Source organism: Mastomys coucha, unplaced genomic scaffold, assembly GCF_008632895.1.
Source record: "Mastomys coucha isolate ucsf_1 unplaced genomic scaffold, UCSF_Mcou_1 pScaffold6, whole genome shotgun sequence".
NCBI lineage: Eukaryota > Metazoa > Chordata > Mammalia > Rodentia > Muridae > Mastomys > Mastomys coucha.
Genome location: NW_022196912.1, coordinates 86,341,021 through 86,413,109, shown reverse-complemented (window position 1 = coordinate 86,413,109; position 72,089 = coordinate 86,341,021).

Below are 72,089 nucleotides of genomic sequence, written 5' to 3'. Positions count from 1 at the left end.
ACTTGAAGTAAAGGCATTCATCCTCATTACTTTTATAACACAGCTTCAGTTGGTAAATATCGAAACTCTCTCTGAAAAACTCCAGGCCAGAAGTTAGGTCAATCTGATTCCCTGAAAGAGGGCATTTTCTGAAAGCAGCCCCGCACTTCCACTCAGGTATGGAAATGCACAGAGCCAGGCTCCTTCCCTAGACCAGTTCCCCTCAAGGGATAGATGATCCTAGAGATGTTCAAATAATTTAAAACACCCTAGAGTACCTCACAAAGTTACCAGTTCCAATGACAGACCTCTACCCTACAACTGGAATGTTCACAAATATGTGAGGATATTTTTTCTTTCATTATTTTTTTAAATTTTATTTAATCTTTTTTTTTTACAATCCAGATTTTATCCCCCTCCTGGTCCACCCTCTCACTGTTCCACATCCCATACCTTCTCCCTGCCCTGACCTTCCCTGCCCCGCAAGGATGTCCCTACTCACCCCAAACCTCCTACCCCACCAGACTTTCTCACTCCCTGGGGCCTCCAGTCTCTTGAGGGTTAGGTGCATCTTCTCTGACTGAGTCCAGACCCAGCAGTCCTCTGCTGTATGTGTGTTGGGGGCTCATATCAACTGGTGTATGCCACCTGGTTGGTGATCCAGTGTCTGAGAGATCTCCGGGGTCCAGGTTACTTGAGAGTGCTGGTCCTCCTACAGGGTTGCCCTCCTCCTCAGCTTCTTCCAGCTTTTCCCTAATTCAACCACAGGGGTCAGCAGCTTCTGTCCATTGGTTCGGTGTAAATATCTGCATCTGACTCTTCAAAGCAGCTTGTTGGGTCTTTCCAAGGGCAGTCATGATAGGTCCCTTTTTGTGAGCATTCCATAGCTTCAGTAATAGTGTTAGACCTTGGGGCCTCCCCTTGAGCAGTATCCCAATTTAGGCCTGTCACTGGACCTCCTTTTAGGAGAACAGTTTTTTGGTTTTTTTGTTTTTGTTTGTTTGTTTGTTTGTTTTTCTCGAGACAGGGTTTCTCTGTGTATCTCTGGCTGTCCTGGACCTCACTCTGTAGACCAGGCTGGCCTCAAACTCAGAAGTCCACCTGCCTCTGCCTCCCAAGGGCTGGGATTAAAGGTGTGCACCACCACTGCCCGGCGGGAAGAACAGTTTTAATGACCTCTTGCTTAGCAAAACCTTTGAAAACCTTCTTCTTTAACAAAAAATACAAGCAAGAAATACCCACCAAAATTTTGACATCAAATTGCTGAGCTACCATCATTTATGAAAGGTACAATGAGGATCATTTTAAAGGCAGATGTTCATAGATCTTATGATATAGGTGTATGGAAATTAATATATTAAACTTAAGTTAAACAGTCTACCTATTTTTTTAATGAGCAGTGTAAATAAAAGAGAATGTGTGAATCCCAGCACTTGGGAGGCAGAGGCAGGAGGATTTCTGAGTTCGAGGTCAGCTGCTCAGAAATCTACCTGCCTCTGCCTCCCAAGTGCTGGGATTAAAGGCGTGCTCCACCACCGCCTGGCTAGACTAGAATTTTTTAAATTCACTTCACATCCCAGTTGCTGTCTCAGTTGCCCTTCACAAACTCCCTCCCCCATCCCCTTCTCCTCTGAGAGTGTGGGCGCCTCCCCCCGTATCCCCTCACCCTGACACATCAAATCTCTGCAGGGCTAGGCACATCTTTTCTCACTGAGGCCAGGCCAGGCAGTCCAGTTAGGGGAACGTATTCCACAGACAGGCAACAGCATTAAGGATAGCTCTAGCTCCAGTTGTTGGAGGACCCGCATGAAGACTGAGTTGCACATCTGCTATGTATGAGCAGAGAGGCCTAGGCCCAGCTTCTGTATGCTCTTTGGTTGGTGGTTCAGTCTCTGAGAGCACCAATGGTCCAGGCTAGTTGACTCTGTTGGTATTCCTTTGTAGTTTCTATCCCCTTCAGAGCCCTCTATTCTTTCTGCAACTCTTCCATAAGAATCCCCGAGCTCCATCTAATGTTTGGCTGTGGTTCTCTACATCTGTTTCAGTAAGCTGCTGGGTGGAGCCACTCAGAGGACAGTTATGTAGACTCTTGTCTGCAAACATAACAAAGCATCATTAATAGTGTCAGGGATTGGTGCTTGTTCATAGGATGGGCCTTGTCTTAGTCAGGGTTTCTATTCCTACACAAACATCATAACCAAGAAGCAAGTTGGAGAGGAAAGGGTTTATTCAGCTTACACTTCCACATTGCTGTTCATTACCAAAGGAAGTCAGGACTGGAACTCAAGCAGGTCAGGACGCAGGAGCTGATGCAGAGGCCATGGAAGGATGTTCCTTACTGGCTTGCTTCCCCTGGCTTGCTCAGCTTGTTCTCTTATAGAACTCAAAACTACCAGCCCAGGGATGGCACTACCCACAATGGGCCCTCCCATTTTTGGTCACTAATTGAGAAAATGCCTTACAGCTGGATCTCATGGAGGCATTTCCTCAAGAGAGGCTTCTTTCTCTGTGATAACTCCAGCTTGTGTCAAGTTGACACACAAAAACCAGCTAATACAGTCCTCAAGTTGGGTTGGTTATTGGTTGGCCATTCCATCAGTCTCTGCTCCATCCCCCATCCCTGCATTTCTTATAGACAGGATAAATTTTGGGTCCAAAGTTTTATGAATGAGTTGATGTCCCTATTGCTCCCAGCCAGAAACTGGACACAACCTAGACGTCCCTCAACTGAAGAATGGATAGAGAAAATGTGGTGCATTTTCTTTACAACTCACAATGGAATACCACTCAGCCATTAAAAACAAAGACATCATGAATTTTTCAGGCAAATGGATGGAACTTGAGAACATCATTCTGAGTGAGGTAACCCAAACCCAAAAGGATATGCCGGGTATGTACTCACGTATAAGTAGATATTAGCTACAAAATACAGGTACCATGCTATACTCCACAGACACAAGCTAAACAAGAAGGAAGGCACAGCAAAGATGCTTGAATCCCACCTAGAAGAGGAAATAAAATAGTCATAGGAAGCAGATAGAGGGAGGGAACTGGGTGGGAGAGGGGGTGAGGAGGGGAATAGGGTTTTGGGATCAGGTGTAGGGAAGGACAGGAGAGAGGGCCAGAGAGCCAGGAGAATGAATGGAAATATGTAACTGGTAGAAGGGTAGGGGTGGGAAAGTGGGAGCATCCTGAGGAGATGCCAGAGACCTGAGATGGAGAAAGCTCCCAGGAATCAATGGGGGTGACCTTAGCTGAGACTCTCAAAGCAGTGACACACGGAACCTGAAGAGAGCACCTCCTGTAGCTAGTCAAGACTAGAAACTTTAAGCAAATTTCAATTCCTTATATTTGATGTCACCGAGAATTAAGCTTTTATAGTATTTATTCTTGAAAATCCAAATTTAAACTATAAACTGTCATCAAAATTTCATTAAACATGCACACACACACACACACACACACACACACACATCTTTAATCCTAGCACTCAGGAGGCAGAGGTTGGCAAATCACTATGAGGCTCAGCCTGGTTTTCATAGGACTCCCATCTCTGCCAGGGTTACAAAGTGAGACCATGCCCCAGAAAGAGGAAAATAGGAAGGAAGGAAAAAAGAAAGGAAGGAAGGGAGGGAAGGAAGGAGGCAGGGAGGGGGGAAGGGAGGAAGGAAGGGAGGGAGGAAGAAAGGAAGAAAGGAAGGAAGGACATTTTATCATAGACCCAAGTATAGTGGAACATGGAGTCAGGAAGGCTGACTAGGAATTCACAGTGAGTTCTGGGCTACACAAGTGTTAACAGACAGGAGTCTATCTATGGGGGCTGTACCTATTCAAACCATGGACTCCATTCAGACTATAATAAGGTTTTTTTTCTTCAAAGAATATTTGTATTTTTAATTTTTATGCCAATCTTGTCTGTATTTTGATTAGATAATGTGACCATTAACATTAAGTTATTATTGAAAATCTTAAAAGAGAGAGAGACACAGAGAGAGAGAGAAAGAGAGAAAGGAATGGGGGAGAGAAGGATGTATAGAAAGTGAGAAGGTTAATTTCATTGAAGTGTAGATTTGCTCACACATGTGAAGCTGCCCATGGAGGGTGGAAGAAGGCACGGGATCTCTGGATCTGGAGTTACAGAAGGTTGTGAGCTGTCAAATGCAGGTGCTTGCAACCAAACCCATACCTTTGTTGTAGCAAGAAGTGCTCTCTAACACTGAGCCATCACTCAGGCCCCCACCATTGTCTTCTTAGAAGTTATTCATTGTAGTAACTTCTCTAGGACACAACATCTGCACAAACTGTAAGGCAAAGAAGCGAGGCAGGTGTACACCTTGAAACGAACATTGTCATGCCTCCAGCTCCACAGCTCTCCTGTCAGTTAGCACACACTGCAGTTACACTAGACATGGAGAGATGCCTGTCTGCTTTAGTCTCCATCAGACCCTGGAGGCTCTTGGAAAAAAATAGCAAGGCCAGTCCTCATTAATTCCCAGAGGTCCTAGCTTCCAATAGGAATTCATTCATTTCCTTTTTCTTATGTACACCAAATAGGACTACAGTTAAAAAACACACAACTGAATTAAATACACATTGTCTATCTAGAAACCAGGGGAATAAGAAAAATCCAAGAAAAAAAATCTCTAAACTAACCCTTCGTGATCAGGACAAATTGATACAAATGATTTTAACAATCAACTTTCTTGATTCTTCCCACAGACTTGTACATTCTAGATGCAAAGAAATAAATATAATATGTAAAATCAGTACCTTGAGGTTATAGGACTTCATTCCCTAGCACTCTGGTTAAGAAAGACAGATTCTATCATCCTGAGTGAGGTAACCCAATCACAAAAGAACAAACACGGTATGCACTCTCTGATAAGTGGTTATTAGCCCAGAAGTTTGGAATACAGGAAGAACAACCCATATTCCACAAGGAACTCAAGAAGAAGGAAGACCAAAAGGTGGACATTTCATTCCTTCTTAAAAGGGGGAACCAAATACCCACGGAAGGAGTGGCAAAGACTAACTATGGAGCAGAGACTGAAGGAAGGACAAGCCAGCCTAAATATAGCTATCTCCTGAGAGGCTCTGACAGTATCTGACTGACACAGATGTAGAGGCTCACAGCCATCCATTGAACTAAGTGCAGGGTCCCCAGTAAAGGAATTAGAGAAAAGACCAATGGAGCTGAGGGGTTTGCAGCCCCTTAGGACAAACAACAATATGAACTAACTAGTACCCTCAGAGCTCCCAGGGTCTCAACCACCAACCAAGGACTGCACGTGGTGGGTCTGATTGTTCTTGCAGCATGTGTATTGTAGAGGATTGCAAAGTTGATCATCAATGGGAAGAGAGGACCTCGGCCCTGTGAAGGTTCTGTGCCCCAGTGTAGGGGAATGCCAGGGCCAAGAAGTGGGAGAGGGTGGGGTGGCAGGCATGGAGAGGGAGAGGCAACAAGGGTTTGTTCTTGTTGTTTTTGTTTGTTTGTTTGTTTGTTTGTTTTTTGGAGGGGAAACTGGGAAAATAGAAATTTACATGTAAATAAAGAAAATATCTAATTTAAAAAAAGATGAACTTTCTGTAAGTCAAAAAAAAAGAAAGACAGATTCTGTAGTCATACAAATTTAAATATGAAAAGGACTTATATGAGATTATAGTTTTACTTTATTCTCTGTTATTATAATCCAATAGTTCAGGTTTGGTAAATTACACAGAATAAAAGCTCATTTGGCTCATGATTCTGGAAACTGGGAAGTCAAAGATCAAGAGGTTATGTGCTGTGAGAGCCGTCTCACTACACTACAATGTGACAGAAAGGTAAGACTCATGTGTGCAGAAGAACAAGAGGAAGCTGACTTTACAAGTTCACTTGAGATTACTAACCCATCCCACACCAACAACATCAGTGGGGTCTAAAGGCCTCTGTCCTTATGACTTGACTGCTCCTTAATGATTCCTCTTAACATCCCAATGACAACTGAATTTTGTGTTGACTAGTTTTATGTTAACTTGACACAAGCTGGAGTCATCTGAGAGGAGAGTACTTTCAAGAAAACGTCTCCATAAAATGGGTCTGTAGGAAAGCCGTGGGACATTTTAATTCATGATTAATGGAGGAGGGCCCAGCCCATGGGTGCCGCTCCTAGACTGGCCTTGTGTTCTGTAAAAAAGCAAGCCATGAGGAGCAAGCCAGTAAGAAGCACACCTCCATAGACTCTGCATCAGTTCCTGCGTCCAAGCTCCTGCCCTGTTTGAATTCCTGTCCTGACTTCCTTCAGTGATAGACTACAATGTGTTAGTGTAAGACAGAGAAACTCTTTTCTCCCCAGGTTGCTTCAGTCATTGTGGTGATTTGCATATGCTTGGCCCAGGGAGTGGCACCGTTAGGAGGCGTGGCATTGTTAAACTAGGTGTGGCCTTGTTGGAAGGAGTGTATTACTGTGGGAGTGGGCTTTATGACCCTCATACTAGCTGCCTGGAAGCCAGTCTTCTATTTGCCTTCAGACCAAGATGCAGAACTCTCTTTGCTCCTCCTGCACCATGCCACACTTCCTATCATGCTGATAGTGGACTGAACCTCAGAACCAGTACACTAGTCCCAATTAAATGTTGTCCTTTATAAGAATTGCCTGGGTCATGGTTTCTCTTGACTGTGATGGAAACCCTGAGACAGTCATAGCCTTTACCACAGCAATAGAAACACTAAAATAAATTTCAACACTAATTTTGGTTGGAGCTCTCAAAGCACAACAGTGTGATTATAATTGTTCTGTTAGGTAATCTAGGGAGTTAAAAAAGAATCTGGGGGTCGGACTCTGTACTGAGGAAATGTAAACCCCAAGGAGCAGAAGGAGAAATGAATCGAGGAACAGGGCACTGATGAGTGTGTTACAGCACCCTAAACACACAATGGCCCTGGAAGAGATCCAACACGTCACTCAACAGCCATGTTTTTGTGACACGGGAACTTTACAAGAATGGGTACAAGGTGGAATTTTCTTTCCTGTTTGTCAAGGTCCACTCCAAGGAGGAACAAACACCCACTCAATTCCTTGTTACATGATCAAGGTCCACAGGCATCCCTCAACCTCCATGTCTCACACCAGTAAAGTTTTGTGTCATCTAAATAGAAACAGGAATGGGAAATCCTGTGAATGTGGGGCACCAACCAAGAAAGAAAGCAGGAAGCACAGAAATCCAAAACCCATGTGAGGTGTGTTTCCCAGTGCAGTTCCTGCAAACTCATTCAGAGTTGAGCGAACGCTTAGAATCCACTCTCTCCCTGAAGACCAGATGTTTCTAAAGCCAGGGAGATTCCATTCTATACAGAAATATTCTCCCAAGACCCTGCCTTGCTTTACGTCTTCTGGGGGAATGGCTCTGGTCCAAGACATACATTCTCCTTTTACATTATCTTGAAGAGTTCTGGGCATCTGTCCAGGCTACTATTTTTCTGTCTCCCAAACTGAAATTTGCTATTTCTGGGTATAGACAGGAACACTTCAGTGAATTGTTCAGCTTGGTTTGTTTTCAGAAGCCCTTATCTATCTTCCTGGTTGTCCATCTAATCAGGGAACTTGTGTTAAGATTGGGCATCATCAGCCTTTCACACAGTCTCCCAGTGAACCATTACTAAGTGTTTCAATCAGCTCTAGCCTCGCAACAGATGAGCTAAGCCATAGAAGCTCTGGTGTGACCAGCTTTTAAAACAAGGGAATGACCAGAGCTTTGCAATTACCTTCTCCCTCTGCTCTTCTATAATAAGGCTAAATGTCCAAGAACTAGGGACCTCATGGATGTCCAAAGGCATCTACTTTTTAACCAGCATAAACTGTATGGACCAAACTTTTCCAGGCTTTGGTCTAATCTGATCATTATTGTGTGTCAGTCATTTCCCATGTGATGGAGCAAACCTGCCTGGTAACCTGCCACTCGTGTGAAAGGCTCAGTGTCCCCTGTCTACCCTGATCAGATCTTCTAGCTCACATCCATTCATACAGGATGAGGCAAAGACTAACAAGGGTGTGGGATTTGCCTGCCAACCCCATTGATCTACGGCTGTAATGGCAATCCTTTGAGCAATCATTTGCCTTTGAAAAATTTTAAGTTTTATTTTATATTATTTTTATTTATCTGTGTTCTGGGGATGCCTGTGTGTAAAGGTGTCTGTCCTTGGGGATCAGAAGAGGGGATCAGATCCCCTAGAGCTGGGGTTACAGACAGTTGTGATCTGCCTGACTTGGTTGCTGGGAACTGAACTCAGGTCCTCTGGAAGATCAGCAAGTTCTCTTAACTGCTAAGCCATCTCTCCAGCCCTACACCTTGTAAATTTTAAATTAAGGAATTACTTTCATGTTTCAAACAGATGCAGGGACTCACAGCCAAACAATAGGCAGAGCTTGGAGAATCCTGTGGAAAAGGGGGGATTATAGGAGACAGAGGGGTCAAGGACACCACAAGAAAACCTACAGAGTCAGCTAACTTGGGCCCATAGAGGCCAACAGAGACTGAACCACCTACCATGGAGCCTGCATGGGTCTGGCCTGCACATATGTCACAGTTGTGCAGCTTGATCCTCTTGTGGGACCCCTAACAGTGGGAGCAGGAGCTGTCTCTGACTCTGTTGCGTGTCTTTGGGGCCTTTCCCTCTCCTGGGTTGCCTCATCTAGCCTTAATAGGGAGGAGGTGCCTAGCCTTACTACAACCTGATATGCCATGGCTAGTTGATATCCAGGGGAGGCCTGTCCTTTTCTGAAGAGACAGAGGAAGAATGAAGGGGTGGATGGAGCAGGGTGTGGGGGAGGGGGCACTAGGAGGAGAGGAGGGAGGGAAAACTGGGGTTGGGATGTAAAAAATAAATAAATAAAATACTTTCATGTTTCAAATCCATTTGACAAGAAAGGTCCAGGAACATCAAGTGAGTTACTTTGGTTTTATCTTGTCTAAGGAGATCCTTGATGGGATCTCCTAGGGCCTAGGCTGGCCTCAAACCTGTGGTGATTCTGACCTTCTGGTCAACTTATTTTCACCTCAAGAGTTCTAGGATTATAGAATGCACCACCATACCCAGTTTATGCTGGGATCAAACTCAGAGCTTTGCAAATGCTGGGCAAGTATTCTAGCAGCTGAGCTACATCTATCCCCAGCCTACCCTTGGTGTTTGGAAGTTTATGCTAAATCAAGTGGAACAATGCCGCCACTAAGTATCTTAAGAAGATCCCCTGCACAGGGAGAAAGGCCATCACAGAGGTTTCACGGTGAGAAGGGGTTTGTTTTCTTTCCTTTCTTCTTGGCATCAGACTCTGCTTTTGATCCATTAACCTTCACCTGTGCACACTCACAATGCTGAAAGCATCTTTCTGTAGACCATTCAGCTACCTCAAGTGGTTTATCAAAAGCATGTGGCCTCCATCTACACCCTGGTTTAGTCTGAACTGCACCTTGAATTCTGCAGCCACAGGGACACTGACTTACTAAGTTTCCCTTGAAATGTCTAATTAGATGAGTGATTGACAGCTAATGGTTCCCAACCCCTTTTTCTTAGTAACTCCTCCAACAATAAAAACTCTTTCTTTTCAGTTCCACTGTACCCAAGTTTGTGTCTGATGATACAAACACAAGATGTGACCTTCAGTGACAATGAACTAGAACCAAATTGTGGTCATAAGCAACATGATAGGTGCAGTTTTACAGCCAGAGAATGACTTATAGGAATTACAAGCAGCTAATAAAAACATTATAGTCCTATTGATATCAACTACTGAAATACTTGTATGTCTTCCTATGGCGCCACTGTATGGATATCCTCACCCTGGCTCCACACTTCCCCACCCCAAGTGTCCTGCCCCACCTCCTGAATCTTTGAAATATTCCCACAACCCAGCAACTACAGAGGTAAGCAGCATTCTGCTCCAGCTTTCAAACTAGCATCTGCCCTGGTCTTCCTTTGCAGGTCCATCCTGGTTTTAAAGACATTTGATCAGTGCCACTAAGAACATGTATTTAGAAGCAATGGCCCCAAACCGTTGGAGCCCTGAGGAATATTGGGAATGCTTGGAATGGCCACTCTCGAGCAGATCCTCTGTCCTTCTAAGCATCTGTTTCCAGTTTTCCTTGTCACTTAGCTGAACACCACAGACTCTTTCTGGCTGTTCTTTTGGATTAGTTCTCACTTCCACAGTGTCTATTGTGATTTCAATTAATCTTTCAGGCCAGCATGTGTAACCATTCTTTGGATATAATTAAAGCAAAACAAAACCTTCTTCGAATTGATTTAATAGCCCGGGGGAAAAAAAAAAAAGCTCATGAAAATTTCCTAAGCTTCCAATAGGAGTATGGAGAAGGGGCAACATGGAGCCAAGAAAAACTTGAAGGAGTGAGAATTTGACCCAGAAAGAAATTAAAAGAACTCTGAAGGAAAGTCCTGAAAGTCTCTCTGAAACATGGGCTATGGTGAAAAGAAATGGACAAAATGGAGATCAGCCTTCTCAGAAGTGCAGAAGCAGCAACGGCCTCGAATCTGAAACATCTCCTGGAATGTGGGTGGCTGAGGTCACACAGCCCAACACAGGGAGGGTGCTGCTAAGAGAGCTGCTTTCTAGAGCATCAGAGACTTTGCTGTGTCTCCTAGTAACAGAAGCTACGCCCATAAAGTCCCCCGAACATGACTGCCCAAGCACAAGCTGAACAAGGACGACACCATCGAGCACATCAAACTGGACGGGGAAAGTCCCAGGAGGCCTCAGCCCTCCACAGAGAACCACAGGCAACTGAGTGAAGCTGGGAGGGGGAGAGGTGGCCTTCCCCAGGCAAGAGTATACCAATAGGTTGTCCAGTGCTATTTGGTCAGCTCTGAGAGCACACAGACAAGTAACATTATATGGACTCAACAGGTTGTATTTGGGAATATCTATGTATGTACCAATACATACAGCTTTTGATGAAATTGATGAAAAAGTAATTGATGAAAAAGAGACCATGAATCTGAAGAAGAGTGGACAGGAGTATAGGGGAAGGTTTGGAGGGGGTAAGGGGAAAGGACAAATACTGTAATTAATTTTCAGTCTCAGGCAGACAAACAGACAGAGAGGTTTTCTGGACAGACACAAAACTTACATCATTGTTATCAAAGTGGTATTTCAATAGTGTCTTGGTCCTTCCCATCCCTCTCTCTTTCAAGAGGCCTCTCACTCTACAGCTAGATTGGCCTCAAACTCATGGTAATCCTTCTGCCTCAGGTCCAAAGTGTTGGGATTCTAGGACTTCAGTTCTATGGATTAAACCCAGAATTTCATGCATGCTAGGCAAGCACTTTACCAACTGAGCTACATCCCTAACCCCAAAATAATTTAAATTTTTAATTTTAAAAATCAGTTAAGGGTATGGCTTAATGGGTGATTATTGACTTTAGCATGTCCAAAGGCCTGGATTCAGTCCCTTGTACTGAGAAAGGAAGAAAAGAAAATGTAAAAGATATACTAGCTATTTTTGCTGGTATTGTGATAAAAAAATAGCTTGACGAAAAGGTATTCTTAGGGGGAAGGGTTTCCTTTGATTCATTGTTCCAGGGTAGACTCCAACGGTACAGGAAAATCCTAGGGGCAGGAACCTAAGGCAGCTGGAGATGCTATGGCCACAATCAGGATGCAGAAAGAATTAACATTGACGCTCAGCTCCCTTACTCCTTTTTCATTCACTCCTAGACCCTGGCATGTGGAATGGCTCCACCCACATTCAGTGTAAGTTCCCTACCTCAATTAACACAGTGTAGACAATCCCTCACAGGACTGCATGGATCTCAATTAACACAGTGTAGACAACCCCTCACAGGACTGCATGGACCTCAATTAACACAGTGTAGACAACCCCTCACAGGACTGCATGGACCTCAATTAACACAGTGTAGACAACCCCTCACAAGCCTGCACAGAGGCTAGCCTAATCTAGATGAACTGTTATGAGCCTGTCCAAGGCTTGTCTCTTGGGTGATCCTGGATCCCATCAAGATGCTAATCATAACAAAAGGCAGACCAAGTTAGAATAAATCCTATGAATTAATTATAGGGAAAGACATGGTGGAGAATGGCAACAGGTAGGAAGAGAGACCATCCCAGAGTTGGGAGATCTGGGACAGCCCCTCTGCGGTACTCACACCTGAGAGGTGAGTGTGAACCAGAGAAAGGATAAAGGGTCTCACAAAGAAACCTTTCAAACATAACCATGCTTGTGTGCCCAGCAGCACGGAAGACGCTCAGAGATGCAGGCAGGAGCCAGCTCATACGTAGCCAGGGAAGGAATCTGAAATGAAATTAAGGATTATGCACTGCAGTTTCTCAACAGTTAATTTAATAATTCAGATGGTGACCAAGAAACTACCAGGTAGGCAATGCATACACTGTGGGCACACTGGATGCATACACTGTGGGCACACTGGATGAATGGAAGACTCCCAGCATATGCAAGACAGAGTAGGGCAGCATACGATTCCAACAGACTTCTCAGAAGGATAATTTAAAGTCTATGCATTTTTTTTCATTTCTGGAATTTTCCATTTCAATATTTCTAGGATTACAGTTGACTATGAGGAACTAAAATCACAAAAAGTAAAACTAATTAAGGGGAACATTACTGTCACCCTGAGTTCCTACAGCCTCCAGCACTCTCTTCACAGAGCCCCACAGGTGCCTCCCTTTCATTCTCATACATCCTTTCCATGCCCGATCAGTATTCCAATTGCAGTCTTCCCTTTCTCACTGCATGCCCTCTCCACAGGCCAACACAGTGAGCTGCCTGCCAGCAACAGCAATGCCAACCAAGCGGAAGTTACAGAAATCACATCTGTCCAAAGTCAGCTCAGCACTGGTTAAACTTGGAGAAAACCCCTTGTTACCAACTGCATCCCTAATCACAGGCTTCTCAAAGCTTGGTTTCCAAAGCTCTGATCCCCAGAACTCTAAAGGAAAGCTCAGAAGAAGCCCAACACAGCAGGAGATGTGAGCCCCGTAGGACCAAAAAAAAAAGAGAGAGAGAATGGATCCTTTTCATAGATACCACAGTGGGGTGAGTAGTGGGCACCCCCAGTGAAGAGTAACTGGCTGGAGACCAGCCTCATTCTAATGATCTGGGAGCAGTACATTCCAATTTGCTATATCTTTTGTCTAGAGAATTTGTCATAGTAATTTGTGTATCACAAGTTTATAACATAGAGAGAGATTCCCATAGATTGGCTGCTGTGAAGGCACACCATGTTCTCGCTCATGTAGAGCACTGAGCATCAAAGTAGACCTATATACTGCTTCAAGTTTTAATTTTCCCCCTATTTGGTAATCTTAGAAAATATTTCACAAGAATTTTATTGCCTGTGGCTACTGTAATTTTAAAATGTGTCAGTTTTGCTTTCCAACAAAATAAGTTATCAATTGGTAATCATATCCATAAAATCCAGACTATTTACAACTTCTGTTCCCATGATATATTCATCAAGCCTAAATTTTTTACCCAAAAATGACATGAAATATTCATTTTCTAAACTTTTTTCTTTTTTTTTTTAAATATGGAATTTCCATTTTCAGTCCCAAGATTTAATTTCATTTAGTCGTGGTACTTACATTTCACTAAATGAATCCAGAGCCCCAGTGGTCAAAGGTATGTTTAAATACATAGAACACGACATAAATATTTCCACAACCACTTGGTTTGACTTGCTTCTTTCTTCCCTCCCTCTGTGCCCCCCCCCAACAATTCCTTCAAAAACCCCTGAATTTAATCCAGGAACACTGCTTGTTTCTAACACGGAGGCATGACTAAACAAAAACAAACCAATGGTTATTTCAAAAGAAAAAAAAAAGCCACACAGAAAGTAACACTAAAGAAAGCAAGTAAACACTTGGAATGAGATGTGCCAGGGCAGTCATATGGCCGTCAGAGGGCAACCCGTGGGAGTCAGTCCTCTTTCTATCTTGTGGGTTGACGGGCTTGGCAGCAAGCACCTTCACCTGCAAGGCCAAGTCACTGGCCCTGCATGTGCATTTTCTAAAGCATCTGCAAGCTGCTTTCCCAGAAGGTTTGCAACAGCAGCACGGCACCATTAACACACTCTCTCCACATCCTTGCCTGCCTTTGAATTAGGTGTCACTAATTCTAATTGTAGACATCCTTTTAGGTAGATACTAATATCTCACTAAGAATTTGCATTTTCCTAATAATAACCTGACATATACTGCCCTTTAGAGCAAACATGATTAAGCATCTCTTGAGGTGTGGAGATTTTCCAGTTGTACTCCATATAATCAGAGGAGTTTTTAAGGATGAAGCAAGTGAGTCAAAGAAGACATGTGTCGGGGGGCTGGAGTGATGTGCGCTCTGCGGATGAAGGCAAGGGCTGTGGGTCTGCACAATGCTTACAGAAACAGCAAGGAAATAGATCTTACCTAGGACGACTGAAAGGAATGTGATGGCACATTGATTTAAAGATCTTAATAAACATTCATATCTTCACATTCTCAAATCAATCTAAATGGGGAGCAGGAATAAGAGAAGAAGGAGGCTGGAGGAAGAAGAGGAGAGACAGAGATAGAGAAACAGAAACAGATAAAGACAGACAGAGAGACAGAGACAGAGAGACTCCTAGGTCTAATTTATCTTTCTAAAGGTTGCAATAATATCTCATGTAGATGTGTTGGGCATTAATCACTTCAGTATTGATTCAATCATTATCCTAAAATTATTCATGTTTTAGCTGGTCCCCAGACCTTAGCACAACTGACACCATAATGGAAGTACCACTCAGACCGTGGAACCCAACATGTAGGCAGCAACACCTGTCAAATGAGAACAGACCTAATCCATCACCATCCATAGCTCCAGGAAAGCCCCTGAACGTACTAACGATGTTTGTTGGCTGGCTTCTGGCTGACCGTTCTTGCTCACTGAGGTGTGTCAACCCAGGGCGTGGCTTTTTGTGTTTAAAGCCCCATCCTGAGAAAAGCTGCAGGCTATTATAGGGTCCCAAACACCCAGTGTAATCACTGGCCAGGAAATAAAGTCTTTTTATTGGTTTACATCTGTATCCAAGTAGTCTTCTCTGGTGGATATGAGACTATGATGTGCCTAACTGTTTATATAACAGTGAGACCTAGGTCCTAAAATAAAGAGAAGCAAACTTTATAATGTTATTGAGACAAAACTCAAGCTAAGCATTGTGGTTCATACCTTTAAGCCCAGCATTAAGCCAAAAAGATGGAGAGTTCAAGGCCAGCCTAAATTATATAGTTAAGGGCCAGTAGGAGTTATGTAGCCAGATCTTGTCACCAAAACAAAAAACAAACAAACAAACAGAGCTGGGGAGGTGGACCTGCAGGTAAAGCATTTAATACCTAAGTTTTGGAGTCTGGCTTCTGGTCAGCTACTCTCTGGCTACTTCATAGTTTCTTCTTTCTTCCACCTTTCTCCACCCTTCTCCACCCTTTTTCTGCTACCTTTTCAATCCCCTATTACTAAGTAGGAGAATAAAACAGATAGAGAGAAAAGGAAAGAGATCCCTGAATAAGGTCAGGGGTGAGAAAGGAGGTGACGTTATGATTAAGCTACTTCCTGCTGATTAGGGGTGTTGAGTTCCTTGGGGTAAGTGAAATCTTCACCTTCAGGATAAATAACTTCTTGGTTTTTTTTCCCCTTTGAGCATGACTACTCAACAAACCAGGACCAACAGCAACCAACAATGCATCAACAACCAACCAAAAGCCCACCCCCTCTGCTCCAGAACGTAGTATTTATATGCCTCTGAAAAGTCCCCAGACTTCCAAACATCACACAGTCACAGAAACTATCTGCTGCTGGCAAGTCATATCCCTATGAGCACGAAGCAAACCATAGTCAGCTCCTGTGGACAATCTGAAGCAGCCCCATATCCCACACCTAGGATTAGAACAAAACCATATTCTTATAGTGTTTCTGTGGTTTTTAAAGAAGTCAAAATTCCAGAATTCTCACTATAGTTCAGACTCCCAGAACCCAAAGAAAAGGCAAACACAGTAGCCTGTCTATAATCCTGTCACTGCTATGACATGATGGAAAGCAGAGACAAGAAGATTCCCAGAAGTTCACATGCCAGCTAGCCTGGGTGTGCACATGCAAACGAAAGATCCTGCCTCAAACAAGGTGGAAGGCAACGTCTTACTCCTCAGGTTGCCTGCTGACCTCCACATTGCAGTTCATATGCTGGCAGAAGCACACACACATAGACACACATACATAGATTCATACATATATGCTCACTCATACAAACACACACACATACATACCCATACATGAATTCACTCACAGAGATCTTACAAAAATAAAAGAACAGACAAAAGATTATCATCTGGGGATTCGATGAATAGATTCTTTGTAAAGCACTTGGTTCATGTGTCATACTGATGGGAACGATGGATATCAGTGTTGCCCACAAAGATAAATATTAATAAGACAAACAGAGGAACTAATAAGTGTCCATAACAGAAGTATAATGTGGTAAGATAAATCCAGAAACAACATAACCCAGACCTTCCACAGTGATCCAGATTTCAACTATCCTGCCCTACTGAGAGACTTAGACTCCAACACACATTTGATTATCTTATTCATTGAACACAATTTCCATAACTGCAATAAAAATGTGACTAAAATAAAAGAGTACTGAAGAGGCAACAGACACTCTTGACTTTGCCTTATGTAGTTTTGTTACTGAGTTGTATGGCCATGAAACCATCAGCAAGTCAGATGAAACCCCACGAAACCAGGCCCACCTGCTTCATCTAATCAGTGCTAAGAAAAGTCATAAGAATTCAGTGTGAGGTTGTATAGAAACTGGAGGACTTGTGCTCGGTCTTAAGTTGAATTTCACAGACAGAAATGAGGAGACTGAGCATGATCATGTGTGGACAGGACAGTAACGCTTCACAACCAATTTCAGGTTCTGAAATTGCTCTGTCAAACTTGAAAAGGCAGGTGTAGTAAGACAATGGGGAACAGATGTCTACTCAGATAGAATGATCAAAAACAATCATTATTGAGAGCAACCATTATGATCCAGTGGTTGAAAATGTTAAGTCTGAAGCCATGGTGCCAACACCTAGCAAGGCATCTAGCGCTATGCAGAATGAGAGAAGTAGCTGCAAGACATGGTCAGACAAGACAACATGGTCAGACAAGACATGGTCTGACAAGACATGGTCAGACAAGACATGGTCAGACAAGACGACATGGTCAGGCAAGTCTCTGAGGTACCTCTGCACCCCAATGCTGCACTAGGACCTCCTTGCCTATCTTCACCAAGACTTTTATGTGAGTTCTCTTTAGAGGCTAAAACAAGATTGTATTCAAGTATGATCACCAGCCAGAAAAAAAAAATGTAAGCAAGTGCCCTAAAGGAGTCAGGCACATACACTGGCATAACATCTAGCTTGGTCTAGTCGTTGACTTCCTCTCATTCTCTGGAAAGTCATAAGCTACAGCCGGGCTCTGTGAAGTCACCGAGTCCTGGATAACCTGGCCTCAGCAGATTATTGGTGACTTTATCAAAGCTACTCAGGCTTAGAGTATAAAGCTGCATCGCATATTTGAAGCAGACAATCTTACTGAGGATAGAAATGTGACTCAAGTTCAGACTATGCTGGTGACTCTAGTCAGTCTGGCTAAAAGGATTTCTTCCAACCACTGACACTGGAGTTAGGTCTTTGAAAAAGCAAATAAGACATTCAGATGGAGGAAGATTAAAGGCCGGCCAATGTGTGGTTGGTTTGCAGATGGGAACCAACAATGTGCTAGCTGAGCAGACATGGCCGCCCATGAGACTAGGAAGCACCGTCTCCAATGCAAACCAACAACCGTCTGAGCAGACATGACTCATCTGTAAATGAATGACAACATGGACCAGCAGGCCAGAGATGTTAACATAGGCTCCAGAGGAAACATCTACAAGCAAAAGCTAACATGGCAGCCAGTGAGTACCTGGGTCACTTCTCTATAGATGGCACCAATAAAGTTGCTTCCTAGAAAGGAATAGGGTACTTTCAGGCTTGAGGGGTAAGGACATGGTTCCAAATACTGTGCCTCTCCTCTAGAACCTGTCGTCACAATAGAAGCCAGACAAAGGAAGAAACAGACCCCAAATCAATGCTTGGGATTGTCAGGAAGGACATCCAGACCAATAAATAACATGTTAAGCACCAAGATGATTACCACAGAGATTAGCAATATGGCAACCAAGCTTTGGTTGTTAGAGTCCCAGAAAGGACCTCAGTATTTTGCCCATTGTTTATATCCAGTGAGAACTAAGGTAGCATTGAGTCGTTTTTCATCTTGTCTTTCTAAAATACCATTTTCCAAGCATTCCTTTTCCTTTTTCTGCCTCTTCCCTCCTAGCTGCCTTTCAGAGCTGTAGCAGTTAACTCCTAGGCTGTGACCAACAACGTACATGTGCAGGAAAAAGGGATGCTCTGAAAGGAGAGCTGTCCAGTACCGCTAATTCTCTTATTAAATATCAATGCATTTTTTTATAGTCTTAAGCTGCTACTCTCAGTATGAAACTGGCTTCTTAGATGCTCAGCGAAAGAGTATTTTTCAGTTTAACATGCCTGGGTTCTACCATGGAAGATTCAGCTCAAACTTATTTAAAATGTGGTCTTGGTCAACTAAGTCTAAGATGCAACATTCAGAAATGTGCATGTTAATGTCTACGCAGTAGTTGTTGCCTGCCACCTTCCAACACAATTATCATCAGTGTGCAGCTGTAATTATATGCACACGTATTCTCTTCCTTAGGTTGATAAAATCTTTCCTGGACCATGAACAGAGATAGCCACACACATGTGGTGTGCATGGTGCAGTTGTGAAGCCTTCATGTGTGTAAATGTATCTGTGCAGTCCCTCTGTTTCTTTCAACTGCATTTATTACTGTGTTCCTCAGCACAAATTATCCCATTGCATGCTTTTATGAATAAATATGTTTGAATGTTACAAAAATTAAAGAGGGGTTAAAGTATAAACACCATTTCCTTTAGCTGCAAACTCCTTCGAGTCATTGACTCAGTCACTCACTTCTGTGGTATCCTTGAGGCCTCATGAGCCAGTGACTGAGTCTGAAGCCAGCTTCTCTCTCACCCTGGCTAGTTTCTGCAGTTCACTGTTCCCATTTCTAAGACACAGACTTAGGAGGCAGTCCAAACAGCCACCTTGCTGAGAACATACTGTAGTTAATAGAATGGGCCTCCTAAGAGATATAAAACCTATCTTGATTTGGGAAAGATTTTGGCTAATGTTACATAATCACCTATGAACTGATCATTTTCTTCCAAATTTTGGATCTGATTTGAAAGTGTTTGGGAGCTAAAGCAAGGTTCCTATAGCAGACATTCCCTCCCGTAATAAACAGTAGGTTTGGAATTGGTCTCCAGAAGTCATCAGAGCAAAAGGACTGTAAAGCATTAAGGAGGTTTTTTTTATTAGCCAATAATATAAAATAGCAAGGGCTCTCTTCTGATTGTGGAAATAGATGGAGCATGTTAAATGCTGTTCTCCACAACGTGTCAGAGAAGTAGAGTGTCCACCTCTGCCAAGACTAGGAAATGTCTGGAAATGATGCATGGTGAGCAAATTTATAGTATTCCCAACTGTTCTTCAGCATTTAGGCTGAAGTAGCTACTCCTGGCAATCCAAGAAGTCTGGCTTTAAGTGGACTTAACAGCACCATATAGTCCCAGCACAGCCCTTCCCGTACCTTTCCCATCTGGCAGGGAGTACAATGCTTTCGATTTAAAGACCATCTTGACTCTGTTCTCTGCGAGTACATTTACAATTCAGTCATTGACTTTGTGTAAATCCCCCAGCTTCCTCACTGCTGCATTTCCAGAAGGTAGTTTAAATGCTTACAGTTCAGTAACCGGCCCTGTATCAGCTGCTGAGCCAAGGTTGGACTAAAGCCGTCATTGTTAGGAGGCAGCGTAGAAAGGGGCTTAGAGCTGTGTCCTTAGAGAACAAAGTCAATAAAAATGAATATGCAGTTGTGTTCGGACATCTATGGACACAGACAGCCTTGTGAAATCGTTTACAGGGAGGCCACCCCCAAAACCAGTGAAAGCAGTAAGCTCCCTGAGCAAAGGAACTGAAATGCAATTGATAGCAAAGAAAACTCGTTAAAACCGAGCTGGAATTAGGCAAAGATGGCTTAGTGAACTTTTTAAAGGTAATGTATCAAACTTTCTGCCGAATACAAAGAAACCATTTCTCAGCTGCTGGCATCTATCTTGAGCAAGAGATATTTTAGGCTTCTAACTTAGTGTCTGCCTGGAGGCATTTACCAGATAGAAAAACCCTAAGAATATGTATAGAGATAATGGGTATTCTATAACTTTGGGGCCATTAGATTAGATAGTTCTCAGCAGTTCTGTTTGGCCTGTCAGTGCCTTCTGAGTTTCCTTAGTAAGCTCTAATCTCTCATGGGCTACTCATCACTGTACAACTGACAAAACAAAGTGTTTGAACAGGAGAAGTTGAAGACCCACTTATCACGGGTGATGGACGACTTCTCCAAGGTACTGACTCCCAGAGGATCCTGCCGTGGCTGCCCAGCAGCCTCTGTCTACACCGGATATTATGTCATCTTCCACACACTGTTCTAGACCACTGTTTTTCAAGCTTTAGTGTGTTTTCAAATAAACTGGAGAATCCTGATAAAATGTGAGCATTTAAAGTCCTTCAAGACAACTAAATGCATTGTTTTTGTTGCACAGAATCTAAATCATTCCACTTGTCTTATCTGTGAGTTAAAGGAGTGAATGAGCTCATTGTGATAAGCAGGTTTGCTCTCATGAGCCATTTATGAGGACTAGTTTATGACTGAGGCAGTTTCTCAAAGGAGTCTGAAGCTGCCTAAGGAAGAGGTGATTGATTAATAATGTCTGCCATGTTTTGGAGATAGAAGAGACGTGGCAGACACCATTAAAAATCCTATGCATCGTCAGGAGAAGTGACTATGCAATTGAGAGCACTTGCAGTTCTTCCGGGGACTAGACTTTGCTTCCCAGCCCTCATGTCTCACCACTTTTAACTCTAGCTCTAAAGGATCCAACCCCCTCTTCTGGCCTCCACAGGCACCACACCCACGGCATACATCCAGACAGACAGACACAAATGTGTAAATTAAAAATAAATCTCTTTTTGAAAGTCTTTTATGGAGACTTTCTAAACTTCTTAATTTTCATGAATCTTGGGATTTATAGAGGATATTAGACATCTTGAAAAATCGAGACCCTAGGATGCTGAAAACAAGCCAGCCCAAATCCAGAATTAGCATCCACATGCTCACATGATGAATATGACAGCAACCATTGTTACAAACAGACTTTGGAGTTCGGGTTTTCTCCAGAGGAGCTCTGAACATGACACAGACCTCTGGCTTGCTGGCCCCTACCAATGGTATTACAGCTGGTCTGTAATCTCATGTCTGTATGGTCAGGAGGAAAGGGATGTGTCTATCACATTGCCAGCGCCTCCAAGGGCTGCGGTGAAATAAATTAGTTGAATTTCGATGGGACATGGAAGAGATCCAGACCAAACATGAGGAAGCTGTTGAAATATGGGACCAGTTCCTCCCTTCTGAATACGCACCCCCCCTTGTTCTTGTTCTTACTCAATTCAATTTAATGCCTGCTAAGATCGAGTGGAAACCAGTCACTTAAAGCTCAGAGCACTGAGTCTGCTGCACCGTGCCATGACTACTCTCTATCCTCCTGGGGTCACTGACATCTCCATCAAACTGATGCTTGCACACAATGCCAAGTAAGTCATGTGATCTCTGTTGCCCTGTAAGGTGAGTGATACAGGACAGACAAGGGTGGTAAGGCACATCCATTTTTGATGGACTCTTTTAGAGCCAAAAAATTTGTCAGTATACATGACATCAAATACCCATGATCTAAGATAGGAAGAAAACAGAATTTGAGCCCATGAAGTGAAAATGTTCTCCAAATGCTATCATTTTCAAGGAATTAGTATATGTACAGATACAGAGATTCTTACCTTTCCAAGTTTGCTATAATAATCAGATACCGATAAGTCACAAAGAACTTAATGGTGCTTGATGTAAGTGAATATCATCAATGAGAGAATTAATGCAAACTAGAAACGCGGGCTTACTCATAATCTTATTAGAAGCATTTCAGATGCTAACTTATTAGCAGAAGTATATTTCAAGCTTTGAAGTAGAAGAGAGAATATTTATAGATGATGTGCTGGACTGAAAATCTCAAGGGGAAATAGAAGGCTCTGCAATTAAAGAGTGTTCTGTTAAAACAGCTTCGGAATTTCAAAACACTCCGATAAGGACTCAAACCACGATGCATACATCTCCACCACCCTCCTCAGAAAATTGGAGAAGAGGATCCCAAAGGCGTGGCCTTACAGTTCCTAAGTATAAGCATAACGGAAAAGTAAAATTTCCATCCTGTATGCTCACATTTCCAAAATGGACGTGAAATGCAGTGGCGTGCTTGGGAATTCAGGAGGAAATCTCATTCTGTGCGACATTAGACAAGCCAGTGAACGTCTCTGAAGACTCTGCACAACTACACCTGCTTTCTGGGGTATTTGAGAGGAAGTTAACATCGACTGGAAAGTACATGATAAATGGGTGAAAGGTCATGCAATTGTTCACTACACTGAGGTGCAGGGCGCTGAGTCTGCTGCACCATGCCATGACTACTCTCTGTCCTCCTGGGGTCACTGACATCTCCATCAAACTGATGCTTGCACACAATGCCAAGTAGGTCATGTGATCTCTGTTGCCCTGTAAGGTGAGTGATACAGAGCAGACAAGGGCATCTTGCATCTCATCCCTGCACATGAGTCCAGCATCCAGCTTCTGCCAGATAGCTCTTTATCCACCGTCGAAACTCTTAAGAGGCTCCAGTACAGCTCTCACCTCCTCCTTCCACCCCAATTTGTAGGAAATTCTGTATCAGCGCTGCTGGCCCAACCTCTTCATCACCCCTTGGGATACAGAGCACACAGCTCTTGTAACTGTCCACGTGTTAAACTGTCTCCAAACTCTCAATGGCATGTGTCTGTAAACTGGTAATAGCTAACAATGGAAACAAAACTTCCTGCTTTATACCTAGTTATTCATATTTCTTTCAATCCTGATCAAAATCATCTTTAAATGGTGCTACTATGACTAATATCAATGTAGTCATATTTGGCCAAAATGTTTATATTTTGGCCACACCTGATTTAACCTAAATAATTCTCAAAAATAATGTGGCTCAGCCTTGGGTATGAGGGATATGCACCTGAAATACAAATCTGACTCCATAGACTTCAGGAACGACTGTCGATATCTATGTGTATTTTCAGATGGATTACTTAAGAGTTTTATATATGTACCAAGCAGAAGTTTGTCTGGACATTATCTTTAGGCATTAGTATTTGTCTTTGAAATTCTACACCTAGGATAAGTGCTAAAATGTTCTCTGTCTGTCTGTCTGTCTGTCTGTCTGTCTGTGTGCCTCCTCAGTGCGGGGTTATCTCATCATAATTCTGCTCTTTGCTGACTTTTTCAGTGTCTGTGAGCTCTTTCCCCAGATTCCCATAAAGATATGAACTCCGAGACTCAGCCTCTCTGCAGGCACTGGCTAGAGGAGTTTCTGCAGGGAACGTTTAACCCCATGCCTCCCCAGCCTTTCTCAGTCCCCTGGGAATAAAGCAAACACTGTCTAGGAACTTGTCTGGCTTTTTTCCATACATAAACATCATGGAAAATTCCGATGAATACATTTTTTTTCTTTTCACCTTGGTAAGAATGTTTTCTATTCTCAGGTATCCTTGCCTGAGGTGGTGGGGAAAAGCCTCATCCTTTGTATCTCAAACCTGGAGTCTAAACAACTCTGAGGGAACATATTGCAAAACATAAACATTACCCAGAAGAAGTGAGCCGTCTCCCTTGGAGAGAGGACCCCAGTCTGAAGGCATAGCAAAAGTCACACCAGATGCCACGTCAATGAATGGCATCGGGCTCCACGTTTATTTATTTTACAGAATAGTTTGTATACTAAAGGAAAATCAAGATGTTTTCTTTTCCTTTCTAGAAACAAAGAAGCAGACGCAAACATTTTTTAAAGGACAGCAAACAACGTGCTAAATCAAGAAAATATGGCAAGTCCATAGCCAACTCTGTGATGAAAGAACTCAAAAGAATATCAGAATCAGTTCAGCCCGGTTACTTTCTTTACAAAGTCCAGACTGCAAGTCATTATTGTCCTACCCCCAAAGTTCAGTTCTATTACATAGAATCTGGAATAATTATGTGAAATTACAGAATAGACTCCAGCCAAGAATAATCTCATCATTTTTCAGTGTCACTCTCAGAGCACAAAAGGAGAGAGAGCCATAGTATTGTACAGACTTTTCTCAAGTTTTAAGTCCCCACCCCCCATTTAACATGTAAAAGATGGCCCGGCATTACTCACTCAGGGCAACTCCATAATCAAGACAGTGAAGGTTCAGCAGGCCAGAGGAGCTTGGTAAGCCAACAACCTCAGGAGCCAGTCACATGGGACCATGATGGGAAACCCTCCTTTTAACCAGGAACCAGATTACACGTTCATAGTTCCAGCTACAAGGGAGGCTGAGCCAGGAGGATCACTGGAACTCTGAAGTTCAAAATTAGCCCGAAAAACATAGAAAAACCTTGTCTACCAAGGGAGAAGAAGAAAGGACAAAACTGAAAATTGTCCCTTTTTCTCTAAACCTACAGAAAATCCTAAGACATCTTTTGCCTATTTAATGATGGATAGAGAAAAGATAGGCAATCTGGTTTGAGATGTGTATGTCTGTAATACTTAATAATTCATGGGAGTTCACTTTGTGATCCAGTGTCTGGGCCATAAGGCCACCCCTAGAAGATTTACCAAGCTAAGAATTTCTATCAGACAGAACAGTGCACAGAGGCTGCATGCACCCTACATCTTCAAGTTATTCAGAAAATCTCAGGCAGGGCAACCCTACAAAAACCCTTTCGGTTCCCCAAGGCTTTAAGAGAGAAGTATGGGGAAGCATGATATTAAATTTGATGGATGTGGTTAATAATAAGAGCTGGTATCAGGCTAAAGGACTGATCAAACCACAGACAGTACTAACCTACCCACTGAAAATTACAGAAGACCACGGAAGTGGAGCGGGATTGAGGTGCCCGTCTCAGTAAGCCTTTAAGGGCTCTCTGACTAGAAGAGTAGTATTGTGGTTAGTGGTCAGGTCTCTGGCTTCAGAAAGCTCCAAGCTTGAAATGCCCTCAGTTGGAATTGTCTTTATCCTTGCTAGATTGAGTCATCTCAGGATAAAAATAAGATTGTGTGAGGATCCAATGAGATAGCACGTATATAGGACTTAGCACACTTCCTGACTTTGTGTATATATTCAAAGATCATTGTCATTATACAATAGAGATGCATGTGCGCCCTTGTTCATTGGGGCACTATTCTCAATAGGCAAGCTAAGGGATCAGCCCAGGTGCCCATCAGTAGACCAGTGCATAAAGCAAATGTGATTCATACACACAGAAGAGTATTGTTTAGCCATTAAGAAAAATAAAATCCCATAATTTGCAGGAACGAAGATAGAACTGGAGATATTACCTAAAGCAAAATAAGACAAACTTAGAAAGGTAAAGTATTGCATACGTTATTTCATAAGCATAATCTAGATTTTTTTAAGACATAAAGTAGAGAATAACTATTTAGGCAGAGGAGGAAGACAGGGTACAAGAGAGATTAATGAAGGAAAGTGATTTAAGGTACATTAATGCCTGCATTAAAAGACCATAATTAAGCCTGATGTTTTCTATAATAAATATATTAGTTTTTAAACATGGCTTTGGCATGACCCACACATCCCTTTGCACCTTTCCCTACCCCCGTCCTTTTACATGTATTAGAGAATTGCCCTGAGAAAAGCCTGTCCACTCCTCTCTGAAGCTATTTACTATTACATTGGCTATGCAGGCAATGATTGACTATCACCCACCCACTTCTTCTAGAAGCCACCTTCCCCTCTTCCCTCTATAATAGACCAAATTCAGACCAAACTGAAAAACGCAAGTAAAATATGAAAACACACGAAATGTGCTTTGTTCAATTATCAACACAATTAATGGCAAATTATGCCTCTTGGGCTGAGCTCCCATAGACTACCTAACAAAAACCCTCAGTGTCATGACTGAGAAACTGCTATTCAAGCTGTTAGGGTGGTCCACATGACTCCAAACACAATATAGGCTGTGGATCTCACCTTCAGTTGCATCTTAAAGGGTTAAGATAAGTTTCTATTGCTGAAGTTACCACGCAATTGAGATACAGGATTCAGATGACTCAAGCTGATTCTAAATGGCAAGCCTCCTCCCTCTAGTATAGATAGCTTCCACAGGACTATAAAATACTATGCATGCTGCCAAGAGAGAGACGCCATCAAAAGTCCTCTCCAGCTGTGATGCCTATGACCACAGCAATGACCAGCATGGCATGGTATCTCTAAAGGTACAACAGTGGCACTCGTATCTCGGTAGTAATGAACAAGTGTCTAATTGGACATTCAACACAAGGGAAATCATGCCTGGTAACAACCTAGCCAACTACCCTGGGGTAGAAAAGTCATGGGTCTTAGAAGCTCCTACCACCATTCTGCTAGACCAACACAATTCCTAACTACATTCTAAAACTCACCCTTATATCCACAGAAATTGTAGCTCTCACCTCTCATCAAAAGCTTTTCATATAAAGCTTCTCTTTACAGCAAATGGAGATAATTACAGGAAACCACAGGAATCAACAGATCACAGGGAGCCTAGTCCCATCTACAACACAACTCCTAAGACTCGGGGACCACTGCAGAGGAAGGGGTGGAAAGATCGGAAGAGCCAGAGGACCAGAGAGTTTGTTGTGAGACTGTAGCTTCTAGAAATGACTACTAAACAAGTCCTGAACAGTAACAATATTAATAGATACACTAACCCAGAAGCGGGGAGAAATCTCACAGGATCCCACTCCCAAACAAAGAACTTACACACAGTTTTTGTGACTGTTGAGAAAGGAAAAGTTAACATCTCCCAGTGATGAGCCTGTAAGTAGCTATCCAATACAAAGTGGCCAGCCCTGAGGTCATACACACACACACAAACAAAAGCTTGTGTGTGTATGTGTGTGCGTGTGTGTGTGTGTGTGTGTGTGTGTGTGTGTGCTCTGAGGTCATACACACACACAAAAACAAAAGCAGGTGTGTGTGTGCACGCAAGTATGTGTGTATCTGTGCGTGCACACATGCACACATAATTAAATAAAAATAGCCCATCAGTTTGAAAGGAGTGGGAGAATATTGGAGTGGCTTAGAGGTAGGAAAGGAGAAGTAAAAAGTGATGTAATTACATTTTAATTTTTAAAATGTATTTTAAGAGGCCTTGGCATGACTCACATACCGACTTGCACCTTTTCCTGCCCCTACCACTTATATTTGTAAGTTGCCCTGTAAAAACCCTCTTTCAGCTCAGAAAGTATTGCTGGTAGAATCCTGTCCACTCCCCTCTGGACTATTTACTCTCATAGTGGCTACAAATGACTTGCACCCACTTCCTTCTAGAAGCCACGCCTCCTCTGCTTCTCATGATAAGCTAAAAACAGACCAAACTGGAAAAATCAGGTAACATTAAAAAACAAAAAACAAACAAACAAAAAAAAGACTCCAGCTGCTTTCAATTATCAACATAACAGAGCAATCACACCCCCAGCCTCTTTTGTAGGGAGCAAGGAACTCAAGGAGAAAATTGCATGTGAAAATATTACAGCACACAACAATAAGAATGAATTTCCATGCTCCACTTTTAAAAGGAAAAAAGAAAACAGAAGAAGAAGGGGGAAATATACACCCCAGCTATGGGGACTGTGGCCCAAGCAAACCAGCATTCTCTGGGATGGAATTCTAAGATAGCAGTGCATGGCTTATTTGGAAAACTGAGTGCTGTTCTGTAATCAAGAGCAGCTGGAAGACTGGATCTGACGCAGCTCTGGCCACGGGAAAGGGAAAATCTTAAGCTGCCTTAGAACTGGCTTCAGTTTGGCTGGCCTTGACCTAGCCAAAGAGCCAGGGTGGACCCTTGCCCTTCGGTCCACTTTTACCTTTCTAGATGAGCTAACCTGTGCTCAGCAGAAAAAATATAAAGCCTGTGGTTCTAGTTTTCCCTACCTTTCTATGCAGCACTAATTGTTAGGTGGTGTGGCGTGAGTGGAAAGTTTTGCCCTAACATCAGATGGACAAGGCTGACCATGTTGCTTTGGGTGGCTCATATCACTGCTTGGTTGGTTGGTTGGTTGGTTGGTTGGTTGGTTGGTTGGTTGGTTGGTTGGTTGGTTGGTTGGTTTCTAGACCTCCTAGCTCTAAGCTCCAGTCCTTGCTGGGCTTAAATAACTTAATGCTCATAAGCTAGCTGTAAGCAAGCAAGAAAGCAAGAAAGCAAGAAAGCAAGAAAGAAAGGAAGGAAGGAAGGAAAGAAGGAAGGAAGGAAGGAAGGAAGGAAGGAAGGAAGGAAGGAAGGAAGGAAGAGAGAAAGGTTAGCTATTATTATTCTAGCTTCAAGCTCTTGTTGGCTCCCTACCCAAAGTGAGCACTCATTTCTAATGAATTACCTTGCCAATGCTGCTACAAAAGAGGGCCAAGGGCAGTGTTCTTTGGAAATGAAAAGTTTCTTCCTTGTGTTCCCAAGCCTTGGCCAGGCTTATTTCTGAGAATCCTCCTTGCCCTCTGAACTCTGGGGTGCTTTAGTCATTGCTCTGATCCAAAGCATCAAGGCATGGCTTTCTTCAAACAGCAATGCAAATGATTAAAACATTTTTTTTCATCCTTGGCTAAATTACAATTAGAAACAACCAGTAGAAAAGCAAGATGCCCTCGCAGCCAAACTGATTCATTTTCACTTCTTATTTTTAGATTAAAAACTACCAGCGTGCTCCGGGGATTTACAGAAGCAGTCAACAAAATGTGTTATAAACACCCTCTTCGCAGAAGCCCCCAGAGACTGTCTGTAAAATTTCTCCCTCTGATAATCCTCCCCATGCCAGTTTTGTATAATCTTGGAGACAGCCTGACACAGAAAATATTTTCCCATCCTCCCATGGAATGCAGATGGTGGGCTAGTGTGGAGATGCGCCTGGAATCTTTGACATGTACTCTGTGTTGAATATTTGAAGACTTGTTACAGATGCAACAACAATTTGATAACAAAGACATTGGAGTCATGAGGGGGACACACAATGATCAAAACATGGCTCATGTGCTCAGGAAATCTGAACTTGGTGTAAAGAAACATTCAAAATCTCTTCTTATACAATTTTAAATGAGCAAGATGTGTAAGGTTTGCTTTCTGCTTGCTCTCCCGAGCATACTCATCTCAGCGGCTTCTCTTCCCTGCCATACTCTGCTCAGCGACTTCTCTTCCCTGCCGATGGGCTCTTCTTCCTTTAGCAACTGTTTCTTGCTTTTCAGTTGCTGTATCTTGCACCAAAACACTGCTTTGCATTCCTTTGTTCAGGCTGTTTACCAGTGTTCCAGAGGGACCGAATGCTATGAGTGCATGGAAAGGAAATGGTTTGCACAATGGGATGGGCAGTTTGTATATGGCAAGGTTATGTCATTTCCAGAAAGCTCTATATCTTCAGCTTTGGCATGCCATAAAATAAGATGGGTCAACTCAAAGTTCCTTACCTAACCCACACACCTACCCAGGGGCCTCTGAGAAACATCTGAGCTATCAGTTTGGCTTCACATTATCTTAGCATGTGAACGAAGCTGAAGAAGATACTCCCAGGTGCACTTCAACTCATTAAGAGCTCATCATGAGGCTAGCGGTCCTGGCTTAGCTACCCAGGACTTTGAAAGGATGCAAGTAGGCTAAGATGAGGATGGGAAGAGAGAAGAGAGAAAGACAACAGAAAGGTGCTGTCAGCATTAGGATCTCCAAATCTCCAAGGTCCTTTGGAAAGAGGTGATGCATGAAGGGAACAAAAAGGAGAGGCAGTAGCAGAGAGAGAGAGACAGAGAGACAGAGAGACAGAGAGACAGAGAGACAGAGAAAGAGAGACAGAGAGAGAGAGACAGAGACACACACAGACACACACACACATACACAGAGAGAAAGACACACACACACACACACACAAGGGGGAGGGCGACTCAGAGCCTGGGACTGCATTGTGACCTCCCTTTGTAGAGGATGCTATCTTGCCTCCTAGCTCCACTGACCAATAAGAACCAGCTCAAGTGTAACTAGCCCTAGCTCCAGGGCTGTGTGTACCCTAATGGGTAGTAATGTTTTCCGGACAATATAACCCTTACCTTCTATGGGAATTCATGCATTGGTGACAATGCACAAAGATCCCAAAGCTATGTGCAATAATATGGAGCCCCTAGATGAGAAGGCCATTGCAATGCCTCAGACAAAAAATGACGTCATCTTAGCCTAGTAGAACAGTGGGAGATACACCCATCTAAACAAGGTGAACACCACCAGATCTTGCCATTAGACTGAACCAAGTAAAGGAAGGCACTGAAGATGCATCCTGTGGTCTGCAGTTTGGCAAGCGGGGTATGTTAGTCATGTTAGTGCAGCTGTGGAGTGAAGAAGAAGGAAGAATCAGTTAAGATGTGTTAAATTTGAGAAACCTAAGAGGCCTCCAAGCGACGGTACATTGCTAATTACATAAATGTGGATCTCTGAGAACGATCTTCCTCCAAATCCATCTTCCAAATTAATGTTCGCACTGGATGGTGGCAGCGAGGGAGAGGGTACAGGGGGCGCCAAGGCCCGAGGACCATGTTCTCTGAATATAGAATCCTAACAAAAAGCCAGCATATACACAGCAAAGTATCTGGAGCCTGAAGCTATGCTCAACCTCACTTTTCATTTTAGTTAATACTTATTATATGGGTTGGATTATGCTCATTGCCAAGAGTGTAAAGGATTGCATAAGGGTTACAGCCCCTGACCTCATAGAACCTAGATCATGAAATAAAACAGAGTAACAATTCTTTAAAAACAACTTGCATAGCACAAACAGGAGACATGTCTGATATGGTTAAGAAAGGGCATAATTCCAAGCCACCCACCCCACCCACGGGGGCGGGGGGAGAGGGAGAGAGGGAGAGAGAGAGATTTAGCTGCCTTGGGTAAAATAAATTTTAGGAAATAGCATAGTATCTGCAGGCACGCAGGCCTAGAGACCTGAATCGGCTGCTCTTGAGCGGTGAAATGTGAACATGTCTCTTAGCTTATCTGTGCTTCTGTGTCTTTCTCTGTAAGTGGATTGTGATTCTTTTTATTTCCCAGATGCAAACTTTAAGGCAACAGTACTTAGAACAATCTGTAGGGTGAACACTTTATAGTGTTGGTGGGGGTCATGGGTGTGGTGGAATCAGGGAAGAGTCTGTTGATAGATGGGAACAAGTTCTGATACAGTTTCTTTGCCATCTCACTCTGTCACGCTTCCAGACATTTATGTCATTCCAGAGCAGGAGGAGCTGGGCAGGGACACAAACACTGTGACAGAAAGGTGAAGTTTCACATGAAGTGCAAGAGAGGCCACTGGGGAGATCTGTGTGAGACCTGAGATAGTCTCAGGATGTGTTCCTGTGCCCCCTCTCCTCTCCATCTGTACTTACCTGCTATGCCCCAACACACACACACTCACTCACTCACTCTCACACACACACACACACACACACACACACACACACTCACACGCACACGCTCACACACACACACACACACACACACACACACACACACACCATATGTAATAGCAATCTTGTCTTCCAGATAATTCTTTCCCAATCTGTGAAAATTGCACCTTCAGGATGAAGATGGACACAGGAGCTAGAAACACCTGCTTTGGTTAATGAGTTATATTCTCTTCATAATTCCTTCTCAACCTTGACCTTGTGGGAGGTAAACTTGCCCGACACAAAGCTAACGCAAGTGCAGGAGCAGCTCAAGAGCACCCTGGCTTCAGAGAGGCCTCTGGGCTCCTCTGGGCCCTAAAAACATTCCCTTGCTAGTCCTAAAGTTTGAGCAGAAGCAGAGACCTCAGCTCCTGCAGCTAGTGTCAAGGAGCATGCATAGTCTGCTTTCTTATTGCTTCCTGGGTCTTCACCTCTGAAAGCCCTCCCAGTGCTCATTGTTTTCCCTTTGCCTTTCCTGCTGTGTCTCTGTTCAGGAGGCAAACTCAAGTCATGGTTATTCATAGTTATTCTGAGAACTGAGGAGGATCAGCAGTTGTTCATAATTATTCTGACAACTGAGGAGGATCAGTGGTGAGACACAGAAGAACTGGGTCGGTTTGAGTGAGCCAAGCTTCAGTGATTGGTAGTGCAAGCTCGCCTTTGCCCTGCAGTCCGCTTGGCCTCATTTCCAGCTCTTGGAAGAGGGCTGAGTTTCTGAAGAGAAAACAACTTGCATAGCACAAACAGAGACATGTCTGATATGGTTAAGAAAGGGCACAATTCCAAGTGACCCACCCACCCAATAAGAGAGAGGGGGTAGGGAGAGGGAGAGAGAGATAGGGAGGAGGGAGACAGAGAGGAGGAGAGAGAGGTAAAGAGAGAGAGAGGGAGGGAGAGGGAGTGAGGGAGGGGCAGGGAGGGGGAGAAAGAGGGAGGGGAGAGGGAGGGGGAGAGGGAGGGGGAGAGAGGCAGGAAGAGAGAGGCAAAGAGAGAGAGGGAGGGAGAGAGAGGGGGAGGGAGAGAAGGGGAGAGAGAGGGAGAGAGAGAGGGAGAGAGATGGGGAGAGAGAGAAAGAGTGAGAGAGAAAGAGAGAGGGAGGAAGGGAGAGGGAGAGAGAAAGAAGGCAAGAGAGAAAGAGAGGGAAGGAGGAGGGAGGGAGAGGGAGAGAGAGAGGGAGAGGGAGGGAGGGAAGGAGGGAGAGGGAGAGGGAGAAGGAGAGGGAGAGGGAGAGATTTAGCTGCCTTGGGTAAAAGAAATTTTAGGAAATTTGGAAAAATCAACAAGATAAGTTTTATGATTTGGGATTTCTAACCCCAGGGCGGTAACAGAAAGCTTGTCTCTGTGAGTCTGATTTTACAGCACTGCTGTTGGAAGCTGTGTGGAAACTGTACTAGATCATCCGTGCTTCATGGGAAATTCCAGTCGATTTGGAGAAAAATGAGTTTTAAACTCCAAATGACAGAAGGGTCATTTTTCAGTGATGAACTCCTGACTTTTGGGACAGGGTCATTATTGCTGCTTTGAATATAAAATTATACTGGGGACAAATATTTTCAAAAGGCTTTCTTGTCATTCCGAATTCTAACACATCTGAAAAGGATCTCTGTTGCAACCATATAAATAAATACCCACTTTATTTATCTTTGCGTTTCCTGGGAACTGAATGATGTGCACATGCTTGAAAAACAAATTAATGAAACAACTTGATGAAGGCAGGGAGAGGACCCTGCACAGAGACTCCTGTGCGCATGGGGTTGAGGAGTGTTCTAGGCACCACTAAAGTGTCCTTACCACTAAAGGGTCCTTGCCACTTACGAAGCCTACGTCTCAGAAAAGAATGTGAGTGGAGGCAAGGGAAGGACGGGATGGACATATGCTGCTTGCTCAGCTCCAGGCACAGACAACCCTCTTGTGATCACACTGTCTGTTCAATTTGAGCTCACTTTGTCTTGAGTGCAGGCAAGAGGGAAGGATGGAGTACATGATCAGGCCAGGAGTCTATTTAGCGGTACAGGGAAAGTCTTTGAATAAAATGGTACTTCTAGCAATGTCTCATTCAATCTAGACAAATTTCAGAAACCCCTAGAGAATGTTTTATGGCTTGAGATAAATAGCACCCCTCTAATCATGAGCTATATCTTCTGGGTCACCTTCCATTTAGAATTCACGAATGTGTGCATGCTTCCCCTCTCTGCCATCACCATCTCTGTTGTCTACCTTGGTAGTTGGACATCCTTGGGACAGTCCATAACACTGACAGGTCTCTCATCGAATCCTCTGTGGCAAGTTTAATACACCTCCTTTTCTGAAGCCTGTCTTTGGCTACTTTGTGGGTCCTTCTCACTTCTACCCTGTCAGCCCCCTAACACTAGATAGGAAAGAAAAAGGATAGTGGAGAAAGGGGTTCTGTTATCATTAAACTACCTCCTGCTGATTAGGGGCATCAAGTTCCTTAAAGCAAATTTGATCTTCACAATTAGGATACCCAATTTCTTCTTGTTCATTCTTCTTTGTGCATGACTACTTAACAAACTGCGACCAACAGCAACCAACAAACAACACACCCTACCTCCCGGTGCACTAGCATTTATAAACCCTCTAACAGGTCCCCAGAATTCCCAATGTCACACAATCACTGCAGAAACTATCTGCAGCTGGCAAAAATCACGCCCCTGCTAGAGCACGAGGCAAATCATAGTCATCTGCTGTGGACAGTCTGGAGCAGCCCCCTAGCCCCTGTGGACAGTCTGAAGCAGCCCCCTAGCCCCTGTGGACAGTCTGGAGCAGCCCTGTGACCCACCCCTGGGATTAAAACAAAAAGAAATCAAGAAATTAAGAAATCAAAAATGCCAAAATTGTCATGACCCTTTTCCAACATTTCTACCACTCTTCTACACAATCATCTCACGCCTGCTCCACTTTCTTCAATGCTGTGATCCCCCTCGTCTTCATTCTCAGCCCCTGACCTTACTTCTCAATTGGTGATCAAAACAAAAGCCAGCAGAAGAAGTCTTGCACATGCTCCTGCATGTTGGTCAACCCTCTCGCCACACCTGTGCCCATTGCCACTTCTCACCTGCACCTATGTTCATTGCCACCTCTCATCACATCTGTGCTCATTGCTACCTTTCTCTTGCACCTGTGCCCATTGCCACCTCTCACCTGCACCTGTACCCATTGCCATCTCTCACCTGCACCTGTGCCCATTGCCACCTCTCATCTGTACCTGTGCCCACTGCCATCTCATCTCTCACCTACACCTGTGCCCATTGCCACCTCTCACCTGCACCTGTGCCCATTGCCATCTCTTACCTGCACCTGTACCCATTGCCATCTCTTACCTGTACCTGTGCCCATTGCCGCCTCTCACTGCACCTGTGCCCATTGCTGCCTATCACTGCACCTGTGCCCATTGCCGCCTCTCATCTGTACCTGTGCCCATTGCTACCTCTCTCCTGCACCTACCCACTGTCATCTCTCACCTGCACCTGTGCCCATTGCCGCCTCTCACTGCACCTGTGCCCATTGCTGCCTATCACTGCACCTGTGCCCATTGCCGCCTCTCACTGCACCTGTGCCCATTGCTGCCTCTCACCTGCACCTGTGCCCATTGCTGCCTCTCACTGCACCTGTGCCCATTGCTGCCTCTCACTGCACCTGTGCCCATTGCTGTCTCTCACTGCACCTGTGCTGTTGCCCATTCCTTTAATGGACCTCCAGTTAATCACCCATGTCCTGGCAGAGGACCAGGCTTTCAGATTCCTTCTCAGCTACATAAAGACACACCTTCTATGTTTGTATTGACTTCCTCTGACTTCTTTATTCCCCTCACCCCACCCCATGCTTCTAGATCATTTCCACAGTTGCCTTTTTTTTTTTATCTCTGTCTCTTTCAAAAAAAAAAAAAAAAAAAAAAAAAAAAGACTGTCTCATGATTCCGAATCCCTCAATAACAACATCAGTCTGTCCCTGTATTACAAGAAAACTGCCACAAACACTTACTACACAAAAGTTCCATTTTGATACATAGGGTGTTGAGTTAATGGTTTAGGAATATAACCAAGACGTAATGGTAAGACGTTGTGGTTGAAGAAATAAAATTGTCAGTCATTGACATATAAATACCATCTTAATCCAGGGTGCTAAATGAAATCACCCCCAGAGTGAGTGAACAGTCCTCTTAATCTCTAGTGGCACCTTCCAAAACTGCTTATGGAAAGGTTTACAACTATTGGCCAAACACAATGCTCATTTCTAAGTCTTTATCAGACCAAATTCATTAGAAGTAAAGAAATTTATTCTTTTTTTTTTTCTTGAAACTGTCTTGATTCTGTTTTCCAGGAAGATCTTAGAGACCACTCTTTTTCAGTCTCCCCTGACCACTGAATATGGGAAGCCCTCAGACTTCACATCCGTTCTCTGGATAATTTCATTTATTACCCTGGCTTAAAATAGTATCCACATGCTGATGGCTCAAAAGTTTATTTCTGTAACCCCGGGGTCTTCCCTTAATGTCCAGCTCAGGTTACTTGCTATCAAATTGAACCTCCGTTTTTCTACATAGAACCAATCCTTGTTCAGATATCTGCTTAGCGGTAAATAGCTTTTCCATTTTATCCAACTGCCAGAGCCAAAAGCCTTTAAGTAATCCTTCATATCAGTCCATCTCCAAGTTCCATAAACCCTTCTGTCCAGACAGATTCAAAATTTGACAACTTTGCAGCACATCCACCGTTACCAACAGCATCCCTGTACTTAACAAGCAGAGCATCTAGACTGGAAACAGAGCCAGTCAATAACCCCAAGTCCCACCCTTAAAGCCCTACCTCTGCAGCTACCTCTTAACTGATCTCCCCTCTGCTCTTGTATGTGTCCCCTGCAGTCTGTTCTTACAGAGTGTACTGGCTGGTTTTATGTCCACTTGATACAAGCTAGAGTCGTCAGGGAGGAAAGACACAGAACTGAGAAAATGTTTCCATAAGATCCAGCTATAACACATCTTCTTAATTAGTTATCAGTGTGTGAGGGCCCAGCCTATTGTGGGTAGTGCCATCCCTGGGCTAGTCATCCAGGGTTCTATAAGAAAGCAGGCTGAGTAAGCCATGGAGCAAGCCAGTAAGCAGCACCCCTCCATGACCTCTGCATCAGCTCCGGCCTCCAGGTTCCTGCCTTGTTTGAGTTCCTACAAGCTGATTTCCTTTGACTTCCTCTGACCAATGTAAACCCTTTCCTTCTCAACTTGCTTTTTTTGTCATGATGTTTCATTGCAACAATAGAAACCCTAACTAAAACACAGACTAATAATCACTAAGAGTGACTCTAGGTCAGCTTGTGTCACTTAATCCAAAATGCTTTCTCTTCAGCACCCATGTGGCTCACTGCCTTACTTCTTTCCAGCTTCTGCTTCAAATTATCTTATCTTTACTAAACAGTCTTCCATCACTACTATTCTATACCCCTCTACTTGACTTACTCTTCTTTGTAGCTTATATGATAGTTGTTATGAATTGATGTGAAATACCAACACCACCAGCCACAAGCTCGTGTGTTTGAACACCTGGTTTCAAGCTAGTCAAGCTGTTTGGGAAGATAAGAGAGTCTTTTGGGTGAGGAACATAGTTAGCAAAAAGTATGTCTGTAAGTGTGGGGCTTGAGAAGTTAACAGCTAGCTCTGCTTCCTACCAAACACTCTGCTTCCTGGTCTACCAAGATGAGAGGTGTCCCAGCTGCACACTCCCACTGCTCTGAGCTTTGTCCTGCTTCCCCACTACGATAGATGGTTCCCCTTCTGTGGATTATTAGCACATGCAAGCAGATATTTGATCTATTTTGTTTATAGCTATATTTCTAGCACCTAAGGCGGTACTTAATACACTAGAGACATTCCTGTGTTCATTTAATGAATGCATGCAGCCACTCATAAAATATTGAAGACTCCTGTTCATCAAGATGAAAAAGACATATAAGAGTGTAGTTATCCATCATGGGTGGATCCTCTCCAAGTAGCACTTTTAATGGAAAGTTGGACCACTATGTAAGATGTGAAGGAAGAATAGTTTGTAAGATACTGTAGAGTCTTTCTTCCTAACTCTTCTTGTCTTGAACCCAGAGGAAGAAAACTACAAGTGGCTAAGGTAGCTGCATCTTTGTAAAGAAAGCTGATCCTAAAAACCTTGTTCATTTATCATGTTAGAGACACCAACGGACCTCTGACTCGAAGCCAGGAAGTATATCTGTTATATTCAAAATGAGTAATGGTATAGGTATTACTACAGGTCAGTCAACAATTCCACAATCATTCTAACTGACCCCGGTGTGATGTAATTCACAAAGGGACTGACTCTACTAACAGGCTCATCCTTCCTGCATCTCTCCATTGGTAGCTTAGATTCCTCCAGGTAGTTGGAGTCAAAGACTAGAGTTTTCTTCCAATAGGCCACTTCTGCATCTAGGTGAGAAGAACCAGGATAAAAAGGCATTTTATCTGCAGGGAGCTATAAGCCAATCAGGCCATATCTTAGGACCAATTCAGCAATATACAGGAATGGGGAGAGGGGAGCTTCTAGGTTATAGATTTTATAGACTAAAGCCAAACCTAACACTCAGCACACTGGTACCTTGAGTAATCACTGCTTAAAGCTGAAATAGACCCATCTAATCCCATTGTGTGTAATAATAATAATATAAAAAAGTGGGTTCCTCAACGTCATATGCATGGTCCCAGGCTCTGATATCAATCAATAAACATACTCAATTTATGCTCATGATCACGTGCTGTGTTGATGATCACAAACAAATTGAAAAGTTTCTTTTAATTTAGACACACACTTTCCTCCTTCAGGGATGTCAAGTGCATTGAAGGACGAAGTTGAACATAGAAAGAAATTTTCTATCTTGACAAAACCAAACAAAAAACTATTTCTAACACAAATAAAATTAATGTACTAATCCATTTCTACACTGTCTAATTTTTTTCCAATTTTTAAATATCATGTGTGAAGCATGGTCTACATGCTTTATATATGTGACTTTGGAATACAAACTCCTTCATGCATTCGTTCATGTATATCTCATGCTACAGTCTACAATTCAGAGCTGAGATGTCTAAAGGGCTTTAGGTACCACAAGTTCAAAGCTTATGACCCCTACAGTTATATCCTCTCCTAGGAAGAGTGCACATCTACTGACTGGTTGTCCTTAGAGCCTAGAGGCTGTCCCCTTACTTCAGTGAGGAGGGCAGCACAGGACAGCTTCACCTCCATAAAGACCCCTAACATAACTATTCTATTCACTTCCCCTCTGCCTAGTTCTGAGCCCCTTTCTTCACACTAGGTCCAGCATTCATTGTCTATTTCCCAGGGAACCTTACCAGCTAATGTCTAGAATACAGAGGAGGCTGAGCTCAGATAACCCACAGACTGAAACACCAAAGCAGTAACAACGCAGACATGATACAGAGAAACATGGGGAGGGGTAAGGGATAGCTCTTGATTTAGACAATTCCGTGGGAGCACTTATGCGTGGCCTCGTTCTGGAGGAACACTCTAAATTGATGGAAAAGGTGGGAAGTAGATCAAACACTCTACATCAGGCAGACGTAAGAGCCTTTGACAAGTGGGGAAGCTATGAGAGTCTGGCTTGTGTCTGGTTACAGTAAACCTGTCGGGGTGGATGAAGCATGGAATAAGGAAGAGATAAGAGTCACAGTTGAAGCCAGGAAACAGGGTAGCATCATTGTACATGGGAATGGGGATGATATAGAACTTAAAAGTCTTCTACTCTAATCGCACTGCATGGGTCTCAAGTCTGTGATTATATGATTCTAACAACTTATCAACTAAATGACTATATGTTTGTCCAGCCTCTCTAAACCTCCTTTCCTCATTTAAAAAGAAGCATACTTCTAAGAACGGCTTACTTCCTAGATATCGGCGTGGAAACTGAATGACGTTATAATGTGCTTAGCACAGAATCAGACTCTGAGCAAACATTTTTTTAAATGTATTTTTTTAAATGGTTGGTGAGGTGACTCAGTGGGTAAGAGTGCTTGTTGCATAAGCATGATAACCTGAATTCGAAAGCTGTTCTTTGCCATGTGTGCCTGACACCCTAGCACTCTGAGTGGCAGAGACTGGACAATCACTAGAGCTTGCTCGGTGCCATCCTAGCTCCAGTTCAGTGAGAAACCCTGTCTCAAGGCTCGTCTTGAGAGTAGGACACCCAGCATCTTCCTCTGGCCTCCGTGTACATAAATCAGCATGCACGTGCACATACACACACGTTTACCAATATAGGCCAATATATGTCATTCTAGGTGACAGAGATTACTAGTCATAACCACCATAACTTGGACCTGAAGTTTACCCATTGCTAAAGGCATGGTCATTAGGGACATTAAGGAGAGGTTTTAGCGGTTCCAGGTTGTGCCATGGGTCAAGTAGTGGATATCCAGGACCCAGTAGTAAGGTCAGCACATCCTCCAAGCCTCTCCTTCTAGCTCCAATAGGGTAAGCGCATCACCGGCTCCCATGAACCTTTCACACCTTGGATGTTGGAGCCACTGGTATTATCCATAAATTACACACACACACCTAAGTACACTCTCCCTTGGAATCTGTCCTGTCCAGTTACCTTGGTAACTCTGGCCAGCTTAATGGTCTGTATGCAACTCTTGTCCATGACAGAGGCAATCTGGTGGTGAGCCCAATTCTAGATGCTTTAAATGAAAGCATATATACACACATACATCATGACTTGAACAAGAATATTTGTCAACACTCTAAAAGTAGATGTAGGACTTCTGTAAGTTCATGGTCAGTTTAGTTTATTCAGAGTTCTAAGCCAGCAAGGACTATACAATGAGACTTTGCTTTAGAAAGAAAGAAAGAAGGAAAAAAAGAAAGAAAGAAAGAAAGAGAGAGGGAGAGAGAGAAAGAGAGAAAGAGAGAAAGGAAGGAAGACAGACAGAAAGAGAGAGAGAAAGAAAGCCAGCCCACAATATAAACATTTATCCAAATACTCACAGGTAAGTATAGCTATTACCCTTCAACAAAGAAACTTTTCTTTGCGAAGAACAAAGACCATTACAGAAAACCACAACAGATCAAGGGGCAGAGAGCAGGTGACCATGTGGTGCCCAAGCCCTCTGGGTCCCCTCCCCTCCACAACACATCCTCTGTACCTAAGCCTCAGAGAACATCTGGAAAGAGGAAGCAGGCAGATTTTAAGAGCCAGGGAACCATAGAGTCTGCATCTCCTAGAAACGCCAAGGAAGTTACCCCCATGATGTCTCATTAATATGGCTGCCTAAGCCAGATCTGAACATGGATGATGCCAATATAAACGCCAACATGGAACGGGGAAAGCTTGGGCCCCAACCCTAGACAAGGACAGCAGGCAACTAAGAAATGCTGAAATGAGGAGAAACAGTCTTCCCTCCAAATCACTTATCCAGTGCCACGTGGTCACCCCTAAAATCACACACACACAAGTAACGTCGTACAGACTGATCAAATTATATTTATACATTTAGAAATCTATTTATTCATATACAAGAACAGTAAGTTGAGAAACAATGAATCTGAGAGCTAGAAACGGAGTTCCTTGGGAAGGGTTGGAGGGAGGATGGGGAAGACAGACAGTAATGTAACTATGTTTTCATTTCAAAAAATTGAAAAAAAAACAACAAGAAATACATGTTCTACTGACTGAAGCAGGCCCTACCCAGAGAGACAATGAAATATAGCTAAATGCATCAACTCTAACAGGCAAACATCATCTGTAGTGGAAACGTTCGGAACAGTAGCTGCCTGTAACCAATTAGAGAAGGATATTGACTAAGGAGGACCTTAGGAAACTTCATCGAGCAAAGCTCACGTTTGTCATATACGGACAAAGTATCCTGAGAGCTCACCCTACCCCCTCCTTTGAGAAAGCCCAAGCTGGGGACTAAAAATGATGAGAAGTGTGCACAGAGAGGCTGCACACCCAGGCAGGTGCAGGTTGCCAAGGCTCTGTGGGAGGTGTCCCTCCCAGATACCCTGCCAGCAGCCACTGGAAGCCTGAATCTCTGCCCTCACACATCAGACGTGCAAATACTGAAGCCAAGTGACTGGCAGCCTGGGTTCAGGACTGAGAGGACACCCTCAGCCACCAGAGACTGACACTGAAGTGTGTCAAAAATAAGATGAATAGATGCATTAGAAACCAATTAGAGAAGCCTGTTGATGGTAGAATCTAGGTAGGGGATTCCCTCCTCAACACCACTCTTACATTTTCACAGGAAAAAAAAATGAAAAGCTTATTTTGGAAGAGAGCCCTTGAAGTCAAAGGTACAGCTGGCCTGAGCTAAATGACAATGCAGGAGGGGTTTGGGGATGGGGGTGGGGGTGGGAATGAGGGGTATGGTGAGGGGTGGGAGGGGGTGGAAGGGAAGGAGTTGGGAATACACCTAAGGAAGACTTCCCTTTCTTGTGTAATCTAGTATGTGTTTGCCCAAACAGAACACAAGCATTGAACACTTGGTGTTAGATTGGATGACTTCCTGTTGGCTCCCAAACTTAGACCAAGCAGACAGTCTATGTGCAACTAAAATAAATAAATCAGTCAGCAGTCGGCAGGCCTTTCCGGTGGTAAGGAGTAAGTGGCCACCACCTCAGCTCAGCAGGGGGCGGAGGGTGCCCCCACTTCTAGTGGTAGAGACAGCAATAACACTAAGAAAATAAACAAATGGAGCTACCCGGCTGCTGGGCCTGCTTGCCTAGTGCCTGCCTAGGCTAGGTGCCCCCTGCCCTCTGATCCCGCCATGTTTGTGGAGCCTAGGTTGATGTCTAGCAACAGGGTCTATTTTTCTATCCCAGGATGCAAGGGGCTGCAGCTGTCTGTAGTTGATTTATAGAAGGAAGCCACCACCCAGGAGACCCAGAAGGCTCTCTCAGCCCAGAATGACAGGCATGGGAACTCTGAGTTTGGGGAACAGTAAACCAAGCAGTGTGTACTGCTACTCCATCATCCTGGGGAGATGCCCCTCAGTGAGACCCCTGGAGAGATTTAGATCCCATGCACCACACACATTTCCCATCCTTTATAGTCCCCAGCTTGGGAGATGTTATTTCTAGCCTTTCTCAAAGGAGGGTGTAGGATAGAACTAGGGACAAAAAAAATGAAAGACATTTTTTTTTCATGTGTTAAGAGTAACATTGTTTAGTATTACCACGTTGGTGGTTCCAATGCTGGCCAAATTTATGCCTAAATGTAGCACTACCTGAGTAGTTCAGGAGTCCCCCACAGTCCTTCCCCAATAGCTACTGCACAAACTCCTGGCCCTGAAGAGTGTAAAGATGGTAGCAGCAACTTCAGGTTGCCAATAGGAAATTAAGGGCAGCGTGACCAAGGGAGTTCTTTGGCTTTACAGAAAGCAGGCAAGCTGCCTGCCTCTGACAGTCTACAGTGATTCTCCAACATTCAGTTTGAGTGCTTACCACTTCTTACCTGGCTAGTTATTCTGCATCTATTAGAGACAAGCAGAGTCAAAACTTCATTTTCACAAGCTTAGTAAGGCTTCCATCAGACAGTCAGAAACCCAATAGTGAGGATATGACAAGCGTAAGGCAAGGCTTATGAACCTCTGGCCTGTGTGTGATAGGTATTTTTCTCAGAATTATCCTGAGTCATTACCATCTCAGAAAATCAGAATGTGTATGGGCAAGCATGTGCACATGTACACACACATAGACACATACAGCCACACACATGCACACACACACACACTCATACACATGCACATGTGCACACATGCACACACATACATGCTCATGCACGTGTGCATGCACACACCATACACATGCGCATGTGCACACACACACATACCACACACATGCACAGGCATACACACATACACACACCACACCTGCATGCACACACATGTGGGTGAGGGCCAGGATAACTCTAAATTGAGTAACAGATCAAGCAAGCCTTCTCCAACATAGACTCTTCACCCCAGTTTATACACACTTCCTAACAGTCTCCCTACTTCCTAATCCACATCAGTGAGCTGACCTCAGCTCTCCGCCCGACACACACTACTGCAAACCCAGCACCACCCTTTTGTCCTTCCACAGAACCTATGCAGCTTATCGGGGACATAAAGTGTGCCACTGCAGTGCATAAGAAAAAATGGGAAGAGGGCAACTTTGACTCTCATGGCCTCGGAAGGGGTTCCTATCACAGATGAAAAGTAAGAATATTGTGAGGCCACCACTACACATGAAGCTTGTCCTAATTGCCAATAAGGCACAATAAATATTCCAAGTTGATCCCTGCCCTTCTCCCCCACCAGTGCCTCCTTAATCCCCACAGCCCCACCTACCATCACTCACCTTGCAAGGCAAATCCAAGGCCAGCCCTGTCTGGGTCACAATCCTTGATCCTTGGGAGCTGAGTAACTTTTCTTGGCTTCCCTGAATACCATTATAAAAAGACCACAGGCATCTTACTTAGTCTTTAATCCTTTTCTATATAATTTACAACCTTAATATAAAATTTAATTCCTTTCCCAGTCCCGAAAGGCAAATAAATATTTTGATCACTTGACAGATAAAGAAACTGAGGCCAGAGGAGTAAAGTAATATATCCAGTAGCTGGAGATGTGGAGACCCCACCCTAGGTCTGTCTCCCCTGAAGACCACACTGCATGGCCAGCTGCTATGCTGGGAATCGCCCCTGCCCTACTGCTTTCTAAAGAATCCCTTTCCCTCTTGGCCATGGGGACCTGGGGCAGGGAGGTGATAAGACTGTCATCACAGCCTACAGGAGGAGGCTGCATGGCCCCATGGGGAAGCACACAGAGGAGTCTGTCAGTCTGCACCTTTCTTCTCAGATAGCCTGGGTAGCCTGGGAAATGGCATCCTATCTCTTCAACAAATACAAAGCAGTAAGTCCTCGGGAGTGCTCACACGGGTAACCTTGTGTCTCATCTGCCCCACAGATGTAGCTTTGTGGGCCTTTTAATTGGCCTAAATTCCAGCATATTAAAAATGAGGTTTCATATTAAAATCCCCATTTTTAGATTCTCTTGAAAAATAAGATTTGGAAATTTAGGGCTCACATTCCCAGATGGCCACATCTAAACTGATGTGACAGTCATGGTCTAAGTTAAGGTCCCTGTTCTCCATCTAGTCTGCCAGAGCTTCTACCACTCCACCAGCATATCCCAGATAATCAAGTTCCAATCTTCTACTGGTCCCAGCAACATATAACTTTGGTAAGGTACGTAGGTAGATACAGACATACAGACATACCCACATTCAGATCTATATCTATATATCTATATATATATATATATATATATATATATATATATACATACACCAAGACACAGAGAGACAGACACACATTGATTCAACCAGCATTTTGCCCCTTCTGCTGTTGGGTTTCAGACCCTGGGACAAGGGGCTGAAGTGCATATTTTACATACCAAAGCAGACCTAGCCTCCAAATTCTCCCAGCATCCCTCAGTCCCTCCCTGGCATACCCTGCTCCAAGGGCTGGCCTGCCCTTCCCCCAGAGGCAAGGCTCTTCCCTATAATTCAGACATTTTTGTACCCCTCTCTCTCTGTGTGCATGGGTTCTCTCTCTCTCCTCTCTCTCTCTCTCTCTCTCTCTCTCTCTCTCTCTCTCTCTCTCTCTCTCTCTCTCCCCTCTCTTCTTTCTCCTCTCCCATGCAGACTTCCTTCACCTCCTTCCTGGTAAACTTGCCAGCCCAAGATCATCTTCCCAATATACCTGCATTTAATATAATCTAATCTGACTTGAATTGATTCATTTCACCATCAGAGGAATAACTTACCATCTGCCAGCAAGGTGCACAACTCCTGCAAGGGAAGTGAGGGACATACAAAGGTGGGTGTCTATTTCCCAGAGGTCTAGTGAGACTTACCCATACACACATACACACGGGGTGGGACTGGGCCTGCCCAGTCCATAGCGTAGAGTGAGAGGATGAAGGGATGCTCATTCTGTCCCTTTTAGGACAGTGGGTTGAAAAATAAAATGAGGGAATTTGGGGCAATAAACAAACCCAACACTGCTCCAGAAGCAAAACCCCACTGTGATGGTTCATCCTCATGGCTACCTGGCTAGAGTTTAGGATCACTGTGATGGTTCATCCTCATGGCTACCTGGCTAGAGTTTAGGATCCCTGTGACTGTTCATCCTCATGGCTACCTGGCTAGAGTTTAGGATCACTGTGACGGTTCATCCTCATGGCTACCTGGCTAGAGTTTAGGATCACTGAGGAAGCACACCTCTAGTGTGTCTGTGAGGGCAGTTCCAGAAGAATTTCATTTCTGATGAAAAGCCACGCCTGCTTTCTCACTGTGGACCCAAGGTGACCCCACGCTCCTGTGGTTATGGCTTCCCCTACTCTCGATCTGCCAAAATGAGCTCCTGCTTTCTTAAACTGCTCTTGTCAGGCACTCTGTCACAGTAACAAGAAAGGTGACCAATATAGCTTCCCAGTCCTAGGAACACAGAAGAAATAAAAAAATAATATATACATATGTGTGTGTGTATATATATATATATATATATATACACACACATACACACATATGTCTTATGGTATCATATTTGTTGTGTGTACATGTGTAGCAGAGATCAGAGAATAACCTGTTTGACCTGATTCTGTCCTTCCACCTTGTGACTCCCAGGGATTGAACTCAGGTCCCCAAGGTTGACAGCCAGCATTTTTATCTGCTGAGCCATCTGGCAGACCCAGAAAATGTACTTTTATGTGGCGTGACAAAGGAATTCCAGAGAAGGAGGGGTTTGTTGAGCATTTCAAAACATTCTTGTCCCTCTTTGGCTATCCAGTTTGACCTGTTGAGATTGCTTTAATCCAGAAGAGAAGCCCAAAGTCGAAATAACTCATGCTTTGCACGATACACGTTACTATATCAGAATGGACCCAGCTGCCTGCACAGCAGACCCTGGTCAGTTAGTGCCCTGGCTACACAGTTTGGTTTGAGGGAAAGGAGCCATGGGTAGCAAGGATGGGCAGCCAAGCATCATAGCTAGTGCCTGTAAGCCCACTCCAGGGACACACTGAGCAAAATGGGGACGGGGCTGTGCACAAACCACAGCTTTAGTACAGCAAAGCACACAGACTTCGATCTGCCCAGTAGGTAATTACCCTGTCTCACCCTGAGCCCCTTCAGTTCAGTGACTGACAGGCTCCTCTCGACGCCCTCTCACCCCAGCCTGCCTGGCTACAGCTTTCTCTCCCAGGGCCTCACTCTCTCTGTAAAAGGTAGAAGAATATCAGCATGTTGAATCTCTAAGATCCTGATTCAACTCAAACAACACACTAGGCTTTCCTGAGGCCTCCTGGTAGGAAGACACTACTTATCTCCATTAACCTCTGACCCAGCAAAGATGAAACAGCTCCCATCTGTGAGTACCCTCCTCTCTGACTCTAGCTAAACAGAGTGTGGGGGTGGGGCGTGGGGCCCTTCGGAGGCCGCAGAGTTGATGCCTCATCCCCAGAGAAAGGCTGCCTCCTCCCTCTGGCTCTACTCCAGAGCCGGTTATTAGAACACTCCTTGAGAACCCCTCCCCAGGGGGCCTCTAGGTTAAGATCTAAAGTGGGAGGAGGCAGTGCCCCTAGGAAGATGGAGGGCCGTAAACCCTCAAAGGCTGTCCATTTGATTTACGTGATAATAATGGGAATTGTTATTCTCTAAAAGTGAGGCCCTTCACCTAAAATTCCACCCTCTTCAGTCCCCCACACCTGCCTTAAGAACAGCCAACCCTGACTGGGTCTCTGATGAGACCAGACTTTGTCACCCACATCCCGTACCACGGGAACCAGACAGGCATTGCCTGTGTGACATGACATCGTTCACCCATTCTTCAGATGAGGAAATGAGGATAGGTAAGCGACTTGCTCAGGGTCTCACTGACAGCTGATCCATTCCCATGAGTGGCCCAGGTGAGAAGAGACCCCATGCAAAGCCTATGCAAATTTCCAAGATGGGAATAAGTTTGCAGCATTACCTGAAATGCACAGATATCTAAGAAGATGCTAAGCAATGGTTGTCTAGAGTAACTTAGGAAAGCAACCAAGATGGGTGGTGTGGGTGTAGGCGGCAGCAGCGGTGGTGGTGGTGGTGGTGGTGGTGGTGGTGGTGGTGGTGGTGGTGGTGGCAGCCGTGCAGTGGCTTACTGATATTCTGGTCAATGTAGTTTGCCAATGGACACAGAATGAAGGCCAGCAGCCAGCTCCAGATGGTGAACAAAAATAGGAGATCATCAAGGATTTGTAGAGGATAATTTAGACAATTAGCGAGAGGAGCTCGTGCAGAGTCTCTTGGGGTAGGCTATCTTATTTGTCTGTAGTCCTAATCAGAATGCCCAAGGCACCATAAATGCCTAACCAGGAGCGAATGGCTAGTTAGGTGCTTTGCTAGCTTTTAAAATTGGAAGCATCTCCCAGTGAGCCAAAATCAGGGCTGCACACAGAGAATCTAGAAGGAAATGGTTCCCTTGCCTAGCACACCAAAATCATCAGAGCATTTGTAAACAGACTAGACACAGAGGAACACTTTGTCGCCTCCCACCCATACTGGTAAGTTCTTTTTTCATTTAGCACAAAAAGCTTGTGACACCTGTTTTGTTGGACCTATTTCACAGATGAGGAACGTGGCGGGGGCGGGGGAGAGCTCAGAAAATTGAACTGATTGATGCACACTCCTGGAACAAGAAAGAACTTGAGGGCAGACAGCTAGCTCCTTCGTGCCTACCTTTCTCCTAAGGTGATTAAAAGAGTCTGTGCTTCCTTCAGAGGATGCTATGGTAAGCCTCACTCTGGGTCCCTCTCAGCAAGGAAGCTGAATTTCAGTCCTCCGAGGGAGGCTGCTGTCTACATGTTCATGCCGCCAGAGAGAAAGATGGAGACCAGGCAGGTACCCCTCCCGTAGGCTTCCCTTATAATCAGGGGTTCTCAGCCTTCCTAATGTTGCAACCCTTTAATACAGTTCTTCATGTTGTGGTGACCCCCCAACCATAAAACTATATTTGATGCCACTTCATAACTGTAATTTTGCTACTGTTATAAATCAGGTATAATATCTGTGTTCCAATGGTCTTAGATGACCCTTAGGTGAAAGGGTTGTTTGATACCCACCCCACACCCCAGGTTGAGAACCTCAAGTTTAAGCCCAATACACAGGAAAAAGCAGAACCTAAGGGCCTGTGAGCCTCATGCTCAGATTCTAGCCTCTACGTGAGAATTAACTGGTTCAGCAGGTCCCCCAGAGACAACAGTAAATGAAAACCTAGAAAGCCTCAAGATGGGTGTTGCCTTTTATTTGCAACCATTATGGGAGGGGAGGTGGTTTTTCTAAAACTGAGGAGTGTTGGGAGGGCCCGAGTGAGGGCGAAAGTAGAAGGTGTGGCTGTTTAGAAAGGTGTTTGCAATTTTCTTTCTTTTCTTTTTTTTTATTAACTGCATTATCCTTAAACTCCTTGTCCTTGCTAATCTATGTTGGCTATAAATCGGACACATTTGAACTGCCAGGCTTGAGCAGAAGCCCATGAAAGTATTTATTGTGTGCAATTTAGTGCCTTGTGCCAGATTCACTAGCTACATAATCTGTTTGCAAAAATTTCCAAAGTTCAAATGTCAGTGACATTTGTCAGTTCCATCGGGCTTATCACTGAGTTCAACTCTGCTGCACCGGTGAGTGGAAGGGGGTGCCAGCAGGCAGGTGGGGGAAGGGATGCTCCCACAAGTCCCCTCCTGTGCATAAGTAACCTTTCCTGGGCTTGGCACTCTTTCTGAACCCTTCTCCACACTTACCAGGTGCAACATGGGCGGCTCTGGACAAGGAAGCAAGGCATCCTGACGTCTTACTGCGAATCAAGCTTCACCTTCTGTTCGCTCTGCTTCCCCATTGTGAACATATGTGTCGGACCAAACGATGAGATGCACGGTTTAGCCCTGGAAAAAAAAAATTAAGACTGTTCCAGAAGATCTAGGGCACATGTCCTCTAGAGACAGGAGAACTCAGGACTGCATATACAGTAGGTGCTTAATTATTGCCTGCATTGAAAAACACACCCAAAAACCCAACAACAACAACAACAACACAGCAGCCTTCCTGAAGACAGCTTGGAGGTCACTCACAATTTTCATCTACAGCTCTCTGCACTGTTCACTGTTTAGTTTGGTTTCTAAAGTCTGAAACTCTTTCAGGTCCCACCTGGAGCCAAGGCCCTGTGACTAACCCACTGAAGTATCACCATTTTCTTTTTGTAAAAATTGAAATTAAATTGGAGGAAAGAGAAAGGAGAAAAGCTGTAATTCAATTACAATCTCAAAAACAAACAAACAAACAAAGAATCCCCCAAAATAAATAAATAAAATTACAATAAAAAAAAAAAACCCTAAAAGGATTCCCCTTTAGAGCCAGGAAACGTTAAAAGGCAGGTAAAGATAAAATAGACCTCCTTCCACCTGGGAAGTGAGTTTGATAAGTGAAGTGCTACACCAAACACATCATCACAACAGTCGACTGAGCCTGGTGAAGTATTAACTGTTGGTCTGTTTGGATAAGAAGCACATCCAGTCAAAATCAACTGCAATTTACAGAACTTCAAAGTAAAATAATTTGGCTCAGCAACACTGGTTTTAATCTCCCATCAAAAGCAGCTGTGTGGTAGTCTGCTTATGAAAGGGCAACAACTTTTCCCAGCCAATCTGAAGCATGGGAAAACAAGGATAATATTTCTTGAAGACCTCAGATAAATAAATAGTGTCACACTGGGAAACACACATGGCAGTTCAGAATTACTTTTTTAATGTAAGCTGCCTAGAGATGCTATGCTTCTTGACAGAAGAACAGGTGTAAAACCAAAACAGGAACATTCGTTCTCATCAATAAGACTTACAGAAATATGCATATGAATGAATGAACCATCCAAAACCAGGATCTGCTCTAGACACTTGGATGGAGACACAATTGCAAAACAACAGTAGAGAGGAAGGCCTCTGGGATTTAATGAAATGCAGATTTTAGTTAAGTAGATCCCAGGAGGCGCTGGGTCATCTGTGTGTCTCACATGCTTCCCAGCTCCAGCCCTGGTTTGTGGACTCACTATGAGCAGGAGTAGAACTTTTGACCTTTGAGTCCCTCCCACACATCGATCACTCCTTGCCAAAAGCCTAACTAGATGAAATGGGCCACTATCTGTGGCCCCAAAGGGGGTAAGGGCTATATTTTCGTGTGTTAAATGAATTGGCCCTTGGTGCTAACACAACAATATGGAGCAAAACAAAAGCGAAATTTTAATTGCTCATTGGGAGCCTGTCTTTAGAGAGATTTCAATGAAAGGTGACTGAAACAGAGTGAAATACATTTGCCAGGCAGGGCCTTTACCTGAAGCTTGGTTTCCCAGCAAGGTTGGGGAAGAGTGACAGAGAGAGGACTGGGGAACCAGTTGGTGGCCAAAGTCATTATCAGCTCTTTCTTCCAGAGACTGGAAAAAAAAAATCAATGCGAGTTTGTACAACAAAAGGCCAGCCTGGAGATGCATTCAACGTTCAGAGAAAATCTGAGATTGAACGGGGGAATTGCAGTGTTACTGCAGAGGGGCTGCGGGTGTTTTAAAAGCACTAGTACTTAACCTTCCCGCAGAGGCTCCCTATCTGTGTGATGGGAAGAAAAACATAACAACACATCCTTCCAAGAATGAGTGTGAGAATTAAACAAATTCTATTAAGGGGATTTTATTATACTACCCTAATTGAAAAGGATTCTGACAGCAAGCTCCGAAGAAGCGCTGGCCGGGCTACTATTATGAAGGCACATATTACATTGATTTCAAACATCCCAGGTCAAGAGCATCAGCTATTAAAATATGCCTGGCATCATCATGAGAGTCAGCCATTGAAGAATGTCCATCCGTGTAAAACGGCCCACAGTCACCCTGCTGGTCCACGATCCTCCCAGAAGCAGGAGGAAACAGTTATCTAATTTCACACTCAACAGAAATAATAAATTAGAAAAAGAAAAAAAAACTCATCTGAAGAGAAGATATTAAGTCTATATCTGTAAAAAGAAATACATGGTTTTTCAGCCCACCAATTGGATACTCAAATCAGCATTTTTTTAAAAAAAGATTAATATTTTGGTAGTAGTACTATTTGAGAAATGTAATTTAAAAGTCCGTGTTTTCTAAACAACACCCCAGCTAAAGGTCTATAAGGAGTGGGACAGTGCAGGCGGGGTGGGAGTTTTCTAGTTCTGTGTGATGGTTATGGAAGGCACTGGCATCGTTTGGCTGTACAAATGTTTCTCACAGGCAGTTGCCTGACCATTACATTAATAATGTGGGCTCCAGATCTCAGATGACTTTTTGACAAAAAAAAAAAAAAAACCATTTCCCACTTGCCCTGAGGAAAACTCATTTCCGGTGACAAATGAGGCAAAGCTCGTGAATACGGCATTTTAAAAGAACTAGCCTGGCTGCACGTGGCCAGCATAGGGATATGGAGACCCACAGAACCAAGGTGCTCACTGAGCCCAGCGACAATCCTCATGCTCAGTGCGAGACTCTATCTAGTCAATTAAACTAGACAGAGATAGAAGAAGACACCCCACGTTCTCCTCCGGCCTCTAATGAGCATGTGCATTCACACACACACACACACACACACACACACACACACACACACTGAAATAGAACTGGAAAACAGTAATCCCTAGAATAAATCTCAATGAAGACAGGAATTTTATCTAATTTCATGGCCTCAGTGGCTACAGCCTTTAGGGCAGTGCATGAATGAATGACCCCATCAATGTAGATTTGACCACTGGACTTAATGCCTCTTTTTGGCTAAGTAGGGGAGTATCCTTTCCTATTCATTCATTCATTCAGTGTGGTCCTCAGGCATTCAAGAGTTTGTGAATATTGTGTAACAGAAATGTCATTGGATATCCTTCTCTAGTGTAAACAAATCTTGAACAGTTGTAGAGATTGGCTTCATATACATCACACAGGAGATACTAGAAGTGCAAATCTTTATTACAACTGCCCTCCAACAGGCGAGAGTTATTTAGGTCTATTTTTAGGCTAGACAAACAAAGCCTTTTATTTCCTGGGCAAATGGATGAAATGCTCACTGACTCTCTAAAGGAGCCTGAACTTCTTAGAACCCGGTGTACCCTTTACTTGGGCCAAAATGGTGGTCCTAAACGAAGGCCAAATCCAAAGACCTTTCCCAAAGGGAAAATAAGATGCTTTTGCTGAGCACCCAAAGACAGCCCCCACCAGGCTCGGTCCACCTCAAGGAGTCACAGCATCCCGCATGGACACACTGCTCCTGCATCACATCTCAGGAGCCTCCCAGCCACAGCCCAGTCCTCTAACCAGCCACAACTTACAGTGGTTCTCAACCTGTGGGTTGTGACCTCTCTGGAGGTCAGATGGCCCTTTCCCAGGGGTCACCTGAGGCCACAGAAAGCACAAAGATTCACATTACAATTCTTAACACTAGAAAAATTAGTTATGAAGTAGCATTGAAAGCATTTTATGGTTGGGGTCACACAACATGAGGAACTATGAAAGGCTGAGAACCACTGCCTTAAATCTTTTCTCTACAGAGCTCTTTCCTAAGAAAAAGGCAACATTTTAAAATTTGTCTTAATGCATTAGCCTTTAGGTCTCTCCAGCTTTTAGTATTGAATGTAGTACATGCTAAACACCTACTATTATATTGTCAAGAGACAAATTATTTAAGTGGTCAGATTGGCTTGGGGGGAAAGTGAGACATTTCTGGAACATTAAAGGGTCTGATTTGGTGGAGTTTGTATAGAACACCCATAAACAAAAAAGCAATTTCTAAATCCATTGCGGTGTTCACATTACCAAAATAAAATAGCCCTTAGGCTGTGTGCCACACATACACATTCATGGCCCACCCCAAGGAAGGGTAGCAGTAAAAAGCATGTGCCCAAGTCATTTCTAGCCTGGGTTTAAATACCAGTTTTTTTTTCCTTATCCCAGCTGTGCAAAACTTAGTCTCGCCAAGCCTCCAGCTTCTCCTCTGTCAAGGAAGATGGGGAGATGGAATAAGACAGCACACTGGTTAGATGTGAGTTGTCGGACAGATGAAATGAGAATGGATAGTGTCCATAGCGGGTTCTGACGGTGCTGATGTTTCTTCATAGAAGTCCCAGCACTGACGATGGAAGTCGTGTGGAAACACGTGACAACAGCGGCTCTAAAACAGTCAGTCCTGTGATCACTTCAGCACCTCAGCCTGCTCCTCCTGTAGGGCGTTGGCTGTTTCGTTTGTGATCATCTTGCAAGTAAAGAAGAAGCAACTGGATAAAGCATCATTAATAAAGCATCGGCCTGCACCAAAAGGAGGCTGGGAAAACCGCAGGCAGGGCTGCGGGGCTTCCTGGAGAAAGGAGAAGGGCCCTGCAGAGGTCAGCAGGGCACGCACCTTTACTCTGACATCTCAGCAGGCCTCGGAGCCCCACTGATGCCGACCTCCTGATAAGAAACCTCTCAGCAGTCACCTTGTTTCTGGGACAATGTGACAGTTCAGCCTAGATCCAGCCTAGACTAAGACAGGAGTTTGAAGGCAAGATTAGTAAACTTCAAGAGCTTTTGAAGACTTGATAAGCCAGGGGCAGGGGTGGGAATATTTATTTAAAAGCTTACAGTCCTTGGAATATTCTGTCTGAGCCTCTCAGCCCCCCACCTTTCTTCCCCTTGACCTTTTGATGACCTTCTCTTGGCTCTAGAGGCTTCTCGCCTTGGGTCAGCTACATTCCCAGCCACTCTACCAATTTTTGCCTAGTTAGGTTTCCAGAGAAGCAGCCTCTCCTTGGGTCCCTTGAGGGTTTAGAACGACGAGATCAACATTTACATTGGTAAAATACACTCAAGCTGCCGGGGAAGGCCTAATCTTTTTTACAACCTTCTCCTGCAGCTGTGCTGCCTGCCCCCCCTCTCCGGCTTCCACTGGGGCCCTTTGGCTGCTTGGAAAGAGGGGGAGAGACAGACAGACAGACAGACAGACAGACAAGAGACAGAAGGAGAGAGATCTCCCCTATTGAGTGCTGGGACACTGGATCCCAATCTGGAGAAATACAGCTGATGGCAATCATGGTGTCTCATAACCAGATCAACTAAGTGGGGTTTTCAGGACCAGGAATAGAAAGCAAGAGGGGAACATCATAAAGATAAAGTGCTCAGAGCTGGGGGGTCAGATGAACTCCCCAGTGGTGGGGAGCTAGGATGAACTCCACAGTGATGGGGCAGGGTGGGATGAACTCCCCAGTGGTGAAGCACTGGTGAGGGGTAGGATGAACTTCGCAGTGATGGGGGGAGGGTAGGATGAACTCCACAGATTTTGAAGAAGGCAGGAGACTCTTTCCTGGAAGCCTAGGGATGAGAGAATAGTCTTTCCTGGCATCCCTTCTTCAAACAAAGCCTTCCACAGACTATCCTTTTTGCCTCCCCCCAGTGACAGGCAGCAGTTACTAGTTGCATCAGCCCAAAGTTCCTGGGCAGCAATTCAGGTCCAACTGAACCTCGCCACAGCCACAAACTTGAGGCATTCGCAAATACACAACTGAGGACGGAGGAGGGGGCAGCTTAAACAAAAGATCTTCAAAACTACAACCCTACAGTTGTCTGACAGAAGTCAGTGGCAAATACGCTTTAGAGAAAAATGAAACAGCGCTGCGCAAACAAATCTTTCTCCTTTTTCTTTTTTTCTCAGAAACAAATTTTTATACAAGGCTTCGAAGTCACCCTTCCTACATCCACAGTACGTTTTTGCGTTGTTATCATTTAGAACACTGCATGATCACCTCTAAGTTCTGTGGCCTGACCTGTATTTTCTTTGTATAATAGTAGGTGGTGGGTCTCAGGGAGTTGACAATGTAGCCTGGTCTACTACATTGTGAGTTCCAGACAGCTAGGGTACGTAGTGAGATAATGTCTTGAAGCAGGAGGAGAAGGAAGGAGAGAAAAGAAAAAGGTCAAAGAATGAAGCAGTCGAGAGGAGACCAATGCCCTGCATGAGGATAAGACAAGGCCCTTGAGACAGGACAGTGAGTATTGCCCCACTCCTCTGGAGTGTAAGATGACAGTTGAAAGATTACGGACTACCTGGACAAATCTCCAAAGCATACTGTTAGATAAAATAAACATGGTATAAAAACCACACAGCCTAATCTATTTGTCAAAGTTTACAAACATGCAGACCCTGACTATACCAATCATGATAAGTATGAATGCTTATGTACACGTATGCAAAGTATAAATATGCAAAAAATATAAGCGCAGGGTTCACAGTTGTGTTTCCCTCCAGAAAAGAAGTGTGGGGTGGGGTGTGCTCAGGACACGTGGATTTTTAAAATCTGCTCCATTTCTTCTTAAAAGTGATGCGAACTAGGATTGGCAAAAACCAATTCAAGAAATTACCATGAGAAAGCACCATCTTTTGTCTAATGTTTCTAATGCACGCTTGAAACATTTCATTAAACATGTTAAGAGTTATGGACAAAAGTTTTCAAGTGAAGCCGGCAGGGGTTCCTGGAAGGACTTAGGCAGTTCCAACCTGTCCTAACAACAAGTTAAGGCACCAGACTCCCCCTTTTAAGGCTCTTGTGAGAGCACTCCACCCAACAGGCTTATAGAAACAGCCCACATCGGGTATCTAAAAGCTTCTGTTAGGAACTCAGGGGAGGAAGTAGAATTTAACAAGCCTCCCTCAGACTAAACATAGATACTTGCAAGCCTGGTCTTTAACTGCCAATTCCAAATGGCAAATGGTTCTCTCCCCAGTAAAATTCGTGAACTACAAAACTTGGGAGAAAGCCATTTACCCCTCCAGGTCTCGGTGAGTTTCTCTGGATCTAAATGATATCTGAACAATGACTGATTCTAATCTGAGAATGGAGGACAGGGATCAGATATAGAAGGACAACATATGTCATCCACTAACCATAATATAGAGATGCAGGTTTCTGCCCCAGACCCTAACTGTGCACCTCTCGTGACCCTCAGAGACAGCTCAAATCCCCACGGATACACTCATTAAATACCTCATTAAAATGCAAACTGTACCTAGAGAGTAACCCCACCCTCATCTCAACTGAATACATACTGTTTTCTAAATCACACGGCCACTTTTAACCCAGATCAATACTGAGTCCTAAAAAGCCTACAGGATCTGCTCAGAATGACACAGCTCTCATGTGGGAAACCCAGATCCCAAGACTCTCTTCACCTTCTCAAGCTTGGACTTTTTTCAGTGACGTAAGCACCTCCAAAGCCCTCATGGGGACAGAATCCCAAGAGAGAAAATGTTGGAGAACAAACTACAAGGAAAGGACAGAAAGAGTGGGCAAGGCTGAAAACTCCGCTCTCTGTCAGGTGGCATAACTTTGACATAACTTTGTGAGTTTCAAAACAAAGACTGGAACAGGCAGAAACAAGCTATCAAGGTTTTCATGGCAGTTACTACATACGTATTTCCTCTCTAGATCTTCCTACCACAAGACCCTGGGCACATTAGTTAAGAAATGATTGTGTCAATCAACATTTAGAGTCCTTGGCACCACATGTAGACTGTGGATGAGAATAGAGACAAAGAGGGTGATGACCATGATGGTGATGATGACGATGAAAACTATCATGATGATGGTGATGATGGCTATGATGACTACTAAATGCTGAAGGTCACTCTGAAGCATCTTCTAGGGTCCATTCACACGACCTGACAGGCACCTCACTGTGCTGCCATTATTCCTGATCTTCTCACCGCTTAAAGTCATTTCAACATGATCAAATTTGCTTTTTCCTCTGGTCAAAGCATTTCTTTTACTCAATATGAGTTGGTGCAAACGTAATCACCCCGTCCCTCTCCAGAGTGCCATGCTGTTTCCCTAAGAACAACAGCAGCCGTTTTCACCATGGTTTACCAACCTCACTAACACAGAGAACATTAGGAAAGAGAGTGGGTCAAGGCTATGGCTGCACATGATACAAACAACACAGACACTTGGAATAGAAACAGGATTCCCGCAGCCCTTTATGCCTTTTTAAAGGACTTCAAATGCCCTATTATAAAGCATGTGCTCCCAAGGTTGTCCCTTATAAAAGGAGTAGAATTGTATTAGATCCTTTACAAAAACCTCTTACAGATAGCAACATATAATATCTTTCAGTTATTTTACACAAACATTCAACAACCCTGACCCTAATCCACGCTTCTCTGAGCTTTTTTTGTTTGGTTGGTTTTTTTGTTTGTTTGGTTTTTGGTTTTTGGTTTTTGAGACAGGGTTTCTCTGTATAGCCCTGGCTGTCCTGGAACTCACTCTGTAGGCTGGCCTTGAACTCAGAAATCCGCCTACCTCTGCCTCCCAAGTGCTGGGATTAAAGTATGAGCCATCACTGTCCGGCCTGTGCTTCTTTGAAATACTGGCAGTAAAAAGGAAGTAAGAGAAGTTCAGTCTGGGACCAGTATGGTGGTTGGGCTGGAGAAAGTGCTCACCATGCAAGCCTCAAGACCTGAGTTCAATTCCTGGAACCCATTGTGGAAGGAAAGAGCCAACCAACTCCAGAAAGTTGTCTTCTAACCACCACATACACACCATAGCTCGCATATACCTGGACTTACACGTATGCACACCATACACAAAGTAAACAAATAATGCACACATATATACATAATGCATAAAGTAGAAGCTTAAAAGAAACTGATGTAGTTCAATTCCTTTCCAAAGGTTTATATTTACAGCTATGGAGTATAGTTAAAAATAAAACAACAATCTTTTTTTATAAGTCACTTTTAAATGTAAATGACTACAATTTCCAGAAAGAAATATATACTTGGGTGACAAGAAAAACTAGAGAGGTAAGCTAAAGGATGACATAAAGTAGGGGCGTTGTCATGGAGAAACTCCATTTTAACTTTTTGTACATGTCCGTTAGCATTCTGTCTAAGCTCTGCCCCACAGTTACCTGGCAATAGGCAGATGTGCCTGACTCACTATAAAGGGGCCTGCCTTCCCCTCCTCCCTCTCTTGCTACTCTCTTGCTCTTGCTCCTCTACTTCTCTGCTCCTCTTCTCTCCCTCTCATTCTTTCTCTCTCTGTGTCTCTCTCTCTATCTCTCTCTGTCTTTCTCTGCCTTTCTCTGCCTCTACTAGCCTCTTAACTCCCCTCCCCATGCCCTGAATAAACTCTGTTCTATACTATACCATCCTGTGACTGGCCCCTTAGGGTCAAGGGATGCTTCAGTATGAGTCCGCCAAGGCACCCCCTTCCCTCATACCTGACTATACCTCCATAGGTCATATCCCTTCTTTCTTTATCTCTTTATAAACATATCATGTGTGTATATACATTCAGAAGTTCCCACAGTGACAGATTTCCACATGACACTTTTCAAAGGCCTTTAGCTGTATTTATCCCTTCCTGGATAACCTCCTCTACCCTGTCCTCCCATCCCCCACCCTGTTACCCCCTTCCTGGTCCATTATTCACCTTTCCCCTTTTATATCACTACATTCTATTTCCTATTTCTCAACACACACACACACACACACACACACACACACACACACAGCCCCGGATTGCTATGGATAATCCAAATGAAACCTTCATATCTAAAGAGTTAAAACTAACATTCAAAACAAGAAAAAGCATTCAATGTTTGTTTGTCTTTCTGGGTCAGATGTTTGTCTTTTGATTTCTGTGTTACCACACTCAGAAAGATTGTTTCCAATTCCATACATTTATCCTGAAATCTCATAGTTCAGTTTTCTAACAGGCAAATAATATTCCACTGCATCGATATACCATACTTCCATTATCTACTCATCAACTGACGATACAAGGCTGTTCCCACTCCCTAGCAAGTCCGAATAGTGAACAACGGCCATAGGCGAGCAGGTGTCTTTATATAAGACATAGAGTCCTCAGGGTGAATTCCCAGCTGTCACACAGCTGGATCGTGTGGTCCTTCTACTGCTAGCTTTTTGAGGAGCTTACACACTACTTTCCAGGGAGGCACCATAGATACCCAGACATTACAGGATATTGCTAATACCATGGGTTACCCTCAAGAACTTGATGCTAAAGACCCCACTGCTGAAGACACCTCATGCTTCGGTCATAGAACATGGCGATATCACAGTAGTCCTGGCCTGGAAGCTTCATCCCTACTGGATAGCTTTCATAGTACTTGAAGATGTGATGGACACCTCCATTAGTCTTACACATCTGTGAACCCTGCAATGTATAATAGTGGCTGGTCTAGCAAGAAAGACCCACTAGCAACAGTGGCAAAAACATCATGTGAGGATGAAACCCATACCTGGCCCCACTGTCCAGCCAAGAACCTGTGGCTAAGGCAGAGGCCCTAGGGGAGACTCTACTAATAATACTATCTGCTAAATGGAGATAGTATTAAACTGACTCCTGATGACTCCTGCATTAAAGTGACTCCTGATACGTCTCTCAGCCCTCATCAGAGAAACTTCCATTTTTCAGAAGATGACAGTGATCACAGAGACTCACAGTTAGTTAAGGTGCACAGAATAAAAGATTGCAGAATTCTCGGACCTAAATGGAACCTATGTACTACACCCCTCTTTCCAAGGCTTAGGATCATTGCAAAAAAAGGACAGAAAGAGTATAAGCTCCAGAGTTAGGGGATGAGTACCAGAGAATACTGTACTCAATGCAGGGTAGTTGTATATATGAGCTCACCACAGGTATAACAGCATGCACGAGACCTGTGCTAGCTCAAGCCAAACCAAACCCAGCAGGGAGAAGGGAGGTGGGCATGAAGTTCCTCCCCCAGCTTTAGTATTTGATAGCTGATTGAAGAGGGAAGCTCAGTTTGCTTTAAGAGTGTGGCCCCTACTAAACTGATCACACTCCACTGAGTGCCATACACTCATGGGCAGTACGAATCGGACTTGATGAGGGTATAAAAAGAGAGAGAGAGACCAGGACGTTCTGTGTGTAAGGGAAAAGGAGGTGGTTCTGGAAGGAGTTGGAGGAAGCCATAAATATGATCAAAACACATTGTACTAACTATGTCAAAGAACGAACCAAAAAAAGCCAATCTGTGAAAGACATGTGGCCTGACAAAGCAGTTTTAGTGGTCATGTTAAACAGGATTCAAAACTACTGTTTCCTCAGCAGCCCAGAAGTAGGAATGATGAGCCCACAGATCTGTGTGAGGTGACTCAACCAGAAGTTGGGAAAGAAACACACACAAAAGTATTACATAATATCTTTCCAGGAAGCTGAGGATTGGAAACAGTGGTATTTCTACATTAATATATTATTTAAGGTATACTGTGCACCTCTGTTAATAAATTAGATGGTAGCTGACATTTAACTATTCCATCCAGGTGTCTAAATGTACACTTAAAAGAAATTCAAACTGGCCAAATGCTTTTCTTGGCATTAGCTGCCATCCATGTCTTTAACTGATGCTGTGTGCTAGCTGAGCATAACAGGACTTCACGTAAGAGCAAAGAGCTTTTTACGGGAAGAGAACAGATGAAGGCAGAGGAAATCAAAAGAGGGAACTTTAAAATCAAGAGCCAGCTTTTGAAAGCCTCACTGTCAGCTGCACTTGGAATCTGACACCCCCCCCCAAGTCCTGTCCCTTTCACCCCCACTCAGCCCCTTTGGAACACATTATTCAGAAGGTCTTCTCAGGCTGTTCTTGAAGGTCCTGGCTCTGAATCAAATCCCCTGTCCTCCAGACTCCCTACAGAGAACTCGTAGTGTTTTGTTTCCAATGTCCCTGGAAGCATGAAGAGGAAGCTGGAGCTAGGAGCTATCACAGACTGGAGAAGTCAAAAGAAGTATAAAGTTGGTTTTCAAGATCTCAACTCTACATTCCATGTCAAAGATTCTTTTTTTTTTTTTTACCCCAAACCTTACAATAATGAAACGACGCAGAGGTGGGACATGTGGGCCACACTTCTCATTCATCGAAGAGTATGACAGCATCCCTTTACCCATTTGCATTGGCGTTCCCAATAAGAGGAATTTCCTTGGAGATCTTAAAAAAAGCTTGGCGGACATTTTTCTCAGGCTGAGTAGAACAAATGGTTCTGTTCCTGTTGATGTTGCAATCAAGGCAACTTTTACAGTCTTAATATCCTGTGCATCATTTGGGGTGACTGCTGGCCCAGATTTAAAGTAGACATGTGTTCACACTTCACTGGCATTACCACCTCTGCCAGAGATGCCTGTATTCTCCTCCCTGACTCCATGTCATATGGTCACCATCAAAGGTCACCCCAACTGGAAATCCCTTTGCATGAAGTAAGCAGACTACAAATCATGCAGGAGAGGAGAGTCAGGTCCAAGCACAGCACCTCAGAAGCACGCCCACAACCAAGAAGATGGTGACTCGGCCTCAAGACCACACTTCCTCCTTTTTTAGTTCTGTCATGTTTTAAGCCACACATACATTAATAGGTCCTAAATAGCATTCTTCATGAGATTTTTAAACTTAAAGAGTAATTACCATGTTCAGTCAAAACCTGGTATGTGTCTATGTGTATGCATAGTGTGTACTGTGTATGCATATATGTACGTACTGTGTATGTATAGTATGTGTGTGCAGTATTTATGTATATGTATATATATGCACATATATATAGAGAGAGAGATCTTGTGTTTGTGTAAGAGTTGTATGAATGTGTTCATATGTGCAGAGTGTGTAGGTAGTGTGTGTGGTGTGTATATGTATAGTATTTGTGGTACGTGTATGTACAATTTGTGTGAGTGTATGTATGCGTGTGCATGTATGGGTATATGACAAGCAGATCTATGCAACTTTGTCACTTTTCACTGAGGGAGAAAGACAGCAGAGAGCAGAACAGTGACCAATGAGGCCCTGACTTCTGGTGTGTGAGAAACACAGTCTAAAATCTCTCCCGGCAAGAATAGTCTCATGCCTGCCTCATGAGGTATTCAAACCACAAAAGCTATAATGTGGCTCTGATTCACACAAAGGGACAAATCATCAGCTTCTGTGCCCTGTGAGGTCACCTCTAGCTGCTTGCTAGGTTTCTAACTTCTCGAATTAACATTTTTTTTTATTGCTTAGTCAAGAGAAAGAGAGAGAGAGTTTCCCTACATTAGATGAAAACTTTAAATCATATTGTCTTTCTTATTGTTTATATTTTAGTTAATCAGTACTTCTTAACAGTTTCCCGTTTTCTTCATAGTTCAACCCCTGCTTCAAATTATCTTCTTTGGAGAAGCAGGAAGAGTTAATCACATGGGCTGAGAGTTAAATCTTGGTTCAAATCTATATTCTGCCATTTATTAGCTTTATGACCTTTGGTGTGTTAATTAACCTCCGTGAGAGTTATAACATCCTCCTATCAGTGTTGTGATTAAGATTCAAATGATGGGAGAAGTTAAATTAATTGAATCCGGTAACTGTCTCAGAATAAATATATAATAAGTGGTATATTAAAGTGTGGGAGTTTTTTGTATCTTTTTCATTAACACTAGATTAGCAAAAACTTGAGTTTGAAAATAAAATGTATTAGCAAGCCCACATAACAACAGGACCACACACACACACACACACACACACACACACACACCATGTCTAACTGCAGGTAAAGTGTGGCAGACGAAAGCCACATAATCCTGAAATGATAATGTATATGACAGAAAAACCAGAGTATCACTCTATGAAGAGCAGGAAAAAATGAAATAAATAATATTTTATATGTATATGTTATTTAAAATTTGCAAAGGAAAATAACACAAAATTCAGGAGGTTACCTTAGGACTTTCAAAGGTGTTGTTAAATGATGGTTTGATTGACAGTGCAGGTAGTGGGAGTCTAAAGTGAGGATGGCATATATATTTCTTTTTTTTAAGATTTATTTATTTATTTTATGTGTATGAGGACACTGTAGCTGTACAGATGGCCGTGAGCCATCATGTGGCTGCTGGGAATTGAACTCAGGATGGCCCCGCTCATTCCTGCCCCACTCACTCCGGTGTAATGCACTGTAGCTGTCTTCGGATGCACCAAAAGTGGGCGTCAGATCTCATTACAGGTGGTTGTGAGCCACCATGTGGTTGCTGGGATCCGGACTCAGGACCTTCGGTAGAGCAGTCGGTGCTCTTACCCACTGAGCCATCTCACCAGTCCCCGGCATGCGTATTTTTTTGAATGGTGATCGGTAACCTTTTCCTATAAAGAGCAAGAGAGTTAATATATTAGGTTTTGTGGCTACCTTTTTTAATGCTGTGATAATATACCATGACCAAGGTACTTACAAAGGAAAGCATTTATTTAGGGCTAACAGTTTCTGAGAATCTATGAGCACTGTGGTATGGAACAGGGAAGCAGGCAGGCAGGCAGGAACTGGAGCTGACAGCTTACATCTTGATTGACCCACACACATGAGGCAAAAAGAGCTAGCTGGAATGGCAAGGGCTTTTGAAACCTCAAAGTTCAACCCCGATGACATACCTGCTCTAACAAGGCTATACCTCTTAATCCTTCCCAAACAGTTCAACCAGCTGGGGATCAAGTATATGAGTATTTATATGAATGAGCCTACGGGGGGGGGGGGGCATTTTCATTTAAACCACCACAGTGGACCACAATTTCTCTCACATAACTTTCTTTAGTTGTTTTTTTCATAATCCTTTTAAAATATAATGACTAGGTCACATGAATGTCTTATAAAATAAATTCATTGCCAAGCCTGATGACCACTGAGTTCAGTATATGAAACACATGTGGTAGAAGGAAAGAACCAAGTCCTGAAAGCTATCTTCTGACCTCCATATGTGTGCCATGGCACAGGCCCATGTGCCTACACATACACGCACTCACACACACACACTCACACACACATAAAGCTAATGTTAAGAACTAAAAAGTTTAGGGGCTGGAGAGATGTCTCAGCAGTTAAGAGAACTGGCTGCTCTTCCAGAGGACCTGAGTTCAATACCCAGCAACCTACATAGCAGCTCACAACTATCTTTAGCTGTAGTCACATAAGATCCAATGCCCTCTTCTGGTGTGCAGATGTTCATGCAAATAAGGCACTCACATATTAAGTATATAAATAAATATTAAATAAATTAATTAAAAGCTTTTAGAAATATGTTAAAACCTTTCTACTTCATGTGCCATTTACAAAGAAGCCAAAGGTAAAACTTTAGTCCAGAGGCCAGACCTTGCCAACTCCTGGTTTTAACTGTTTATCTATATTGTACGATGTTATATAATTCTATGTTATACAATCTCTGAGATCCATGAATGACTTCTACACACACATACACGCACAAACACACACACACACACTCCAAATAAAAAGAAAAATGCAATTTTCAGGTAATGTATAAGACAAACCAAAAGTCCATTCAACAATCTTTCACATTCTGGCAGTCCCTCTTGGGCCCACTTTGACATAAGAAAAGAAACTTAATTTTTCCTGTTTCTAAAGTCATAGGAATGCAATGAAATGCTCTGAAACTTTTAGGCACTCTAAACAGACCAGAAACAAACTCTAAACCCCAAAGCTAACACTGCAATCACAGATAAGACTGAGTCTTGGGCAGCAGAGATCAAAGGTAAAATTCACAGGTCAGTTTCTGTTTTAGCAATGTGATAAGGATCATTGACTGACACCATGTAATGAGTGTCTGCTCTCCAACGAGAGGCCTACTATGTGCCAGCCACTGGTCTCACCTATGTAACTGCCACTTATTAGCCACAACAACCTCACGTGGTAGATGTTGTTACTCATCCAGTTTTATCATGGTGAAAACCTAGGCATTTGTTCAAAGTCACACAGCTAGGAAGTAATGGGGCTAGCATTCACAAATGGGCAGTGGGGCTGGAGCCTACCCTTCTAACCAGGAGGCCATTCTAATTGCTTAGTATGTTTGTATCCTACCATAAATAAAGTGGTATTTTTATCTTCATTCTACAGACAAAGAATGTAACCACTGACCTTATGCCACTGTCCTTACCCTAGCAGTTTAGCTGGAGGCTTGGATAGGCGGCGGCTGCTTGTGCTGGTGACAGCCTGCTTTGACCTGTGCAGGGAGCATTTTGCAGGTCTCAGCTTGGTGGTGGTGGGGAAAGAACTTGTATATAAAAACAGACTCATTGTAGCCTGACTTTTAGCTACTTTGTGGGTTCTTTTTCTTCCACTTTTCCCGGCCCTTTCAACCCCCTAACACCAGGTAGAAGAGGAAAAAGGATAGAGGGGAAAGAGAGTGAGGATTTCATTAGACTGCTTCCTGCTGATTGAGGGTGCTGAGTTTCTTGGGGCAAGTTTCATCTTTGCCATCAGGATATCTAATTACTTTTTTCATCTTCTTGCTCACAACTACTTGACAAACCACATCCAATAGCATCCGACCACCAACCAGCCAACCAGTGGGAGTTCTAGCATTTATATATCCTCTGAAAAGTCCCCAGAATTCCAAATATCCCACAATTGCAGAAACTATCTGCAGCTGGAAAAATCACGCCCCTGCTAGAGCTCGGGGCAAGTCATAGTCAGCTGCTGTGAACAGTCTGAAGCAGCCCTGTGACCCACCCCTGGGATTAAAGTGAAAGCATGCTCCTATTTCGGTGTTTTTTTAAAGAAACCAAAATTCTCACTACAGTATACCTTTCATCCACAATGATAGGCCACAATGGCTCATACGGTCTTGTGAAAATAACTGCATCACATATGCAAGGAAGGGCCAGACCTGGCATCTGGGAAATGAGCAGCTCCTAGAAGTCATCTCTGGGATAAGGAGGCAACCTCGATAGTTAAAACAAGGAAAATGAATCAATCTCATTCAAGGAAAGCCAGAATGTAGAGTAGTCATTACCGTTTATTAGATCAGCATTTTAAACTACCTACTGTGTGGCATAATCCTCAGTTGATGCTAAAATACATGACTCCCATGGCACAACTCTCCTTCAAGGGCTGGAGTTTCTCTCCTGGCCCACAGGAGAATGTTTCTGGAAGAGGTCAAAGGAAATCGGAGGTCTTTAGGCAGAGGCAGTGGAGTGACAGGGCTATGACAGACATGGAAGAGGAGCAGCCTGCCAGCTATAGGAACACCCTGCAGCTGTGGTAAAAAACAAAATCAATCATACCTATCTATGATCATCCTCAGGAGGAGGGGGGTCTTATTTAAGCAACGGTTTGCAACTATCTTTCTCCTGAGCATGAAGTGGGGGTAGTTGGAAAAAAGGTTTTTTGGTTTTTTTGGGGGGGGGTTGGAGGGGAACACCCTCAAATACAAACCTTCATTTAGAAACATCAAACATTTCTCTTTGGTGTTAGAGAGATGGCTCCATTAATAAAGTGCTTCTCTTGTGTGCACAAGGACCTTAGTTTGACCCATGGGCATGACAATTCGTGCTGATAATCCTGTCATTTGAGAAGGTAGAGATAGGCAGACCCCTGGGGCTTGTTGTCCAGTCAGCCTAGCCTACATGGTGAGTTCCCAGCCAGCAGAGAACAAAGTAGATAGTATCTCTGGTCTCAATGCACACACACACACACACACACACACACACACACACACAGGCCTGCATACACACAAACACACCCATACACACACAGAGATGAAAGTTCATGTCACGTAAGAATCCATACTTGCTTTAAATCATGGTTTATTTTCTCCATCTACACCCAGCCTGAACAACCTCTCCACAACACACCGACCATGAAGATCTAACTGTCACTCTTGGCTTTACTATGTGGTGAAGAGGAAAGGAAGGGAAAAGGCAATTCAGAAGAGCATAACCAGGAAGATGATGCAAATATTTTTATCAACAGTTTTTCTGACCATCAAGCACTTCTCTACTGAAGAAATCTGTTTCTACCTTGCAAAAATCTTGCAGGCATAAGTTCTTAAGAAAGGCTGGGGTTATGAGAGCAGGTAAGTTGGCCCTGCCCCTCACTGACTATTGTACTCAGGACAGTGGGCCTCACACCTTGCCTGGGCAACACCAGGAAGCTGGTCCTGATGGTAAGGAAGCCATGAGCCACCCTGAAGGTGTAAGAGCCGAAGAACTGTCCCAGCCCTTCACAGGCTGCAGCACTTGGAAGAGTGACCCCAGCACCTCGATTGAGTAGCACAGTGGAGCTGGTTTTGGAGGCTTTGATGTGAGTGGGCTGGCCTGAAGGCATGCAAGCTGGAGAGCTGACCCTGCCTCCTGCCAATGGCCTCTCTGGGTAGCCCAGCTGGAGCAGTACTGGATTGCTTGCATTGGTGGTACAAATGTAGGAGAGCCGGCAGGCTTACCAGCTCAACTACCACTCAGGCCCAGGTTCAGGGCTTTGAGTTGGTCCACACCAAAAATCTACATCATCTGTAAACTATTGGAGTGTGTGAAAAGGCTGGTCCTGCTGATCCCCAAACTGCAGGATCTTCAAGACACAAGGCAACAACAGGATAACCGGGAGGAGTTCCGGTGAGGATCCAGACATAGAAGCCAGACATCTTGAACCAGACCAATCACTCATTGCAATGAACATTGACAAGTGATGATGTGTGGACAAAGGGGTCTACTGTGGCGTACTACAGCTTCCACAATGAGATATTTTCTATGCTTTTGTCTCGTGTTTATTTTTTGTTTTTGTTTTTTTTTTCATTTTCTTTTGGGGCGATTACAAGGGCAGAGGGTGGAGATGGGGGAGATGAGGGTGTGGCTGGGGTGCATGATATGAAACTCACAAAGAATCAATAAAAAGTTAAAGAAAGGAGAAAAGAAGAGAAGAGAAAAGAAAGGCTTGGGGAAGGAGTATAGAGCAGGTCAATCAGAACAGCCAGTGAAGGGGATGTGACAAAAGGTTCCAAGGCTGTGGGCTTGGAGTCCCACCTACTCTACATTCTCATGCTCGCGTTAGCACTGGCTAACTACTAACTCCTCTATCCCCAGCTGCTCTTCACAACGAAGAACCTAAATGGACTCATTTTGCCATACCTCAAATAAGCTGCTAAGTACTAGGAGACCATTTTCCTTCCGGTGACTAGCCCAGATTGGCCCTAACCCCTCCATAAAGACAGCACCGACTTTAAAGCAAAAGCCCCTCTTCAAAATAAGCTCTGTGGCCAAATCCCACCCAGGCCTGTCCGCACTCAGCCTTAGGCCTCTGCCGCCAGCGACCCACAAAAGATTCTCTGCTCCAGGTAGCTTCTGGTCTCAGCAGGGGCTGTGCAACTTTGACCAGGTGTCAGGGTCACTTGAAGAGCTTAGAATGTAGCATCCCCGGCCTTAGCCTCCTAAGTGAGATGAGGACTCCTGGGACCAGGCATGCATGCGTATTTTAAATGTTCCCCGGGTTGAAAGTCATTTCTTCCATCCTGTTTGTCATGGATGTTACAACTCAAGGGACATGAAATCAATTCGTCCTCAGGATTGAACGCGCAATAAGGCTTTGCTGCATTTGAACTGGAAAAGGTTCCTAAGAGTGGGAATTTAGACACAGCAACAGGATCCACAGAGCTTGTTTCCATGAGAATATGAAAATAGCGTGTACATATCAAACATGCATTTCTTAAGTATCCTGTCGTCTCCACAGCATTCCTGTATTGTAAGGTCACAAATCCTGGCCTGGGATATATAATATGTTAATCAGGAGGCCTCTATGTCAGGTGGCCTCTACTTACTCAAAGTGCTTTTTACACTCAAGAAGACCACAACTAAAACAAACAAAAGCAAAGGAAAAACAAGAAATCCAGGGGTACTTTAAATTTAACCTTTTTTTGCAGACAAGAAATCACCTACCCATAAATTAATTACTGAAATTTGAAAACTAGTGTAGATTAATTCTCCACCAGGGTTTCTCCTGTAGTAGGATGTCTCTTCAATAGGGTCACTATGAAACAACCTGCAAGACTTCAACTAGACAGAATCCCTGGGTGCGAGAAGAACAGCAATACACAGTTGTGAGGGTTGAGGAGTTAGTGAAGGTAAAAAATAGTGCTTGCAAAGATCTTTCTGGAGTTTTCCATGTGGGCTCCAGCAGCTGCCATGGCTGGGTGGCGGGGCTCCATACCCACCAATTTTCAATTTAAGTATTGCTCACTGAAAATCTGCTCTGTGTGCAAGCAAAGCTCTGGAGTTTTCAAGTGCCAGGCTGTAGGAGGGTCTACTCCTAGCAGCTTGTTCAGAATTCTTGAAGATGCTCGCATGCTAAGCCTCCCAGGGCTCAGACTCAGGGCAGAGAGGATATGAGCCAGGTAATGGGACTGGGACTAGGGATTTGATGCATTGCAGCCTCATTAGCAAGATTTCCAAAAACCACCTAGATCTCATTAAAGATCAGTGCATTTCTCTTACTCCCTTAGGTAGGGAGATGTGGAGTCTGGTTACAGTAGGAAGACGGAGAGACTACACAGACCCAGAACTGGGGAGAAAAAAAAAAGAAACTGAAGAAACTGAGATCAAATAAGCCAGAGGGAAGGAATGCTGGGAACCAAAGCAGAATATAAACAAAATGTCCCTCTATTCATTCAATAAATTCCCTCCTTAAATTCCACACTCCTCACAGAAGCAGGCTGAATGCAAGCCCTCCCACCAAGCATCTTCTTCCCAATGCAAGTCTTCAGTTGCTCTGAGGTTCCCCACCTCCGCATCTTCTTTCCCATCCGTCACGATTCCCAGCCCAAGAGTCTAGCAGAATTAAATAAAGGTGCAGCTTTAGACGCAGAATGAGTAGCTCATCCCCTATAGAAATAATCAGGTGTTGCTACAGGTGTGAATTTTGCTACTCTGAGTATCAGCTGAGACTTTAACTGCTCTCTCTTAACATTTCAACTGTCTACGCAAAATGTACTTTTAGTTTCCAACAACCTATGTATGGTTTGTCTTTCAGGATAAAAGAGGTTTGTGAGTTGAACACTGCTTCTGCAGGGCAGATGCATGAGGAATAACCAAAGAAATGAGGAATAGGGAGGGCATTCAACACTGAGTATCCATGCCTTTGAAGCAAATGGCAAGATAAGGGATTTTAAAACCTATAATGACAATCCATGGCTTCTGGGTTCTTTATTTGTTCAGTCACGGTCGAGTGTGTGAATTTCCACCTCCTCACCTACACTTGACTCTGGACCGTTTAGGACCTTGTTAAACTTAACTTCTGCTGATTAAGTCCTCACCAGGAAGGTTATTCTGTTAAACAGTAACATTTAATAGAAAAAAATAGGACCTCACACAAGTAACAATCCTCCCCATAAAGCATGCAGAAGACACTGCTGATTCTCGGAATGTGACCTCTCTTGCTTTTCCAAAGAGACTCACATCTCACGGGACTGTGTGTAGAATAAAGGTCATTTGACCAACTTTGTAAGGGAGCCTTGCCTCAGCCTGCCAAATCTTCCTTCAGCAACTCTCTTTTGCTTTTTCCTTTTGTTTGAAATCGTGTTTTCTATGGTTGTTCAGCGCCTGTTACTGAGGTCAGGGCACTGGCCACAACACACCTCCCAGCCTTGGTGGCTGATGCTCATCTCAGGATAGAAACAGAACTTAGTAAGAGTGTGCTATGCTCTGAGCCTGAAATAGGTACTAGTTTCATAGTTGTTTAACTGAAACAATTACACTCATCGTTTAATAGACTCATTTTTATGGAGTTAAACATGTTTCTGATTTGAATTTAAAAAAAAAAAAACGAATCAGACCATTTGCGGCTTACATAGTCATCCTGGGGTCAGGGTGGACTGCAGCTCATGTGCTCATCCTTTCAGACTCAGTGACTATAAAGGATCAACAGTTCAGTAGAGCCTCTCGTCTCTACCAGCTAGTCCTGAGTCCCTAATCTTTCTAATAACAGCAGGCTACTAGGAGATAGTTTTGCCATCCCAGACTTTCAGTGAAGGTAAATGCAGCTCCCACACCCCAACACACACACACACACACACACACACACACACACACACACACACACACGCACATTACTTAGAGCAAGGCAATTAACTGAGCCTGATTTCCTCATCAGTAAAACTGTCCACAAAGGTGGTGTTTGCCTTATGACACTTTTATGAGGGTCTAATTAGCCCACGCTTATAAGGTGGAGAGAGTGGAATAAAGGAAAGGAATCTGACCTGACACTGGTTTCTTGCTGAGTGACAACACTGTTGGCCCTAAGGACAGAGAAAATTAGTCATCTACCTGTTGCATTTGCCACACGATCTTCCACTGTCACCTCTACTGTGTAACTACTGGCGATGTTCAGGCATGTGCTTCATCACTGA